This window comes from Rutidosis leptorrhynchoides, chromosome 8 (assembly GCF_046630445.1).
Source record: "Rutidosis leptorrhynchoides isolate AG116_Rl617_1_P2 chromosome 8, CSIRO_AGI_Rlap_v1, whole genome shotgun sequence".
Classification (NCBI taxonomy): Eukaryota; Viridiplantae; Streptophyta; class Magnoliopsida; order Asterales; family Asteraceae; genus Rutidosis; species Rutidosis leptorrhynchoides.
In genome coordinates this window covers 368,785,983-368,858,071 of record NC_092340.1, presented here as the reverse complement: position 1 = coordinate 368,858,071, position 72,089 = coordinate 368,785,983, and the positions used below count along the sequence as shown (strand labels likewise).

Below are 72,089 nucleotides of genomic sequence, written 5' to 3'. Positions count from 1 at the left end.
ATTGTTTTCCGATGGGTCCTCCTGGAACGACACCGCCTCCAAAATGTTGTGAAGAACTTAGAGTACATGCTAATTGTCTATGTTGGTACGCTGACGTATTAAGAATGGGTTATTATATTGATGCTTGCAAAGTTATTTATCCTACGCCATGTCCTTCTCTAGTTATATAAATATTTACAGTCTGAAATCTACATAAATGTAATGCATCTTATCTTGAACACTTAACAGCAAAAGTCTATTACAATACAACATCTTATTTTGAGTTTATCATTTTTTTTTTACAACATAATGCAATGCATATTATTTTGATTATTTAACAACATAAATGCAATGCATATTATCTTGAATATTTAATAGCAAATTTCTATTACAATACAACATCACATATTGAGTTTATCGTTTTTGTTATTCTAATTTGATTATCTTGAATATTTAACAACATAATGCAATGCATATTATCTTGATTATTATGTAACATCATAAATGCAATGCATATTATCTTGAATATTTAATAGCAAATTTCTATTACAATACAACATCACATATTGAGTTTATCGTTTCTGTTATTAAAGAATTCTAATTTAATTACTTTGTTCTTGATTGATGAAAACGATTGTGTTTCAATTAGTAGAAACGGTTTTAATTATAAGGAAGGTGATCCTCACACACTTATTTTTTATATTCCATCACTTTAAATACAACTTGATTAATCAAGTTATATCAATCTATCTAGCGCACGAAACAGAAATTTTATTAGGCTTATAGCAAGAAGCTAGAAGCAATGGAGCAAATAAACAGTTAGAATAACATTAAAAGGCAGTTGTTCCAAGAAACTTTATCTTTACATCTATTCGTTAACTAATTAAAAAAAATACTCCTTATAGTGTCAAAAAACTCATCTTTTTTCAATTGATGCTCCGCAAAGATTACTCTGTTTCTATATTTCCATATCACCAATAACAAGGAAGCAATAATAATATACAATCTATTTCTACTTGATCTCGTAGCTGACCCATGTTCAAACCAGTTTAACCAATTGCTCCATATTGATCATATACTAAACTTCAAACTAGATTAATTAAATCTTTTTAAGATAAATAAAGTAATATTGTATTTATATTAAAAATTGAATAAATACTAAACTAATTCTTCATAAATTAATTAAACTAACCATTCAGGCTTGCCTGAGTGGCCACCGAGTTGCCCAATGAAGCACACCACCCGGGTTCAATTCCTGGCTATGCCAAATTGTTCAAAAAGGGAGTGTGACTAGAGGGTGCGCATAATGCGCAATTCACCCGGTACCAGGTCTCGCGCTCGGGAGGCTTGATTACCCGAGGTTTTACCTTCTATGGTGAGCTAATGTGTTCGTTCATAGGAGAGTTTCCTCGCTTACCAAAAAAAAAAAAAATTTAATTAAACTTCAATTATAAATTTGAGGCCAAAAACCCGATTTATTACGGAGTACTATGCTTTCTAGAAGATACGAAGTAATATATATATATTTTTTTTTTTGGCGAACAAATTGAATAGATTGAATTAAAATGGACTACTCAACAAGATGTAAGATTCATCTTCTTTTTGCGATATTGGATTTTGTTATAATATATAAATATATATATAAATAGATAGTCAATTATTGATACACAAAAGTAATATTATTGTATTACTTAAACTTGTGATATTTTTGCTATAAATAGCCATGAATGCAAACATTAAACTTGCACCATTTTCTCACACTTACAAAGTGTTTCTTTCTTTCTCTCCATTGTCATCTTTGTTCTTACACTTCATTATTAGCATTCTTAATCAAGAATCAAACCACTAAAGGTAGTTATAAGCCTACTGAATTATAACATCAAGAATCAAACCACTAAAGGTAGTTATAAGCCTACTGAATTTTAACACGTTATCAGCACGATAATCTTAATACTAATTATGGTTGGCTCTGCCACCTAAATGATATATGGTCGGTTATACCACCTGAATAATATATGGTCGACACTGTCGCCTAATTATCATTTATGTTACTAACATTTATATTTCTATTATCTAACATTTATATGGTAGACACTGTCGCATAATTATCATTTATGTTACTAACATTTATATTTCTATTATCTAACATTTATATGGTAGACACTGTCGCATAATTATCATTTATGTTACTAACATTTATATTTCTATTATCTAACATTTATATGGTCGACACTGTCACCTAATTATCATTTATGTTATATAACATTTATTTATGATTGCTTACATATGGTCGACACTGTCGCCTACTTATCATTTATGTTATATTAAATTTATGTTTAATGTTTATATACTTATGAATATAAAGTGACTCTAATTTATCATGTTGTTTGTTTTAATTTTTGATAATAGAAAATGTCGAATCTGGAAAAGCTTAAATTTACTCCTTTAGAATCAACGGGAAATAACTACATGACATGGGTTATAAAAGTAAAAATGCATCTTAAATCAATGGGCATTCTTGAAACCATAAATGAAAACAACACTTGTTCTGAAAAAGAACAAGCAACGGCATGTTGCTTTATTCATCAACATATTGATGAATGCTTACAAAATAATTATGTGACTGTAGAAGATCCCCATGTTTTATGGGAAGGTCTCAAAAGCAGATTCAATAATCAAAGAGAAATTTTACTTCCAGCTGCTATGGATCAATGGAGAACATTAAGGTTCCAAGACTTTAAGAAAGTAAATGAATACACATCAGCTCTGTATAATACAGTCTCACAACTTAAATTCTGTGGACATGAAATAAGTGATGCAGACATGTTGGAGAAAACTTTCTCCACAATGAATGCTACCAACATCACAGTGCAAAGAAATTTGAGAATGCTAAAGTTCAACACATATCCTGAACTTAATTCATATCTCTTGGTTGCAGAGCAAAATGATGAGCTATTAATGAAAAATCAGCAATCCCGTCCTACTGGTACACTTGCAATCCCTGAAGCAAATAATGCAAATAATTATAAACAGGGACAAGGACGCGGGCAATGTCGTGGTTATAATAACCATCGCCATCATCATGCCAAAAGTCATAACTATGGTAGAAACCATCCTTATGGTAATGGGAATGGGCGTGGACGTGGTCGTGGTCGTGGCCGTGGTGGTCAAAGAAATAATAATCCACGAAAATATAAATATCAACCACAAAACAAGCCCACTAAACAAGATGTTGAAGAAAATTCTTCTAAAAATTCTGAAGAATCTTGTTACAGATGTGGTAGAATGGGCCACTGGGCTAATACTTGCCGAACATCTAAACATCTTGTTAAGATGTATCAGGATTCGCTGAAAGGTAAAGAAAAGGAAGTAAATTTTGTGGGTAATATTGATCCAACAGTCACTGAGCAACCATCTGATTTATATGAAGATTTCTTGAATTAAATTAATATGTTTCTTTTATAAATAAAACGATTTAACCTTTGTCATCATGTTTTCTCAAATGTTTCAGTTCTATATGTTTTATCAAATATTCCAGTTTTATATTTGATGTTTCAATTCTATGTATGTCAATGTTTTAGTTTTATCTATTTGTGTGTAATAAACATTTTGTGTAATCTGCTGGAACACAACATCAATCAAGTAGTGGAGATCTCTGTATAGCAGATAGTGGTACTACACACACTATACTTAAATCTGAAAAATATTTTATTGATTTGAAACCAACGGAAGGAACTATACATACAATATCAGGTGCTGCTAACTTGATAGAAGGGATAGGAAAGGCAAAATTCATATTACCAAACGGTACAACATTTTTAATTAATAATGCCTTATTCTCTCCTAAGTCAAGCAGAAATTTATTGAGTTTTTCTGACATATACCTTAATGGATATGATTATCAGTCAGTAACGGCAGAAAATGAGAAATATTTAAGTATCACTAACAAGATCTCGTGATTGAAAAACTGCCAAGACTTAATTCTGGATTACATTATACACATATAAATGTACCAGAAGCACATATGGTGATTAAAGAAAAGTATATTGATCCTGGTGTATTTAATTTATGGCATAACAGATTGGACCATCCAGGATCAACAATGATGAAAAGAATTATTGAATGTACACATGGACATCCACTGAAGGATAGAAAAATCCTTCATGATACAATGGTTCCATGTATATCTTGCTCTCTTGGAAAATTGATAACTAGACCCTCACCACTTAAGGTTGAGAAAGAATCACCAATGTTTCTTGAAAGAATTCAAGGTGATATTTGTGGACCAATTCATCCACCATGTGGACCATTTAGATATTTCATGGTCCTAATAGACGCATCTAGTAGATGGTCTCATGTTTGTCTGTTATCAAGCCGTAATGTGGCATTTGTAAAATTTCTTGCCGAAATTATTAAATTGAGTGCACATTTTCCTGATTACATCATTAAAAAGGTGAGACTTGATAATGCTGGTGAGTTTACATCTCAAGCATTTAATGACTATTGCATGTCTATAGGAATTGTTGTTGAACATTCTGTTGCTCATGTGCATACACAAAATGGTTTAGCCGAGTCACTGATTAAACGTTTACAGTTAATCGCTAGACCATTGATAATGAGAACAAAACTCCCTGTATCTATATGGGGTCATGCAATTTTACATGCTGCTGCATTGATTCGCATCAGACCAAGTGCAAGTCATAAATATTCTCCCCTACAACTTGCTTTTGGTCAAGAGCCAAATATTTCCCACCTTAGAACATTTGGTTGTGCAGTATATGTTCCAATTGCGCCACCACAACGTACAAAAATGGGTCCTCAAAGGAGGTTGGGAATATATGTTGGATATGAAACATCTTCAATCATAAGGTATATTGAACCTATGACAGGTGATGTTTTTACAGCACGTTTTGCTGATTGTCATTTTAATGAAACATTGTTTCCTAGATTAGGGGGAGAAATAAAAAATAAAGAAAATGATGTTTCATGGTGTGAACCTCAATTAAAGTATCTTGATCCTCGCACAAAAGAATGCGAGATAGAAGTTCAAAAGATAATGCATATACAAGAACTTGCAAACCAATTGCCTGATGCATTCACAGATACAAAAAGGGTGACTAAATCATATATACCAGCAGTTAATACTCCAGCTCGAGTTGAGATTCCAAATCAGAAAACTGATAATGTAGTCACTCAAGAATCTATGCCACGTCTGAAACGTGGGAGACCAGTTGGTTCCAAAGATAAAAATCCTCGAAAAAGAAAATCAGCTGATAATAAGGTAAAAGAAAGTGTTCAAGAAGAACCACAAATCAGTACTCCTACTGCAGAGGAGATTGATGATGTCAATACAGAAATTGCAATCAATTATGCATATTCAAAAATATTATGGAACCGAAATAAAATGAAAAATCTTGATGAGAAATTTTCATTTAATGTTGCATATGACATCATGAATAATGATGATAATCCAGAACCAACATCTATGGTTGAATGTCAAAATAGACATGATTGGGCTCAATGGAAAGAAGCAATATGAGCTGAATTAGAATCACTCAATAAAAGAAAAGTTTTCGGATCCATCATTCTCACTCCTAAAGATGTGAAACCTATAGGATACAGATGGATTTTTGTTCGAAAAAGAAATGAGAAAAATGAAGTTACAAGGTATAAAGCTAGACTTGTAGCTCAAGGTTTTTCTCAAAGACCGGGAATTGATTATGAAGAAACTTATTCCCCTGTTATGGATGCAATTACTTTTAGATACTTAATCAGCCTGGCATTTTCTAAAAATTTAGAAATGCATCTCATGGATGTTGTGACTGCTTATCTATATGGATCACTTGATAGTGATATATATATGAAGATACCTGAAGGATTTAAGGTACCAGAAGCATCAAATGCAAAACCCAAAGAAATGTATTCGATTAAATTACAAAGATCTTTATATGGGTTAAAATAATCGGGACGTATGTGGTATAACCGATTAAGTGATTACTTGATAAGCAAAGGGTATACAAATAACCTTACTTGTCCTTGTATTTTCATTAAGAAAACAACATCCGGATATGTGATCATAGCTGTTTATGTTGATGATCTTAACATCATAGGTACAAATAAAGAGATCCATGAAGCCATTCAACTTCTAAAAAAATAATTTGAAATGAAAGATCTCGGAAAAACCAAGTATTGCCTTGGTTTACAAATTGAGCATATGCCTAATGGTTTACTTGTACATCAAACAACATATACTGAAAAGATTCTGAAACGTTTCAATATGGACAAAGCAAAACCATTAAGTACTCCTATGGTTGTTAGATCACTCAATGTTGAAACTGATCCATTTCGTCTATGTGAAGATCATGAAGATATTCTTGGACCAGAAGTACCATATCTTAGTGCAATTGGAGCTCTTATGTATCTTACAAATTGTACAAGACCTGACATTTCTTTTGCAGTTAATTTGTTGGCAAGGTTCAGCTCTGCTCCTACCAAAAGACACTGGAATGGGATCAAACACATATTTCGATACCTTCGAGGAACTACTGATTTAGGATTATTTTATTCTAACGAATCAAAACAAGATTTGGTTGGTTATGCTAATGCAGGTTATTTATCTGATCCACATAAAGCTAAATCTCAAACTGGATATGTATTCCTAAATGGAGGTACTGCAATATCATGGCGTTCTAAAAAACAAACACTTGTTGCTACATCATCAAATCATGCCGAAGTGATTGCATTACATGAAGCTACTCGGGAATGTTTTTGGTTGAGATCAATGACACAAATCATTACTGATTCTTGTGGACTAGAAGGCGATAAAAGTCCAACAATTATCTATGAAGATAATGCAGCTTGCATAGCACAGATGAAAGAAGGGTATATCAAAAGTGACCGAACCAAACACATACCTCCTAGATTCTTCTCATACACTCAAAATCTCATTAAGGACAACGAGATTGAAATGAGATATGTTCAATCCAGCAAAAACTCTGCTGATCTTTTCACGAAAGCACTTCCAACTGCTATTTTCAGAACACACGTTCATAACATTGGTATGAGACATGTTCAAAAGATGTAACAACTGAAGCGATGTCTACTTGAGGGGGAGTCAACTCCATGCTGCACTCTTTTTCCCTTAGCTAAAGTTTTTTTCCCACTGAGTTTTCTTTAGCAAGGTTTTTAACGAGGCAGTAACTTACAGTTGATCTTCAACAAACAAAATTACTATCCAAGGGGGAGTGTTATAATATATAAATATATATATAAATGGATAGTCAATTATTGATATACAAAAGTAATATTATTGTATTACCTAAACTTGTGATATTTTTGCTATAAATAGCCATGAATGCAAGCATTAAACTTGCACAATTTTCTCACACTTACAAAGTGTTTCTTTCTTTCTCTCCATTATCATCTTTGTTCTTACACTTCATTATTAGTATTCTTAATCAAGAATCAAACCACTAAAGGTAGTTATAAGCCTACTGAATTATAACATCAAGAATCAAACCACTAAAGGTAGTTATAAGCCTACTGAATTATAACAGATTTCATTGTTGTCTTTAATTATTGTGGCTTCGCATACGTGATCAGATACGAAGTAATATATGGTATTAAAGCAATTAATTAAGGTAATCAAGTAATTAATTTGATACAAAAGCCTTTTTGCTCCATTGGTCCCTATATTATACCCAAAATCGTTAACAACGTTCCTTGATTTCTAATTTGGCCTTTTGAGTCCTTTGTTTTTCCTAATTTAGCAATCCACATCCCTTGGTCTAACTTTTGTTAAATTAATCTGTTAGTTGTTGACATGTGCATTGCATGTGAGGTAAATTCATCTTTTTACTTGTCATTGTTTTCTAAATCGATTTTTTCCTTCAAAAATTAAATTAAAAGTATCTTAACAAGGAGAACACGATGATGATGATGATGATGATGATGATGATGATGATGATGAAGAAGAAGAAGAAGATGATGAAGTATATATTACACGATGATGAAGTATATATTACATGACCATACCCTAAGCTTCGTTTCTTTCTGTCACATCTATAATCTCAAAACCACAAACCATAACTACTTAAATAATAGTATTTCGTTATCAAGATCTCATATGGTTTTTGTTCAAGTGATTTAGCCACGACGCGTGGAAGAACCACAAACCACCTACTGCGTTCTTCCACCAACAACGGTGACATTCAAGTGAACTACGATTTTGCGTTTTTTGCAACTCTAGCAACACAGGGTATTACGATTAGTAAACAAAGTATCATCAGATTGATGATGATTTCGTTAAATGGAAGTTCAAATATTAGAATTGTTTGTCAAAAACACTAATCGAGCATTTAATTGCATTATTACAACTCATTTTTGATGAATTTAAATAAACATATATAAGTGGGTTTGTTGTATGGTACAAAAGTTGTATATCTAAAATAGTTTGTGCAAGATTTGGGTGTTGCATCTCAACCTGACCTATAAACAGAAGTGGTGGTGAAACAGATCTGAGATTTAGGGATGAAGCAATTTTCTGGAACAACGACGATGGTTCCCCGGAATCCAACCACCATCAGATCTGCGATTTTTCGGTTTGATGTTTCTGATTCTGAAACGAATTTTTATTTTTATATAAGAGATCTATATATAAAACGAATTTATATTTGGTTTGTTTCTGATTTTGAAACGAATTTGGATTTCGTTATGGTGTTTGTGTTAGACCTTGTTCAACAGATTAGTTATTACTAGTATTATGTATTAGATGTGCATTGTTTTTTCAATTTAGTTTTTGGTTTTATTATTATATTTTTAAATTAGGGTTTGCAATTTTGGGGAAGAACTGGTTGAGCAAGCTTCATATTCAGATTAAAAGAGAAAGGCAAAAAGACGATTTTACCCTCACATGCAATGCAAATGTCAAGACCTAACGACCTTATAAAAGAAATTTGACGGAGGGATACAGATTGCCAAATTAGAAAAAACAAAAGACTCGAAAGGCCAAATTAGAAATCAAGGGACGCGGTTAGTGATTTTGGGTATAATATAGAGACCAACGGAGCAAAAAATATGATACACATATAATAACTACAAAAAACGTATATACGTTTCGTGAGGGTATTAGTGACTCACGGTTTAATTCCCTAATTTAAGCAAATAATAATATTATTTTAAAATTTGTGTATATCTTTATTCTTAATATGAAGTTACATAATAATAATAATATAATAATTATAATTATAATAATAATAATATTAATAATAATAATAATATATTAGATATATAATATAATATAATAGTAGTATAATATAATACAATATAATATAATCATATTCTCTCTCCTGAGTAGAGACAGATGACTTTCTCTTCCGGTGAGTGGTAAATTTTTATCAACTCGTAGTTAGAGAGACGACTTCTCTTCTATTCTAGGATAGAGGAAGTATTGCCTACAACTCACCTCCCCCATATCTCGCATGCGCAGGATTAGATATTGTTGTTGTATAATATAATCATAATATATATATATATATATATATATATATATATATATATATATATATACATATATATATATATATATATATATATATATATATACATACATATATATATCATTTATTATTATTATATGTATTTATAATTACATTTACTATTTACATGATGTTATGAATATCATATTAAATTCACTTTGATTTCCACCATCTATAAATACAAAACATTCTTCGCTTTCATTATCAGCTTTAACTCTATTTTGTAGTAGTTATTTTATTTATATTTTGATTTTGATATAAAAAAATTGAAGCGACGTTGTAAGCTTTTTAGTGTATAATGAAGGGACCAACGACAAAAAAAAATCAAAAAAGAAATGTAAAAGGAATTGGAAGGGCAATTTGGTTAAATTAAAAACATGTAGCATCTAGAGATGGCAATAGACCTCGATCTGATGGATATCCACCCGATTAATAATGGATATGGACGAAAAGACCATCCATGGTATATCTAATACCCGAAATACATATGAAAATACATAACTATTGTAATACCCCGTCAGAATCCACTAACGGTGTATTAACTCTGGTCCAACAGTTTAACGGTCACACCCTCTATATGAGACGTTTCCGAAAAGTATTCGCATTAAATTTCAAAGTAAATTCATTTATAAAAGAAATAATCCCTCAAAAGCAGTTGACGTAAATAACCAACTTAAGTAACTCGAAACATTATTTAAAACAAACGGTTTTCAATGTGAATATATGTTCTTGAAATAAATCATAACAAAAGCATGTTGGACAACATCCAGTACTAGCAGTAAACAAGCAAGACAACTTCAGCATTGCGGAAGCAATACCTCTATGGACCTGAGATAAAAACATGCAAAACGTCAACAAAAAACGTTGAGTGAACAAGTTACAACATAATAAGCACCTCGTAGAGTCGTAGGTTGAGGCGAGGTTTGTCAAACCTAACGGTACAGTCCCTATGTGACGATCGCTCCAAATCCATATGGACGAACACGTCATTCATCGATTTCATTGCGAGGTATTTGACCTCTATATGACACGTTTTGTAAACACTGCATTCTTTTGAAAAGGCATACCATAAATAAATACTTAAATCAAAGGTTTTCGACATCTGATAATTTCTACATATAGACAATCACCTTAAATAATAGTTTACAATAGTACTTCCGTTGACAATGCAGTCAAAATAAGATACATGGTGATGATTTGGTGAATGCAATGTTTTCTTGAAAAATATGCCATGTAAGACTCCATGCACATAGCTTGTCTAACATATAAGCAAACAGCGGAAGACTTCTAGGAACATGAGAATAAACATGCTAACAAGTGTCAACACAAAGGTTGGTGAGTTCATAGTTTTAATGTTTTGCACAATCTGTACATAAAGGTGGATCACAAGATTTCAGTTGTTTCATCCAGAAACGTTTATCAAAATATTCTACTAGATTGAGCACCCTAGTAACTAAACTTTAACGTTATAATAAGTACCCCTGTTTTAACATACATGCAACCAACATGTACAATACACGCAAACCAACGTGTACTAAACTCAAATAGCATACGTCTGTCTTATAGTTCAGGCTAGGGTTTCTATACCTGGAACAGATGGGGATGTCAAGCCCTATGGATCCATATATAACTACTCGCGCCCACCAGTTCTTATAACCGACAGTTACTAGTTACCAAAGCTAAGGGATTTTCGGTTCAAACTCGATGTAGAATTTAGTATGTACTTGTATCCATTGCGTTTAAAATAAAGTGCATGTATTCTCAGCCCAAAAATATAGATTGCAAAAGCAATTAAAAAGGGAGCGTATGAAACTCACCTTAGCAGCACATAAAGTCGTTCACCGAAATGTGACCGAAACTCGGAATACCAAATAACCGTAGATCTCAACCTAGAGAACATATGTTGGTCAATAAATGTCTATCAAGCTAGGTCTAGTCATAGTGTATCACAATCCTAATGCTCGAGATCGACATACAAAATTTATCCAAAGTCTTTTCAAAAAGTCAATTTTGACAATAGTTCAACAAAACGAGACGTGCCTTATATAAGGATTCATTTACTCGGCTGGTAATATTCAAAAATCCAATTTATCAATCTTACAAACAAGTTGTTTAAATATTAATTGCAGATTCAAAAGCAATTCCAATTAACGTCAATCATAATTCAATTGACCATATCTTCTAATTCGTTCATCGAAATTACGCGATTTCTAAATGAAAAGTTATTGATTTTTCGCCAATTTTCCAAAAACATGCATATCATATACCTTTTATCAGTAATATATGTATTTAATTCGTGATTCATCATAAACTGTTTAACGATGAAATTTAGAATACAAGCATGCATAAATATATATACTCGAGCACTAGACATAGATACACAATCAATATATAAAAGATATGATATGAATGCTCATGTATCAATATTGTGATTCAATATTGCAGGAAAGTACGTAGACGTAACAGAGATGATAAACACTATGTTTGATTTGCAAACAATACCCACGAACATTACCCATAACCTCCATAGCTATAACTCATAGTTTCCTTAGCTTTATCCCGCTCGAAAACCAGTTTTGAAAGTAACCCGCTCAGAACCTCGTCGTAATATTTTATGTAATAATACTACTAATAATAATACCAATACTAAGAATAATAAGATTAATGATAATATTAATCTTAATAATAATAATAATAATAATAATAATAATAATAATAATAATAATAATAATAATAATAATAATAATAATAATAATAATAATAATAATAATAATAATAATAATAATAATAAATATATATGTATGTTTGTGAGAGGGAGCGAGAGAACAGATGGATGAAAATGGAACCAGACTTCGTACGTTTTATAGGACCTTTCACCCATTTCCACCCCATGCGATCGCATGGGTTCAAAGGGTGCTGGCCATGCGATCGCATGGCCTATGAATCCAGCTCACAAATTTTTAACTCTTCCTCGTCGACATATTTATTTATTTATATATAATATATATAATTTATATTAATTAATTATATATTATATTATATTCTCGTGCAACGTTGACTTGTAAATTTAGTTCCAAAGACTTGTACGTTGACACTCGACTTATGTCCCGGTTCCGGTTTTTCGAACGTCCTTACGTGCACTGAGAAAACTTGTACTTTACGTTTCGTGACTCGTACCTTTGTCAAAAATTAAACTTAATCATTGATAAACTATGTCACTCGAAGTGTAGCTTTAATCAATTAAGTGTTTTGGTTATTTGCTTCTATAAATTATCGTCTCGTAGTATATACATATACATATATACATTTTTATTTTAAAATAGTGTTTTACTGTAGCAAAGTTAATGTAGCAAAGTTTTTTTTACTGTAGCAAATAGTGATTTTCGAAAACACTGTAGCTTTTCGGGTACTGTAGCAATTCAAAAATACTGTAGCAAATTAGTGTTTTACTAGTTCATCTTAAACATTTTAGTTAACTTATCTAAATATCAATCGAATCAATAATCGAATGTTACTATCGTTTACTAAATTACTTGAAATCATATATATATATATATATATATATATATATATATATATATATATATATATATATCGTGAATCTTCGAGAACAGTCAAAGAATAATTGATTACATGAATATAGTTCCAAAACTTTGAGACTCAACATTACAGACTTTGCTTATCGTGTCGAAACCATTAAATCATTTTAAAGATAAAGTTTAAATTTGGTCAGAAATTTTCGGGTCGTCACACCCTATATGTCGAGCTTACTAAAAGTAATTAATATAATCAAGCTAAGGGATTTCTGATCTGAACTCATATGTATATCGTTTAGTTACTCGTACCTAATATGTAAAACAGTTGTAAAAAGCATGTTATCTCATCTCTGTAAAAAGTAGTAGGGACTGTAGACTCACCTTAGCAAAAGCACTGAAAATCTCTTAGTAAAAATCGTACGGTAGTCGAACAATCACGACCGAACAACGCAACCTAGTCAAATAGGTCATCTTATGTAGATACATAGGTCACACTATGTCAACCCATAGTGTACGCATAGTCCTGGTGCTCAGACTGACTCAATATGCAAGTAAAAGTCAACTAGTCCAAGCAAGTCAACAAAACTCAACTAAAGTCAAACCAAAAGTCAACTCGGTCTAAGTGGTCAACTAAAGTCAAACGTCTCAGTAGGTCATGAAATCATGGTCAACATGTCAAACCTAAGTCAAGTAACATGTTATAGCTCATGGTTCAACAATTTGCACATTCGCAGTTTATCGCATGTCCTTAAAATACGCGCATCATAGAAAACATCGGGTACAACTCTTAGCACATAATTCATGAAAATATGGCAAAATCCAGGTCATAACTAGACTCAAAATCGATTCCAAAAAGTCCAGCCAGGGCCTCATACGATGTCTACAAGTCGGGTTTCAGAAAGGGTCTAATTACGGTTTACCAAATCAGTTTCTGCATGTGCGTCAGTTTTAGAAAATTTCTCATTTAATATCGAAAATAGATTTTGACGAACGGCCAATTGGAGCTTACTCCAAAGACTTCAAAGTTTTAGTGATAAAATAATCAAAGACATTCATTTAGCCAATTTGTACAGATTAGCCAAACACTACAGACCAAGGTTGCAAAATTCGCTATTCGGAGATTAATCGGTCGGGACTTTGGAAAGATTAATCGGCAATTCGGAGATTAATCGGCAATTCGGAGATTAATCGAATTGTAATGTATACATTTAAATATTTTATTTTAAAAATTATATGCGTAAATATAAAATATATAAATATATATATATATATATATATATATATATATATATATATATATATATATATATATATATATATATATATATATATATATATATATATATATATATATATGTATATATATATATGTATATATATATATATTATATATATATATATATATATATATATATATATATATATATATATATATATATATATATATAGTATAAACTTTAACATAATTGTCTAAAATTATTCATTTTGCTCCAAAACTATAGAGTTTTAGTTTAAATTCATGTTAAAATCTTAACCATTTTTTACTTTGACCGATTTTGGTTACCAAATTCGGTTTTGACCCATCAATTGACGTTGACCATTTAATTAAACGGATTATTGAAAATCAGAACGGATTGCTCTTATAAATGATTAATCGGAGATTAACCGGCGAGTAATCAGGTTTTTTATAACACTGCTACAGACCATTCAGTTTTAGACTTCAATCAGGCATATCGTTTGGTCACGCTTATAACTCATGGCAATTCACGTTTTCAGAAGTTAACATACATATGAAATACACTAAGGACCATATAAATTATCATATTCCAGAAGATCAAAGTCTCAAACATCTTATAATCCATGTTATGTCATTTTTCGTGACTTTGAAAACAGATTCAGCTCACTAGGAAACACGAATCTTTGTTTTGACACACCGAGAGCATTACAAAAGCTTTTGACGCGAATCTTAAGTCCAACATGCATGATTTTTCACAAGGAATACAATGGTACACATTTCAATAGCAAAATCACAAAGCACATAAATCAGAAAATTCGGATTACATGCATAACCTAGTCAAAACTCCGATTGCACATAACTTGAGCATACGATAACGAAATCAAGCGAAATCAAAGTCCAAACTCATTAGTTTTTCGACACTGATGTGTAAAATCGCGTCTATAATTTATAAATGAAAATACCGGTTCAAAGATTAATACACACTAACGGGGCAGTGTACCCGATCGTACAATAGTATATAAGTTGGTAAATCCAAGTATCGTTCCAAGGACAGTATTAAGCGCAATTCAAGATTATATTACTAAGTGTAATTAATTAAACAGAAAATGAAATAAAGGAAAGTACGAATAATTGTTGGTGGCTATTTAACAATTAGCCAAATCAAGAGGAGTTATAAATTAAAGACAATTAATAAAACGTTTTTAAATAGATGTGATATCGATAAGATGAAAATATGTTCACCTAGACTTTCTTCAGAAATGTTTGATGTTTCTAGATTATGCCCTGATCAATTGCCAAATGCTTGCAAATTAACTAATCGGTTCACCAAGAATTCCATTGAGTAAACACTTCAAACTAGATTACACGACACAGAATTCCCTGTAGCCTAAGACCTCTAATATGTGATTAATCAAATTGACTGACCGATAGACCCAAACCGTGACCTAGTGTTCCCTAAGATCATCAATCGTGTCAACTCTCGTTGTACACAATCTATCCCTGCTTCAACTAATTATTTCTATGATTCAATACCGTCTCCGGTTAAATGCACAAGAATCTAAAACAGTTTAATCAATTTACTTAATATGATAGACTCCAATAAACGTCACTAAATTGGACAACCAAATCATCAATCAATCAACTAAAAGCTCAGAACTTTATGAACAATTGCAATAGACTCCAATGAAATCTCTTTCAATTAGACAATCACAATTATCAATCAATTCAAAAATAAGTATCAACAAGAATACTCAAGTGTTCAAGCTATCAATCATCAAACATATAATAATCAATAATAAAAATTACATCCAACAATGTATTTAGTCTAGATGAACATAAAGAAATTAGTCAACAACCATATTAAAAGATAAAATAAAAATCAATTGGGAATTCATAAGTTTGAGGAAAGAATCAACCAAAGATGATGATGAATCTTCAATGTTTGTGGGATTGCAACGCGTTAATGGATCGATTGGATGAGATTGGTGACCTTGGAATTCCCCAAAAATCACCCTTTTTCGTCCTTGAAGCTGCCCTAAATCGCCCAAAGTGAAGCTCTTCCAATTAGGGTTGTAATTTAGCTTTTATACCCGAAAAAAGTCACCAGGCCGCGCCGCGGCGCGACGCTCAGAAAGATGGCGCGGCGCTCCGTAACAAAGGAACGGTCTATTTCTTTTTATTTTCTCTCGGCTTGAAAATCCTGTTATACGGAGCGGAGCGCCGATTAGTGGAGCGGAGCGCCAGATATTGGAGCGGAGCGCCGACTAGCTGTGACTTTGATTATCACTTTCCCTTCAACTTGAACGCATCAAAACTCGAATAATACCCTAAATGGTCATAAATTACTCGGAAATTCAGGCACATAGAATATCACGGTGTCAAATGTACCTCGAAAAACCTCCAACTGCGTAATAACAAACTTCTCGGCTCCAAAACCATAATCCACATAATAATCGCGAATATTAACTAAAACCGTATCCGAATGGACTGAAAATGACGGATATTACCATGATAAATATATGAGAAATGTGCAATATCAGACACCTATCCATCTAGATAACATACAAGATCAGTATATAAACCAATTTGATCAGATCCATGGCATACAAATTCGTGATACATGCAAACGACAACAATCGAGCAATTTAACGACAAACGACAACTCTAATCGCATTTAATTGAGCACTAGACTTGATTACACTATGAAATTGATAAAAAAAAACTGATCTAGAAAAATTAGGATTTTCAATTATACCTTAAAAACATGAATTGCTAGCACGTACGCGTAGAGAACGGCGATAGGAACAACGTTTATGCTTAAGCTTTCTTCTAATTTCAAGTTGATGAAGGTGTTCCGATGGTGGTGGTGGTCGACGAAAGCAAAGAGAGGGAGAGGGAGGCTCTGTCAATTGAATTAGGGTAAGAATGAGGGTTCTAGTGTTTTAATTTCTATTTATAAGTTGGGTTAGGGCCTAAAACTAACACACTATTGACCCACTAACCAAGACAAGTCAAATAAGGGGTGCCTTGGGTGGGTTCGGCCGAATGGCCCCATAAGAGGTGTTCTGGGCTCGTTTTGCTTACTTCCTTATACGCGCGTGGTCTGTTTCGAGTGCCGTTAACCGTACCGGATTTCCGGAACGTTAACTAGTCGTTGAAACGAAATCACTGGGTTTAATTTACTAAATAAATAATAGATTAAATAAGTTTTTCGTAAAGTCAATAATTATTAAAAATAATTATTTTATTGTTTTTCTGAGTTCCGTAAACTGAAAAGCTTTCTAGGCGATTAACTTAATCGTGTCGTTTTCTAGTTATTTCGTTATCCGAAACAAGTTCATAAATTAATATAACATATTTATTCAAGTAATCCATTAAACACATAGAGTCTAAGTAATCACCGTTAAATATTTAACGGACAAGTAACGATAGTAACTGAAAAAGTCGGGTTGTTACATTACCCACCTGTTATGAAAAATTTCGTCCCGAAATTTTAGTGCACGTTCGCCGTAGTCGTCTCCTCAGGAAACGGATAAAAAAATTTAACACTCGACGCCCCCTTTATTCACATTCACTCTATCATCACTCAAAAAGTGCAACCGCTACTTATGATATCACATACGCACGGTTAGAAGTGGTATTTTCTTTTCATCTTTAAAAAAAAAAAAAAAAAAAAAAAAACAAATTAAATCGAAATCTGATTAACTAAATCCATACATATACATAGCCTGTTTAATAGACATAGTAACCCAAAACCTGGCGATATAACATATCCTTACGAGCGCAGAGCTCTTTTGAGTTCTTACGACCATAATCTTCAGATAATTATAATTAAACTCAACACGCAGGTTTCTTCTACAACATTCACACAGATTCGTTGCTACCTTCTCTGATTTTTATTTCTGGCTACAGACATCTCGATCTTTGGTAACGCACTAATCCTAAATTTCCTAATTTTCCGATTTTCGTACCGTTTTCTATTGTTATAATTGCAGTTTGGCCTAATTGTATGTTTTACTAATGATTTTGGTGATTGATCAGCTGTGTGTATGGAACTCTGTATCGTGATTTTGTTCCTGTTCCGATTTAGGGTTTCGACTTTGTTTTGAAAACCCTAGATAGTATATAATTAGATTTAGAATTGATATTAAAACATATATGTTTGGCCCTAGTTAAGGTATATTCTCCATTCTCCTTTTTCATCACTGTTATTGCAATTGTTTTCTTTCGCACACAAATCATATTGCTTAGATAATGGTTTTGATGATTTGAAACTTATTAGCTGAATGTATGGAACCCTAAGTTGTATTTTTTGTCTGTTCTGATTCAGGGTCTCCAATTTGTTTTGTAAGCCCTAGTTAGAATACGATGTATTTTTGATATTTTAAAATATATGCTTAGAGCTTGTTGAATATGATGTATTATTGGTATGTTAACACATATGTAAGTATTTAATATTTGAGATTCAAATTTAGTAGTAATTGTTAAAATAGATTTCTGAAATATGTGCAAGTTACTGTAGGAGTGCTGGTGTTGGGATCAACCGAGTATCATGGAAGAGGATTTGAATGTCATGCTTCTTAAAGCAGCAGGTAGAACTGAAAAAGACCTGCATTCTTCACCAGCATCTAGGAGGAGACATGCGGGTTCATATTCCGATGATGGAAGTGATTCTAGAGATGATGACTCAGATGATGGTCGTAGGTATGGTGGCAGGAAACCTAATGTTTCTCAAGTTCCTTTGAAGAAAAGAGTGGACCCTGAAGAACGAGATGATGAACATAGCAGTAGTCGTGAAGAAGATGAAGATGATGATGATGAAGATGATGGTGATGATGATCGTGAGGGTGATAGTGATAATGACTCTGTTGGAAGTGATCTATATAAAGGTGACAAAGATAGAAAAAGGCTTGAAAAAATGTCAGAGCTTGATAGAGAAATGATACTGTCTGACCGTGCAGACAAGAGGACCGATAAGGGTCTGAAGAACAATATAAAGAAGCAGAAAGAAAAGTCAATTCAGTCAACAAGAAAAGTCAACAGCCCTCCACCTCAGAGTGTAGTACGGTCTTCAGCTCGGTCAGCAATACGGTCTTCAGCTCGGTCGGCTGACCGGGCGTCTGGAAAGAGTGATGCATTGACAAAGCTGCGTGACAGAAAAAGAGCACGTGAACAAGATCCAGAGCCTCATAAGAAACGTAGAGATGCTGACTCAGCAGTCAAACGAAGGGGTTTTACAGAGTTGACACCAAGTCGTAGTGAAGATGAAGATGAAGACGAAGATGAAGAAGATTCAGCAGATGAAAAGGGTGATGGTGACAATGATAAAATCTCTAAAGACTCCACAATCTTAACTTACGAGGATGTGAAGGGGATTACAATCAGAAGGTCAAAACTGGCTAAATGGTTCATGGAGCCGTTTTTCGAGGATTTGATTGTTGGTTGTTTTGTGAGGGTCGGGATCGGGAAGTCAAGGTCAGGGCCGATTTACAGACTATGTATGGTCAGAAATGTGGATGCTGCTGACCCCGACAGACAATACAAGTTAGAAAACAAGATGACTCATAAGTATCTGAACTGTGTTTGGGGAAATGAAACTACTGCTGCCAGGTGGCAGATGGCGATGATTTCGGACTCGCCGCCAATTAAAGAAGAGTTTGACCAGTTACTCCGAGAGGTTGACCGTCACGGTGGTAGGATGCCTAGCAAACAAGAGGTATTGGAAAAGAGAGAAGCCATAGACAAGACCAATACATTTGTATACTCTGCAGAAACTGTGAAACAAATGTTGCAGGAGAAAAAGTCAACCATAAGGAGACCTTTAAATGTAGCAGCCGAGAAAGATCGATTGAGAGAAGACATGGAAGTTGCTAAAATGAAGCATGATGACGTGGAAGTCGAAAGGATTAAAGCGAAACTCCAAGAACTAGAAGATTCCCGCCACACTCAGAAGAAAGACGACAAGGCGATAAAACTTGCAGAAATGAATAGGAAGAATCGATTTGAAAATTTTAAGAATGCATCTGAAGTGAAGCCTTTGAATACGGGTCTTAAAGCTGGTGAAGCGGGTTACGACCCGTTTTCAAGGAGATGGACCCGGTCAAGGAATTACTATGTTTCAAAGCCCGGTGAGGCCCAAGCTGCTGAAGCCCAAGCCCAAGCTGCTGAAGCCCATCCTGAAGGTGGGAAAGCGGGCCTTGTGGCTACGGTGGCTGCATTGGAAGCTGCTGCTGATGCAGGGAAGTTGGTGGATACAAGTGCACCTGTGGATCATGGGACAGAGTCAACTATGTTGCATGATTTTGACCTGCCTATTTCACTGGCTGCACTTCAGAAGTTTGGTGGGCCCCATGGAGTCCAGGCTGGGTTTATGGCTCGGAAACAGAGGATAGAGGCGACGGTTGGGGTCAAGGTCCCGGAGAATGATGGAAGGAGACATGCGTTGACCCTGTCTGTAAGTGACTATAAGAGAAGAAGAGGTCTGCTTTGAATTGTGGTAATGGAAGACACTATAATGGTCCATCTTTTAATTTAGGTTTGTATTTCCCTTTTGAATAACTGTTATGGGTAACAAAATGTTGCGTCTGAACTTATATTTATGTAATGGTCGTGTTATTGGTCTATCAATAGTTGACTGTGGGATCATATATATGATTCTTTGCCCATTTTCATTACACACAATCTTACAACTCTCACCATTACACTCATTCATCTCACAAATTGTCACGTCACAGTTTTTCTACCTAAAAAAAAATCCCTAAACCACTCACATTTATAGATGGGGAAAAAAACCGGATCCAGATCCGATCCGGTGACCCGATCCGGAACCGGATCCTAGCAAAACCGGACACAGCAAAAACCGGATCCGGATCCGAGATCCGATCCGGTTCCACCCGGATCCAGTTTTTCAAGAAAACCGGATTTTTTCCGGATATAAACCGGATTTTGTCCGATCCGGATCCGGATCCGATCCGGTTTTTCAAAAAACTAGCCGTTTTTTTTTTTTTTTTGCAGTTTCAGCCTTTTTTTTTGCAGTTTTTTGAGTTTTCTCAAAATATGTTTGGTATTTATGCAACAAAATATGGTCGACAATCAAACCCAATTGTTGACCAACCCGGATCATCTTCTCGAAGGAGCCTAGACCTCAAAATAAGTCTTTTTAACTTGGTACGTGAAGACGCTTCCAAACGCGCACGAACATCGGCACCCACAAGCGAGTTGGGAAATTATAAGATAGCAAACTTTGCACTAAACATGAGTGAAGAACAATTTAACAACCTTGACATTTTAAAATGGTGGGAAACAAAACAAGACACATATCCAATATTAAGCATTATGGCTCGTGACTTATTTACCGTTCAAGCTTCAACCGTAGCTTCCGAATCGGCATTTTCTTTGAGTGGTCGAATTATATCGGAAAGAAGGTCAAGACTTACCCCCCAAGCTGTGAAAGTATGTGTATGTTTGAAAGATTATTTGGATGGGGTAGATAGGATACAAGATCAAACTTCATTATATTATTGTTGTCAAACGTTAAAAAAAATAGAACCGGTAAAAATATAATTCGCAAAATCGAATCCTAGTCCAAGAAAAATCCGAAAAAATCCGATCGAGATCCGAAAAAGAACCGGTTCCGGAAAAAAATCCGAAAAAAATCCGACGCCGAGAACCGGAACCGGATCCGGAACCGGTTCCGAAAAATCCGGACAAAAAAATCCGGTTTTTTTTTGTCCGAATCCGGTTTTTTATCCGGTTTGTGCATCTATACTCACATTAAAGTCACCGTAACAAATAACCTAATAAGTATCACATAACATAATGCAATAAAATAGAAACGAGACAATTTAGGTAGCTTGGTTAGGTTTGCTTGTTTTGTGTTCCGAGGCTCGCTGATTGTTGTTATGAATTTTATAATAAAACTTTCATCTTTTTTCGAAATAAAAAATAAATAAATTGAAAATCCAATTCATCAAACATTTCCTAATGCAAATGCACCTAAGGATAAGAAAACACTAGCAGCATTTTACGGTTGGAGAATAATGGCATGTTTCAGTTTCATATCACCAGTCTTGCAACATGGCAGAATCGATCGCTTGAGATCTTACCCAACACGTCAACCCCAACCCAGACCGTAAGCATTTATAAAGACGGCGTATTGTACCCCAACTCATGGATCATAGTTCATGGTTAAGTGCCAAGTGAGTCTCAAATTCTGGACTCAACAAAGAAGCTACACTTTATATAACTTGATCACTCAGTTTGATATTTGAACAGAGTCCTAAAATCATTTCTTTCCATAAATTAACAGATTAATCTAAACGTCGAAATAATATACTTAAAAAATAAAGGCTTCACTTAATACAGTTCTCATGTAACAAATCAAAGCCAAAATTTTAAGATAACAAAAATTTATGGGCATGGTTTACATCACCTCAGGTACACAAATATCAACACTACACAACACGGCCACAAAGTGCTTAAAATTAAGGGATTCAACGGGAACAAGTTTACGTTCGAACATAGAAAACAGCCGAATCAGGAAAATCAATCAATTATAACTGCTAAATCAGTAGAAGCTAGCAACAACTATGGGCCAATATCGATATCAGTTTACATCATCTTTTTGGTACCTTCTTCCTTATGGTAGATCCGTTACAAACATTGAGCAACCTTCTACGTGAAGACGCCCATATCCTAAGCTTCTCCAAAATCCTCCTCTCACTGATGCTCAACACCAATGAATGGTACATCTTCTTATCTGTAACAGGACACTTTTTTAGTGCTTCAACATCATCCTCCATAGACCTCGAACCATAACATCTGTCCCTGATGTCTGCTAGCAACAACAACGCACCTCCAACACATTCCGTCAGCAAAAGTTTCTTGTTGGTTTCAGTAATCTCACCCAACATGATTCTCTCTTTCTTCGAAACAGACACAGCTTTCGATTTATCAAACTCGTTGTAAGCCTTTTCGGGTAAGGAAATTATGAAAATCAATTTAAGCAACTCAACTTCTGGTTCACCATCATATGATATTTCAAAATAATCGATGTCTTGGTTTGGAAATTCAGAGTGATACAATCGTTTCCATAAAGAAAGACGACTCCTAGTGTGTCGAGACGTATAAACAGAAGAACTCCATTGTTGGACTAACTCTAGATCTATATTCACAATATCATAAGGATTATCTGGCTCTGTAAATCCGTATCTGTGAAGCAATGCAGCATTACCCATTGATCCATACGTGTTAAAGACCTAACAAGAGGTAATTATCACAATAACATGTTTTAATATTAAACTAAGACGATTTAGGGGGTTGTACACATTATTATTAAACACTGACAAAATTTCAGCCTCTTGACCTGACGTTTGACCACCTCCCGTATTTGATAACTTTTTATTTGACCCATTTAAGAATGACTAGTGGTAAATTGGTTGAAAATTTCCATAATGTAGTAAAAAAGTTAGAGGGCATGAATCCTGAACTATTAACAAGTCCACTTAACGATTAGTTAACGAATAATCTTCAGTATAGAGCACATATCGTAGATGTTTCACCAAATACTGGCAAGTAAGGGTGCGTTTGTTTATATTAATTAAATGGTTCGACGCTAAATGCTAAACCATTCAGCATATTGCGTGAGCGTGTTTGTTTCTAACATCTGAATGACATAAGTTGCCGAACCATTCAGAGTTGAAATACTCTCTTAACCATTAAGCATCCAAATTTTATGACACATCCTCTTTATATTATATCAAGAACACTTATCAAACAACTATATTAGGGATGGCACCCGCGGGTGACGCGCCCGGATCCTTAGTACCCGCGACCCGCCCGCCAAGATTTTTCTTTACCCGCGGGTACCAGTTTACCCGCCAACAGGTAAACTTTTCTGTCCGCGACCCGCGGGTGGTTTATAATATGTGCATTTTAAGTTTTTAACTAATTTTTATTCACGGATACCCACTACCGGCGGGTTTTACCCGCAAATAATTATAAAAATACATTAAAAATTTTAAATTTATAATATATAATTGAGTAACTTTATGCGGGCAAACGGGTATACCCGCGGGTAGCTCAAACGGGCATTACGGATTCACGGGTGGGGTTTTACCCGCGGCCCGCCAACGGGTACAAGATTTTACACGACCCGTGCCCGCGGGTACATTTTTTCATAAATATCAGCACATCACGGGTACCCGCGGGTCACGGGTTTTTTTCCGCCCATTGCCATCCCTTAGATTAATAGGTTTTTTCCATTCACGTACAAGGTTACTAAGGTAAATTTACAAACAGGTTCATTCTACATGATTTTCAGGAATCAAGTTCATTCGAAATCTTTGAATCATTCAGATTATGAGCCATTCGGTACTTAATCATTCTGTTTTGTCAAACGCACCCTAAGCCTAGCATTACACGGATATAATATTTTCAAAAATTAATTTCAAGCGTGACATAATTACTAACCTCAGCTCCAGCTTTAACATCCCTCACCATAATCATTTCCAAAATTTCACTAGTCGAAGAAGATGCATCATCATCATCAACACTAAACTCACTTTTTGGTGAGTCAACATTTGATTCATTATGATCTTCGAGTTTATCAGCATCAATCTCATTTTCCACGTTTACATCACTATCGCTTTCAGAATCAGAATGAGAAGATACAGACGTAAAATGCACGTCCTCAGCATCTGTCTTGTGATTAAATCTGGGTACATCAAAAATTGACCCAGTAAGCATCATAAACATCACATATTGGTGCTTATTACAATAATTATGAAAAAAAAATAAAATAAATAAACACTAGTTACAAGTCAGCCAAAGGAACCATCCCGAATCCATAATAATCATCTATCTGAAATGAACGTGAAGAGATCAAACTTTTTGCAGCAAAGTATTTTTCGACACTAAAATCGTCAGGATTAAGTTGTACAGAAGCCGACTCCACAAACGGCAAAATGCACGCTTTCCAGTCCTCGTATACAAGAGCTTTGTCTTCTTTAACCGTCTGTCTACATATATTATACAAAGTTAATTAGTCTACTAATGTAAATTGCTCAATTTCATAATTAAAAGAATAATAACAGTCATTGATTATTAGGACCTAACCTTATGAAGCTCAGTGCCTAACAATAACTGATCAATTTCATCAACAGACCAAAGTAAAGGTACGTCATCATTTCTATCAGGCATTATTTGAAAATACCCAAACCAATTAGAGGCTTCCTTTAAACTTTTTTCATACATAATAGCAACTGAAAGTGCCATATATCCTTCAAGACCAAATTCTTCAATTAAATCACAACCGCCGGAAGATTTAACGGTAAGACAACTCTGTTTTGGGATTGTTGCAATTATGTCACCTGAGTGTAAATCGGATGATGTTTTTACGTATACTTGTTGGTCGTGTTGTTGGATTATGAAGTCCAGTGCGGTGGTGTAGTGGATTGAGTGGTCGTTCATCCATCGTTTGAATGATCTCATGCGACGGCTCATTGTGGTGCTCATCCGTGGCGGTTTTGGATGTTTTGTTAAGTGTATGTTTAGGATGGAGTAGTTTGGGTTAGGGATGGCGATGGCCACGGATTCTATATACCCGCTACCCGCTCGAGGACTTTTTTTTTCTCCCTGAGACCCATTACTTTTAGCTAGTAAAAATATTTACTAATGAAAAATATCGCGGGTCACTAGTTTAGTAATAAAATTTCACAAGTCAGTTAAAAATAATTTTATTAATTATAAATTATATCTGTAAATGACATAATATATGTAATATTATATATAATTGTTATTCCATTACAAGTAAAATTGTTTTTATTTAATAATTGTATGTGTAAATTCGTGGATAAATTAAAAATTGTCTCTTGGATTGGCGGATCGGGTTTTACCCGCGACGGGTAGTATAAAACCGTGATCCGCCCGTGAACCGTTGACGGGTATAAATTTTTACCCGTGCCCGCGGGTAAAATTTAATAATTTTGCCCGCCCATCCCAGATCGGGTACTAGCGAGCCACTGGTTTTTTCTCGCCCATTTTATCCCTAGTTTGGGTAGGCCGTCATAGTATATTTTCTTACTCAGTATATCTTATTTTTCATTATAATTTTGTATTAAAAATAAAGAAATTTAAATGTCAATATGGTAATTTCTTTTTTACCGAAAAAACGAATACTCGTATCATATAGATATAGAAACGAGGTAGGTGGAAAACCCCCTCAACTGAGAGTACAAAAGAACTAGGGGAAAACGTGGAAACTCGCGCCTAAAAAGCAACCATCTAGACAGAAAACTATCTATAAGCAAGCGTCCCTAACATTCCGATAAAAATTTCTACAAAACATATTAACCAAACAAGAAACTGAAAAGTAGACGAAAATATATGGAGCGAAACCAACCGAATAAAAACAAGACGGACCATGACAATCAACCTCGAGGACCCCGCCCTTTTCAATTTTCGATTAACCATCTCTTTCAAAGAATTTTTTCCGGACCGAATTCAATTTTGTAAGATAACACATTAGCGGATCCATCTCCAGGTGCGCTCTCCCCGGCCAAACGTGTCATCATAACATCGAATGCCGCGAAAGCCTCCGCGAACATATTTTCTCACCTAATGTTGATGAGTCACCATCTCTTCCATCTTGATGGTCCATAAACAAGTTTTGAATTGTGTCATCGTAATTCAAGTCATCTACAGAGGCGAAGCCAGAAAGTCAAGATAAAGGGGGCTTGAATTATTTATATATCGTAACTTATAATAAAGGAATATGGTCACATCTTTTGAAAAATAGCACCGATAAATATTGTATGTTACTGAATAAAAGAAACAAAAAGCATAACAATTACAGAGTATTTTCTTCAAATTACAGAGTATTTTTCTAACATTAAATCACTCAAACTAATATAACTTGTACTAATATTATAGAATAATAATAGTTAAACTTTAGTCGTAGAGGGTGGCTGAGCACCACCATGTCCCCCCTTGTCTCCGCCATTGGTCATCTATGTTATCTATATAAGCATCCGATGGTTATTTTCTTTGAGCTGAAATAAAATACGGTAATTAATGGTGTTTAGTGAAGATATCAAAATATGATGGTAAAAAAATGATAACAAGTAACTAGGAGTAATTTAACAATTATATTCATTCTTAAACTTTTTTTTTTTATTCTTTTCTTGTTAAAATACTTCACCTTACTTCAAATATCGAAGATGCATCAACAAGAAGTTATAAATTTAGCTATTGTGTTAACGGTAGCCGTTAGATGAAGTCAAATGTAATTTAATACTAGCAATCGTCACTTTTAAGTTTTAAGGCACAGAACAGTGGTCAACTGAAAGTGATGACGTTTCCAAAACAACAATAGCAAGTAGTTATGCTATGTTTGGGGCCAATCATCTTTCCTTGCCTAAAGAATCGTCCAGTATTTTTAACACTGATCAAAGATGCTCAGGAGATACTTGAAACACTAAATTTAAAGAGCAACATTAACGTATGTTGTAGGAGACAATTTGGCGTTCCAATCAAGCGCAAATCAGAAGGGAAAAAATTGTGTGTCGAAAGGACAACTTGTAGCTCAACTTTGGATCGGCAAACGACAATAATCAAATGTTCATCTTTTCATGGAGAAAGTCAACCCTAAATCTAGGTGAGGCACTTGAGAAACCAGACCAGCCTTGGTGCCAACATGGTTGTAGCCAACTAGCTATAGGTGAACTGTGATCATCATCAAGTCCATCCATCTAATGTCGAAAGAGTTGCTTATAACCTGTAATGACTTCTAACAACCTTGGCCTAGCTAGCGGTTGTTTATCTGACTTCTCTATTTCTTGACACACAAAATCCTTGAGTTTATTTGGTTTCGTTGTACAAGTCCTCGAAACCTGAGACTCTATCCTCAATAAATGTTCTGCTAAACTCGTACCGCTTCAGCAGGCATGTAAACCATGCAAGTCCAACTTCCAATCATCGTTTTCACAGTTTCGAATGGCTAAGATTTCCTTGGCTGCTTTAGCATTAAGCTTTTCAGCTTTACTCCATTCTTATTGAGCCTTCAGAGATGATTCTTGTGCAGCTGCATGATCTCTTATTAAATACGCCCGCTTTTGAGTGCCGGGAGGCTAACCTATTCACACACAAACGATGCAACATCAATAATAATAATCCTTGTATACTCGACTACTAATACTCTTGTTAAAAAGCCTGATTACTCCTTTTTAAGAACAGACCAATTCAATTTGTTTAATTAATTGGTCAACGTCGGTTAATGGGTCAAAATTAAATTTGTTGGTCAAAGTCAAAATTGGTCAAACATTTTATTAAAAATACAACTATGATTAAACTTTTTAGGCAAATGAACGACTATGTTTATGTTTTTAGACAATTATGTTACAGTTCACGTTTATGGTTTTTTTTCCTTTCTATATTTACACATATAATTTTGAATTTATTATTTACTAGTATTAAAAGTCCAATCTGATTAATCTCCGACTTGTCGTCCAAAGTCCCAACCCGAGTACTCCCCATAATAATATTAGCTACAGAAAATAGAGTTGTAAACAATCTTAAATCGCTCAGTAATTGAAATCATACCTCACAGATCTAATTGCCTCTTTTTGATGAGCTAGGTACACGTCATCATCTTCCCATTCAGGTTCAATGGGTATCATACTCAAATCCATAAAAAACCAGGCGATAATCAAACTATTATAGCCATCCAACAGTTCATTGATTGGCATAAATTACTTCTTCACCTTGAAACGAATAGCTACTTTGTCATAATAAGAGATGGATGGAAAATTCCAATTTCTACCACTGTTCATATAACTCGGCATATTTGTATACATGTTCTAAATGCAAACACTAATCCTACAATACGGTGACTATTATTTGAAAAAAGGGTTACTTGTTGTTATACTTCATAAGAGGGTTCCGATCCTGATTATTCAGGTCCATATGATTGCTCTAATATTAAATTAATACTGTACAACATAATGAAGAAAAATACCAATCATAATCAAGCTTATAATTCTCATGACTGAAAAAATTCATCAGCACCAGTTTTTTCAGGGAGTACCTGCAGAGCATACTAAAAAATAGAAGACCGTGTTGTTGATCCTATAACATCAGAAAAATATTACTCCGTATACAAACATAAATTAAAAATAAGCTCCTCCGAATAAAAAAACAGATAATATAACCTCACATCATAATAAAAATTACCTAGGTTATATCTGTCTGAAATTACAACATACAACAAAGTGATGAGACACAATATTAGAATGGGTAACTAGCATTTGGATGCGCTATATCGAACCCATATTTTTGGGTCTTAATTCCTGAATCCTCTTTTTCTCTGTTGTCATACCCTGTTTTTCGAGCTCAGTTTCCAGCAACTTAAACATCGTATCATAAGGCACGAAGCCTTTCATAATCGCATCTTCCAAAACAACACAGGCGTGTTTAAGTTTCCCGTTCTTACACAACCCACGAACCAAAAGACTATATGTCCCCATCCCTACGCTAACGTTGTTATCCAACATATGACTCAACAAAAACGAAACAACCTTCATTCTTTTTAACTTCAAACACATCTTCAACAACGGTGCATACGTATCAAAATCCGGTTTCACACCATCCATTTCCATTTCACGTAACAGCTTAAGCGCATCCTCTTCTTGACCATTGCTACAAACACTAGTTATCATAGTGTTAAACGTTTGTGTATCACGTTTAATCCCTTGTTCAGGCATTTCATCAAACACTTCACGTGCGTCCTTCATCCTACCGGCTTTCGATAAAATATAGATCAACGAACTATAAAACGATGTATCCGGCACACAACCACTCGCCTTTATTTTCTCATAAACCTTTAACGCTTCATCAATCTCCTTCACCTTCCCACGCGCGTGCATTACGATAGTATATGTAACAATATTCGGGGGACATCCTTTTCGTTCCATTTCCTCAATGAGTTCATCAACCTTTCGGAAATCTTTTTCGCTACAATAAGCTTCGATTATACTCGTATACGTAACAACATCCGGACAAATCCCATACTCCTTCATCTCTTCAATGATACTCAAAGCCCTATCAACTTTTCGACATTTAGCCCAACCGTGAATTAAAGCATTGAAAGTACTAGAATTCAAACATATTTCATCCTTATATTCATGAAACACATCATTCGCACGTTCAACGTTCTTTTCTTTCACTAACGAATCAATCAACACATTCAAAGCAAAAACATCCTTTTCGATCCCAAATTCCCGAATCCTTCTAAACGCATCAATTGCTTCTTCATGTAATCCAGCTTTAGCAAGCCTTCTAATAACTTTAGAAATGGTATTAATCGTTACACGAGTTTGTTCATTTTGATTCATTTGGTTAACCACTTGCCACATCAGATCAAACTTTTTTGATTTCCCCAAACAATCAACCAACAAATCATACATTTCTTGCGAAAACGTGTAACCAACGCGCAATTCAGCCCAAACAAAAAGACCGTAAGCTGATTTCCAGTTGTTATCATATCGTTTCATTATTTGAGCAAGAATTTGTTCAGATGGAGTAACATTATATTCGTTTAACGCGTGTGTTACAGACTCAACTGATTCAAAATGTTTCGAAAGAATTTTAGTTAAATTCTTCTTTACGTCATCTTCGGAGTTTTCGATTACTTGATCATACTGTTTGGTGTCGTTTTGTTTGTAATTTTCAATCCAGTAAGATAACGAAGGGAGTACGAAATCATCGTCTGGTGATTTAGTGACGTTTTGTGAAATTTTAACCCAAATTGGAAGTTCAGGAGATTCAGTTAGGGTTATTGGATTAGTATTATCATCGGGTTTTGGGGATTCAATTAAGGAGGCGGAAAATGAGTTGCGAAATAAAGTAAAAACTCTGTTTAATTTTGAGGTTTTTGGTTTCAAGGTAATCATTTGTGGTGTATATTGTATGTTCGTACCTTTATGTAGAAAAGATGAAAATGGAGATGGTGGTGATGACGGCGGCGGTGGTAGTCGGCGGTGGTGTATACATATAGAGTTTGTGGCATATGTCAGAAGGCCCACTTGGTGTCCAATTAGCCCACAATGACCCCTTGGTTGAAGGCCCATTCAATATTGAACCCTTGGTAGAGCCTTCGGTTGTTGAGCCTGATGGTGATTTGGATGTTATTTTGGGCTTAAAAGCCCATTCGGTTATTTTCGGGCTCGCGTGTACTGATGTAGTTGGCCTTGGTGGTTTGGTTTTGGACTGCCGTAACAAAGTCGGTTCTCTGGTGGTGCATCAAACTAGCGACATTGGTGGTTTTCATGGAGGAAATATGTTAAATTTTTATAGGGGCCTACGAATGACTTCAAAGATTTTTGAGTAGAAGGAAAATTGATTAACTCGAGAGTCTGAACAAAAACAAAAAAAAGCCCAGGGCCCGAAAGATACACAAGGAAGAGATGAAGAATTTTAGCGTTGAGAAATTTATTGTTTTCGTGTGCTCTTGGTTGTTATCGGCTTTGTTTGTAGTGTATTCTTGATTGTTGTCGGCTTTGTTCGCAGTGTGCTCTTGGTGTATCTGTTATCGTGTTTAATTTATGTTGTCCGGATATGATGTTTTTTTGTTGGTTGTTCAGATCTTTAGGCCGTTTGGTCCCGTTACGCAATTGTTTTAGTGTGTGGTCGTATGACTTGTTTTGGTTTTGGTTATTTTAGCCTTACTGCCTTTAGGTTGTAATTTTATGCACGTTTCTTATAAGCTTTATGTAGGTGGTTTATTTTTAAGCACGTGAGGGTCACATGTGTAGAACTTAACGAACTTAGTGTCGTTAAGGTTAAAGGGATATATTTGGAACCAAAACACGAATTTAATGACTAATAATACAAGTTATAATTCAGAGTGACTATGTAAGAAAAAATGTAAAAACACGGGACCTATTGTAGCAATTTTGTCCAATAATAATTACGGAGTACAATAAAAATCAAATAATCAAAAAGCACCTTGCAATATTCTTAAAATTACAGCATTCTGTCTCATGAATTATCAGAGACGCAATCTAATCCATGGCAAACTATGAACTGACGTTTAAGACTCGAAAAAGAAGAAGATATTTACACCTGTTGCACCAAATAATGTTTACAGTGCTTATTATAATTATATAATTACAACATATTTACTAAATTTAAAATAAATAAACTAAAATGAATACCTAGTAGAGTTATAAACAGTCCCCATTTGACTCTGTAGAGTCAGCATGACATTGTAGGCTACTATGAATTTGATAGAGCAGTTGACAGTTAACGAAATTTAGGTTTAACTTTTAGAACCCCGTCCCTTGGCTCAGAGTAATCATACCTGTATTCAGTATCTATATATGCTCTCAGTCACATATAAAGTGATAGTTATGATCAATCTATTATAGCCTCCTACTTACATATATAATAAAAAAAAAATAATTAATTGGCGCACCGTTTTTCAGTAAGAAAGTTTTTTATTGCTACAGGAAGTGAAGCTTCTCCTTGGCGGCTATGATTACCTATCCCTACACAATCACAAAAATACATCAATAACCACTTCATTCCATAACCTCATACAAAGAAATACAGATATATATGGCAACCATAATCAGTGTTGTAACTAACCTGTAATGACTTGTAACAATCTTGGCCTAGGTAGCGGGTGTTTAACCGAATTCTTGAGTTTATAGGGTTTTGTTGACTCTATCTTCAGTAAATGTTGTGCTAAAACTTGTACGGCTTCAGAAGCATGTAAACCATGCAAGTCCAACTTCCAATCATCATTTTCACAGTTGCGAATGGCTAAGATTTCCTTGGCTGCTTTAGCATTAAGCTTTTCGGCGTTACTCCATTCTTCTCGAGCCTTGAGAGATAATTCTTGTGCAGCTGCATGATCACTTCTGAAATAGGCCTCTGTTGCTGCTTTTGAGTGCCGGGAGGCTAACCTGATCACACACACAAACGATGCAACATTAATCCTTAAATACTTGACTAATATATAATCATTGTTGTAAAAAACCCCGATTACTCCTTTTTATTATGAACAAACGGATCCGATTTTCCAAAATCCGTTTAATTAATCGGTTAATGGGTCAAATTTGGATTTGTTGGTCAAAGTCGGTCAAAGTCAAAATTGGTCAACATTTTAATATAAATTTAAACTAGCATATTAGAGTTTTTGAGCACATGAACAATTATAATTATGTTTTTAGACAATGTGGTAGGATCAAGGGGGAAGTAACCAATCGGGGGGAAGCAAAAACTTTTTTTTATTTTTCGTTTTTTGAAAAAACTTTGTTCACGAACATTATAGATTGGATGAAAATATGAACATTTAATAAAGACACTTTGTGATAAATGTTTTTATTTTGGCGGGAAAACGCTCGAAGAAGTAATATATAACAATTATCGTGTTTTTAGAGCGTATGTCGAGGTTTTAGATATTAGGGTTTAGATATTAGGGTTTAGAAATTTAGGGTTTAGATTTAGAATTTAGATTGAGTTTTTAACACGAATGGTTTAGAGTTTAGGGTTTAAGGTTTAGGGACTAAACCTAAAACACCAAACCCTAACCCCTAACCCCTAACCCTAAACCCTAAACCCTAAACCCTAAACCCTAAACTCTAAATCGAGCTAAATTTTACTTCACAAAACATGAAAAAAGAAAACGTTAACATTCTTCACGTTTATGGTTTTCTTCTATATTTACACGTATATTTTATGTTAAATTTCATGTTTATGGTTTTCTTCTATATTTACACGTATATTTTGAAACTTATTATTTAAATGTATGAAAAGTCCAATCCGAATTACCCAGTACCCCCCGAGTAGCGAGTTTTACAACCTTGCTAATAATATTAGATACAATTAAAAAAAAAAAAAGTTGTACACAATCCTAAATCGCTCAGTAATTGAAAACATACCTCATATATTTGATTGCCTCTTTTCGATGAGCTACGTACACGTCATCATATTCCAATTCAGGTTCAACTGGTATCATACTCAAATCCAATAAAAACCCAGGCAAAACATTATGATCAAGAATCAAACTATTATGGCCATCCAACAGTTCAACATTTTGTAAATCTGAAGAAACCACATCGACATTTTCTATGGACTTTGTTTCCCGCAAGCTACCCTTCGGTGCCATCTCTTTTAGTAGACTCGAAGCTTTGTCAATATCATTATCTACAGCTGCCATTATATCTTCTACTACGTTATTGTTAGCCCACGGATGTAGCTCCTCGAGCTTCTGATAAAGTCGAGAGACATCCTTTTCCATTAATACGCCACGATTAGTATCCTCGTTTGGTATTATAATTAGTTCACTTGGGGAGTGAGCTAAAACGGAGGAGAAAGATTTACCAACGAGATTGCCATTTCTTGAACGATTTTCGCACTGATGTAATGGGCTTCTAGTAATGTTAGAGAAAGGTGGGAATGGGTCGTCGTGCGTTTCCTTATTGGTGACATGATTATGTAATTTGTTAGGGTCAAATGCAGCCCATCCAGATGTTTTGACCCTCCTTATAGACATCTTCAAGTAGCTCGAAATAACTTAACACAAGCACTTATTATATACCAGAATATTGCAATCTCTTTTGCTTGTGATTGCACAACGATGTTGAGGACCCAGAACACCAACCCCTGTTGAATGAAAGTGATAGTCCCATAAATATTAACACTTTCGGAAAGAGAAATTGTAAGCATTTGGTCATGATATTAAGCCTAAGAAAATTAAGTATTGTTATTACATAAAATCCTTAACTTATAAAAAAAAAAGCACATTAATATTAATTAGATTGATTTAACCCTTTAATATTCATTGATCTTCAATTTGTGAAAGATGACATGGCTTCTTGTGAATATTAACCATAAGATTTAGTTTGTTTTGGATCTAAAACAACCTTTCCTATGTGACTTATACAAAAGCAATAAAGTTTAGGTTTCTTCAGGTGTTTCTGTTCACAAAATAAAAAAAGGGAATTACATTTAGGCTATTTGTAACGGGTGTAAGTAACGGGGTTACTTGCCTACATGGACCAACAGAAACGCCAACATATGGGGTAATGGGGCTGCACTTTGTGGTGTCTCTTTGGCGTTTGGGAGAAAGTAACGGTAGAAGTAACACCATGTTACTTGTTTTTTAATTTTTTTATTAATTTAAAAATATTAGTTGTATCCTTTTTTAATACTTAACCCAATTATATTTTTACACACTATCACAATACTCCTAACCAACACAAAAAAGAAACACCACCGCTACTCCACCAAAAAAGAAACATGTCCTAGTCATCAAAAAAGTGCAAAAAGCAAGAAACACGAACAAGAAACGCCAGTCTTATCATCATCTATTTTTTTTAGTGTAAATTTTTTTTTCCGTTAAATCCAGGTGGGGCGGATACCCCTTTGTGATACACTAAGTTCCGCCCTGGTTCACTTTACAATTCGTACCCCGCTGCTTAGTGAAGTTATTATGCTATTATGGTAATTCATGTCAATAGTTTTTCAAAGTTAGGAACTTTTGGAAGGTTGGTTGACCTGCAAATCAGAAACTCCTAAATTCGCAAACTTTACCTGATTAACGGAAATAAATTAAAAATAAAAAAGACTATGGAGCCCTAGATGAGTAAACCCTAAACATTTGATTTTTTTAAAGGCCAGAGTAAACCCTAAACATATGATTGCTTCAAGATTCACGTATAATCAAATCAAATAGTCAATCACCAGCGAAAATCTAACTATTATGCAAATTATTGTACCGGACTTGAACAAATTAATAAATTAGCAATTGTATCGTGGATTAGAGAAATTAAATTATTTAAACGAAGGGTACCTACCAGATGAATTTGATGGTGTTCGGTCCGTGGATTTATCGTCGTCTCCCCAAATCCGATGGTCAAACGATTCCGTTTTGTTTCTTGTTGATTTTTTGTTTGTGTTTGTTTGTACGGCGTTCGGTTTATTTGTGCCATCTGTCAGACGACTACGGTAAATATTGATGAGGGTCACCGTTAATTGGCGTTAAAATTATTTTAGATATTGCTATCTTATGTTTATACTTGCTCCCAAAGTTTAGATTTTTACTTGCTCCCAAAGTTTAGGAGTTCCGGAGTTGTTTTCTATTATCTTTACGATTTCTCTTGTAAAACTATATGTTAGGTAACGAAAAGATCATTAGATCCTTATATATTTTCTATATAGTTGACCTCAAAAACAAAAATCATGTTTGATAAGACTAGTTCTAAGTTTCAGCACAGCGTTATCACCGCCAACTGACGATGATTTGACATTGCTGATGCCTGGTAACATCGTGTTCGGTGACGCACAAGCGGCGTTAGACAGGGTCGAAATGGAGAAAAATGTTGGCGTCAGGCACACGTGGCTGTTTCTGATTGGTTGATTGTTTTGACCTTTTAACTCAAACTATAATGTGATAGTTTGTCTTTTTTATTCCGAAAATAATTATTTTTCCTATATATACACACACACAATATATTTATATATTCATCCGAAACTCAACAACAGTCTTCATCATAATTCAACTCAAATTCAAAAGACACACAAAAATGTATAACATGATTCGTTCCAACAATTCTTCAAACACGAACGATGTGGACGATTATTTAATTTATGGTGGTTATCTCGGTGGAGGTTCGTCAAATCCAAACAATCTTCAACAAACTCTCATAACTGGCCCTTGATATTGACAACTAACACCCGAACAAAAACACCAAATATTTCGGGAACAACAAGCACGTATTCATGTTTTTAATTAACAAGAATATCCGAAGGAGGAGTTGTTGACAATATGAATAGGCATAAGGAGGAGAAAAGCAATTCGAAATATTCGTACGACTTTTATTTTTATGACTTTAGGATTAATGTAATTTTTACTTTTAAGAATTCTTAGATTATGGTACTTTTTAATTTATTTATGTTTACGAATTTAAATTTAGTATTGTTTATTTAAATAATATTTTGATTTAATTATATTACTATTTAATTGTAGTAAAAAAAATGGTGTGCTACTAGGCCATACAAGAACTTGACACAGCAACTTGACATTTCTCCACTACGGAAGGTCACACCTTTACCTTTTCCACATCAAGTCAGCAGGCTAAAAAGTACACTTCCTGATTTCACGTCACATTCAGCAAGGTTCACAGTTGAAAATGGTCTAAAATCTTAAACTTTCACTCCGTAATTTTTTTAACCTTCTACCGAGTAATATCATTTGAAACGTTTTTCTATCATTAACTTGCTAATGTGTGATCTATAATTTAGATGGTAGACTTTCCGGAGGTTTTATATGAAAATAAGAGATTATATATCGGGAGGCCACCAAAGTTTACTGTTTTGTGTTTGTAGGTCACCCATATTTGAAAATGAGTTTGTAGGTCACCCAAGTTTATCTTTTCATGTTTGTAGGCCACCCAAGTTTATCTTTTCATTTTTGTAGGTCAACCATATTTGAAAATAATTTTTTAGGTCATCAAAGTTCGTATGTCGTTACATATATACCAAAATCCAACTAAAATGTGACGACCCGGAAATTTCCGACCAAATTTAAAACTTAATCTTTATATGATTTCGACAAGATAAGCAAAGTCTGTAATATTGATTCTCAAATTTTTTGAACTAATGTTATATATTCAGTTAACCTTTGACTATTGACCGACGATTCACGAACATCTATTTGTAAATAGATATATATATATATATATATATATATATATATATATATATATATATATATATATATATATATATATATATATATATATATATATATATATACAATAAGTTGGAATATTTATTATTAAAATTAATTATAAATAACTTGCAATGTGTATTTAAAAACTGATTTATGTATATTAAATAAAGATAAATACATATATATAATTTCAAGTTATTTAGTAAACGATAGTAACATCCGTTTATTGATTCGATTGATATTTAGATAAGTTAACTAAAACGTTTAAGATGAACAAGTAAAACACTAATTTGCTACAGTATTTTCGAATTGCTACAGTACCCGAAAAGCTACAGTGTTTTCGAAAACCACTATTTGCTACAGTAAAAATCATTTGCTACAGTAAAATACTATTTCAAAATGAAAATGTATGTATATTTTACAAATATTATAAAATATAATATTAACTTAGATATAAAACGTTTTGATTTAAAATAATATTATTATATATTAAGACGTTAATTTATAGACGCAAATGACCACAACACTCGAACGTACAAGATACACTTCGCGTAATATAGTTATTTGTAATGTAAGTCTATATTTTGACAAAGGTACACGTCGCGAAACATAAAGTACAAGTTATTAAAACATACGAAGTAACGTTTGAAAATCCGGAACCGGGACATAAGTCAAGTGACAACGTACAAGTAATCGGAACTAAAATTACAAGTCACCTATACACGAGAATATAATATAATATATATATAATTAATATAAATTATATATATTATATATATTATATATATAATTATAAAATTATGTCGACGAGCTAGATAACAAAACAATGTGAGCTGTAATTTAGTCACATGCGATCGCATGGGAAAAGGCCTTGGAAGCCATGCGATCGCATGGCAGTCAGGTCCAGGCCACATCTATAAAGATCGATCATTTTCCTGCGAATCCATTCATCCCTCTCTCAAATCTCTCTGCTCTATATACATATATTTATATTATTATTATTATTATTATTATTATTATTATTATTATTATTATTATTATTATTATTATAATTAAGATTAATATTATTATTAATCTTATTATTATTATCAGTAGTATAATAATTATTAGTTATTATACATAAAATACTACGACGAAGCTATGTCCAAATGATTTCAAAATGATTTTTCGAGCGGGAAAGAGCTAAGGAAATTATGAGTTATAGCTAAGGAGGTGATGGGTATTATTCGGGGGTATTGCTCGTGAGATCAAACTAGTGTTTATCATTTCCGTTGCGTCTACGTACTTTCCTGCAATATTGAATCACAATATTGATACGTGAGCATTCGTATCTTATCTTTTATATATTAATAGTGTATCCATGTCTAGTGCTCGAGTATATATGTTTATGCATGCTTGTATGCTTTAATTTTGTCGTTAGATAGTTTATGATGAATCACGAATTTGATACATATGCTACTGATATAAAGTATATGATATGCATGTCGTTGGAAAGCTATCTAAAAATTAATAACTTTTCATTTAGAAATCGCGTGATTTCGATGAACGAATTAAAAGATATGGTTAAGTGAATTATAATTGACGTTAATTGAAATTGCTTTTGAATCTGCAATTAATATTTAAACAACTTGTTTATAAGATTGATAAATTGAATTTTTAGATATTAATAGTCGAGTAAATGAACTCTTATATAAGACACGTCTCGTTTTGTTAAACTCCAACACACACTATTCGGATACGGACATGCTGAAGACTCATGCCCAACCACACCATACTTTAAGCATCTTCTTGTAGCCTCAGAACACTGACCACTGTGAGAAGATCGACACGTGTGACACCAATTCCCTTTACCTGATCCAGATCCAGAACTACTCTGACCACTTTTACCCTTCTATTTAAACCCATTAGACTTCTTGGATTTAGATCCTGATTGACCAGATACTTGCCCACCTTGTTGTAGCACATTACCAAACATTCTGTTTCTGGCGGCCTGAACATCACTTTCTACCATCTTAGCCATCACAACAGCTTGAGACAACGACGTAGCTGTTCCAACAAAAGTTCGGTACTCTGGCAAAATGATATTAACAAAATGCTGTATACGAGATGCTTCGTCTGGCACCCACTGTTGTACAAACCTCAGTTTATCCATATACTTCTCTACTACCTCGTCGATCGTCATTTGAGGTGTCATCTTCATTTCAAGAAACTCAGTCTTGATTCGGTTCATATCAAACGGATTACAATACTGTTCACACACCTTCCCATGAAACTGCTCCCATGTGATCATACTCACTTGTTCTTTCAGTATACTGGAAATCAAGGAATCCCACCAAATCATAGCCCTACCTTTCAACAATCGACTAGCATATGTCACTTTCAGCTCGGGTTCACACTGACATGCTTCAAATACCCTTTCAATTTCTCGCAACCAATTAAGAGTTACAGTCAGATCAGTACTTCCAGAGAACTCGGAGGGTTTGCAATCACGGAAGTTATTATAAGTACACCTTTTGGGTGGTTGCATGTAATGTTGTTGGAACATTTGCATTTGGTATGGATTCATCATCATGGGATTTTGGTAAGTAAAAGTGTTTTGCGGTGGCATATAGTATTGGTTAGGTATTTGATTCTGAAACTGGTTCTGGTGCACATTAGGTATCGTTTGGGATTGCGCGGTTGGGAATCCAGGTGGTGTATCATCATTTCCAGAATGCCTCGCTAATTCAAGCTCATTAATTTTGTCTTCAGCCTCTTTTAGCTTACTTTCTAACTGAAGGATGTAACTATTCTGATCATCATCAGACTCAACACCCTCTTCTGGTGCTCTGAATGTTCCGGGGTTGGATGGGCCAGTTGCGTTTCTATCAGCCATACCTGTGCTACAAAACAGCTCACACAAAAGCTTGGTGGATAACAGTTAGTTCAATCACAACTAACACAAGTATATCCTATTTTCACTTAGCCCCCCACTCCCACAAACATGTTTGACTTGCCTCAGGGTTTGGGAATAAAGTACGCGTACGCACTTGCTGCCAAACCATGCTCTGATACCAACTTGAAACACCGGCCATTTTTTTTATTTAAAACACACAGCGGACGACTTTATTTACAAACACAATATATGCCACGTCATTACATTAATCCGTGTAATTACGTTTAAGTTTACACAATGGTGTTACGTTATTACAAAACATTATTTATATAAAAGTCAACATCAGAGTTGGGTTGTCAAACATGTCTTCTGCATCAATACCCATCCCGACTAGCAGTACCTAAACCTGCAAAGGGGGAAACATGTGGGGGATTAGCGCACCGCTAAATAAATGGAATCTATCTAACAGATATAGCTTAAGCCACACACAAGCTATATACTAACAACAACACTTGCTAACTACCAACTAGCATACAATAAGACAATACGAGGATCGGCGGCTTGTACGAGCACACGACTCTCAGCTGATCGGGCCTGAGTCTACCGATAGTCCCTGCTACTCAATTCACAGTATAGTTATCCAGATGCAGGGGATGCATCGTTCACACTATACTCCACAATCAGTAGCCTATGGACCCAACCTCCCCTAGGCACGGTTGACCTCATACGGACTCTAACCTCTCCTAGGCACGGTTTCGAGTCCCCATTCTCCCTAGGCCCGACTGGTGCCATTCACATAGTGTACACATAATTCATATACAACATCAGGCAAACGATATTATTCTATCATGACAATTCCTACACTATGCATGGTAAAAGAGTCGACCACAGTAGCATGATATGCTACTTAAACTCTATCCGTAGATAGACCCACTCACCAATTACCAGCAACTGCTCAGTTATTATTTCTGAGCTTCCTCCTTGTCCTTATCTCCTGAGAATAGCAAAAACCAAGTTAGAATAGTGTTCCCATCAAGATTAGACACACTGACAGCGAATTATAGCAAATTAGTATATATAAAAAATGCGTCCGCTAAAATTTTCATGCTTAACACTTGTGCACTTTTAAAATTTACATCCTGAACACCAAAATATTAAAATTTACATCCTGAACACCAAAATATAAACGGGCAGCATAGCGGCTAGAAAAAGGCACTTTGGTAAAACATTCTGCCCTGGACACACAGTCGGTCGACTGACACTGACAGTCGGTCGACTGTCGACACAACCGGTCGACTGACCTTACCAGTCGGTCGATTCACTTGGTATTACATCAATCAGCCGAAGGTAAATCTCAGTCGGTCGGTTCACTCAACAATCGGTCGGTTCACCCTCAGTCGGCCGACTGTCGACCGACAGTCGGCCGACTGTGTTCATCTTCCTCAGAAACTGAACAAAGGCTACGGACTTCACGATGAAATCCTCAAATCTCGATCTAGAGCTCGTTTTAAACACCAAAATCGACCACAACTTGTTCACTACTTGTTATAGACTCAAAACCCACAATAATTTGACCTTAACAACACTTAAATCACTTGTTTTGACACAAATTCAAGCTTTTTACAAAACTCACACAAAACCATGAATTTAACAACGAATTGAACACAAAAACACATGTTACTTACCTTGATAGACTCATTAAACGATAACAAACACGATTCTAACACCAATTTGAGCTCAAGATCAATATTTAAGGATTAGGGTTTGGTTAGGTGGGAGGGATGAAGGTACGGTGTTTTAGTGAATTTTCTAGAAATGGGAAGAAAATACAGCACACTAGTCACATAATTGGGTTTAATTCCCACACTGCACAACACACGGGTATTTACCAGTTATCTGATATCTTTCGCACAAGATTAGGTAACCCAAACGAGGTCCAATTGAAATAAACAAACCTGTTGATAATGCTAAAAACGAACATATATTTCATAGCATAATCCCTCAAGAAAGACAAGCTTTTAGTTGCAATTGTTCTATTTACAAGTGATATTCGTTTAAATAATAAAAGGTGAAGACAAAAGACAGATTCGACGAATTGAAGACGCAAATGACCAAAAAGCTCAAAAGTACAAAGTACAATCTAAGTGGTTCAAATTATTGATGAGAAACGTCTAGAAATAACAAGAGTACAAGCCGCGAAACGCAAAGTACAAGATATTAAATTGTACGCAAGGACGTTCGAAAATCCGGAACTGGGACCAGAGTCAACTCTCAACGCTCGACGCAACGGACTAAAAATTACAAGTCAACTATGCACATGAATATAATATAATATATAATTAATTCTTAAAATTATATATATATTATATTATATATTAAAACCGTCGGCAAACAAGAAAATAAAATTATGTGAGCTGGATCAGAGGGCCATGCGATCGCATGGCCTGGAAGCACAATTTCCATGCGATTGCATGGGGCCAAAAGTCAGGCCAAGTGCTATAAATTGCAAAGTTTTCAGCCGAGTTTGGTACTCCATTTTCTATCCTCTCTATCTCTCTGATATATATATACATATATATATATATATATATATATATATATATATATATATATATATATATATATATATATATATATATATATATATATATATAATATTTTAATTTTAATTTTAATTTTAATAATAAGGGTATGTTAGCGAATGTTGTAAGGGTGTAAGTCGAAATTCTGTCCGTGTAACGCTACGCTATTTTTAATCATTGTAAGTTATGTTCAACCTTTTTAAATTAATGTCTCGTAGCTAAGTTATTATTATGCTTATTTAAGCCGAAGTAATCGTTATGTTGGGCTAAATATTAAAATTGGGTAATTGGGCTTTGTACCATAATTGGGGTTTGGACAAAAGAACGACACTTGTGGAAATTAGACTATGGACTATTAATGGGCTTTATATTTGTTTAATTAAATGATAGTTTGTTAATTTAATATAAAAATTTACAATTGGATGTACATATAAATAACCATATACACTCGATCGGACACGATGGGAGGGATATTTATAAGTACTAATAATTGTTCATTTAACCGGACACGGGAATGGATTAATAGTCTATGGACTTATTAAAACAGGGTTGAATTATATACAAGGAAAATTGGTGTAATTATAGTTTAAGTCCCCAATTAGTTGGAATATTTGACTTCGGATATAAGGATAATTTAACGAGGACACTCGCACTTTATATTTATGACTGATGGACTGTTATGGACAAAAACCAGACGGGCATATTGAATAATCCAGGATAAAGGACAATTAACCCATGGTAATAAACTAAAATCAACACGTCAAACATCATGATTACGAAAGTTTAAATAAGCATAATTCCTTTATTTCATATTTAATTGCACTTTTAATTATAGCACTTTTATTTACTTTCATTTTATTTAAATGCACTTTTAATTATCGTACTTTTTAATTATCGCAATTTTATTTATCGTCATTTTATTTATCGCATTTTTATTATCGTTATTTACTTTACGCTTAAAATTAAGTTATATTTATTTTTAATATTTTACATTAGGTTTTAACTACGACTTAAATTTTAAAATTGACAAACCGGTCATTAAACGGTAAAAACCCCTTTTTATAATAATAATACTACTTATATATATATATATATATATATATATATATATATATATATATATATATATATATATTTATTTATTTATTTATTTATTTATTTTTACAAATATAGTTTTTAAAAATATAGCGTTAAACTTGGCTAAGATCCCTGTGGAACGAACCGGACTTACTAAAAACTACACTACTGTATGATTAAGTACACTGCCTATAAGTGTTGTAGCAAGTTTTAGGTATATCCACTCTATAAATAAATAAATAACTTGTGTAAAAATGTATCGTATTTAATAGTATTTCGTAATAAATATATAACTATTTCGTATACACCTCTACGCACATCAAGTATTTTTGGTGCCGCTGCCGGGGATAAACAACGCCGAAAGTGAAACGCTATAAAAAAAAGATTTTTATTAAGTTTTAATTTCTTTTTGTAAAAATACGTTTTAAATATTAAAAATATAAAAATATTAAAACAAAAAAACAAAATATATATATATATATATATATATATATATATATATATATATATATATATATATATATATATATATATATATTTTAAGAGTTTGTTTAAAATATATAAATATATAAAGTATTTCTATTTTTTTTTTGTTTTTAAAGTATAAGTTTTTATTTATTTTATATAAATATTTTATAATTTAAAAAAAAAAGTAAAAAAGTAAAATAAAATAAAAATATACGTTGAACCTGTCAATTTTGAACCTGCATGTGAACTGAACCTGACCCTCATGCGATCGCATGAAGGTTCAGTTATAAATCCATGCGACCGCATGGTCGTGTCTGACAGGTCTGAACCTGAGCTGGTACGGATAGGGTTTGTGTTTAATTAATATTATTATTATTAATTAATTAGATTTAGGGTTAATTAAAATAATAATTAGTTTAATTTAGTTTTATTTTTTAGTTTTAGTTAGTTTTATTAAGTTTAATTAAATATATAAAACTAATACTTTTATAAAAATAATATAAAAATAATATTTTTATAAAAAAATTGTATATTTATAACTTTAGTTTTATTTTTATATTTTTGTATCTTTTTATTAGTTTAATTCGTAATTTGTATTTTTATCGTTCGTAATTAGTTTTAAACTTAGTTTTTGCCGTAGTTATTTTATATTTCTAGATTTTTAGGCTTTGCCGTAAAATCCCTTAAGTGCTTTTTCTTTAGATTAAGATTTAGGCGCTTTAGAATTTTACGACGTTACTCATCGCTTTAATATTTAATAGAATTTTAGTACTTTTTAAGTTATTGCCATTTTGGATATAGATTTCCTTTTAAGCTTTAATACCTTTAGGCGCAACTTTTTAGATTTAGTTTTTAGACTTTTAAGTTTCGACGTTTTTCTTTCTTATTTTTATTTTTCGACCTTTTATTTTTCGACGTTTTTCGACGCGCTCTTTTTCTTTCTTATTTCTCGACGCTCTAGTTTTTAGGACATAGAATTTTCTATTTCTTCTCTAAAATTTTAAAACGAAAAATTATTTTAAGTGGTTAAATTGATAGACATCCAAAATTTTCTGGTTCGTAGTAATAGTTGGATTTGTTAGTGGCGAGTTGTGGGCTTCCGATTTAAAGGGTCCTGGCTATCTGCTGCATCTATTGGCTATTCGAAACGTGGGCAAAATCAGAAAAGTCTATTAATTTGATAACTTATATAATTTTTATCTTTTATAACTAATAGGATATTCAGTGAATGCACCGAGCAAAACGTTCACCACCTTTCATACGTTCACCACATGTAACTCGATCAAGACATCTAGCCAATATTGTCGCCGTTGATTTTTCTTTAGAATCGTCATCTAGTCGACCAAGTACTCAAATTGAAATTTCCGATAATCCATTTTTTGAACCCGACCTCACAATTGAGAATCCGGAGGATATTCAGGGACAATTCAGAGATCCTGAACCATTAATCTTTCCTCCGGAACCACCAATCATTCAAACAGAGATTGTCGAGGAACAAACCATTAAATCAGAATCCTCTAGTGATTCAGATTCAACAAATTCAATCATGGAAAATCTGGAACCTCTAAGTATGGAAGACCGAATGAGAGCCACACGTACGGGCCAAGGTCACGCCATCATTAAGCCAGACATTAATGCGCCAGATTATGAAATCAAAGGAAAAATTCTACACATGGTAACTAATCAATGCCAATTTAGTGGTGCGCCGAAGGAATATCCAAACGAACATCTTCGAACCTTTAATAGGATATGTACTCTATTCAAATTCAGAGAAGTTGAGGATGAACAGATCTATCTCATGTTATTTCCCTGGACTTTAAAGGGAGAAGCCAAAGATTGGTTAGAATCGTTACCTGAAGGGGCGATTGACACATGGGATGTCTTAGTTGAAAAATTTCTTAAACAATTCTTTCCGGCATCTAAAAGCCGTGAGACTTTAAGGAGAAATTGTTACGTTCGCGCAAAATCCAAATGAAACATTATATGAGGCATGGACAAGATTTGGAAAGTTATTGAGAGGATGTCCGCAACATGGTTTAGACACTTATCAAATAGTAAAAATATTCTACCAAGGATGTGACATTGCTACACGAAAAGACACCGACATAATAGCTGGTGGTTCCATTATGAAGAAAACCACAACCGAAGCTCACAAAATCATTGATAACACTGCCTCCCATTCACATGAGTGGCACCAAGAAAAAGATATCTTTCGTTTATCTAAAGCGGCTAGAGCCGATTCTAGCCATGACTTTGATTCCATTTCTGCAAAAATAGATGCTTTCGAGAGACGAATGGAAAAGATGAATAAAGATATCCATGTAATACGAATCAATTGTGAGCAATGCGGTGGACCACACTTAATGAAATATTGTCACATTGAGCAAACCATGGAACAACGAGAGAATGTTTCCTACATGAACCAAAGGCCGGGAAATAATTATCATAATAATTATCACCCGCCAAAGGCCAAACTTCAATCGAAATCAAAACATTCTTTACAATCCAAATGGGCCAAACAACAACTCGTACAACCAACAAGGTCCGAATAACCAACCATCTCAAAACAACACTTTCAATCAATAAAGACCTAGCTTGTATAAACCACCACAACAAACCGAAGAGAAAAAGCCAAATCTGGAAGAAATGATGGCAAAGCTAATGGAATCTCAAACACAATTTATTACATCTTAAACCCAAACAAATGAGAGATTTGATCAGTCATTAAGAACTCAACAAGCTTCCATTTTGAATCTAGAAAAACACGTAGGTACTCTTGCTAGCATGATGAGTGAGAGAGAATAAGGAAAGCTACCGAGTAATACTAAAGTAAATCCTCGGAATGAGAATGTTAATATGGTGTCAACAAATTCTGAAAAACCAGCTCCAGAAGATGGGAAGGTTTTCGATGTGAGTAACAATGAAGAAGTTACACCACTACCACCACCACTACCCGAGTATGTAAAGCCTGTGGTGGCACCATACAGACCACCCATCCCGTTTCCAAGAAAAGAAGTTGAGTATGAGCAAGTAATAAGTAATAACGTTTGTGATACCTCTGGAAAGAAGAAGAAGAATAAGAAAGTACAAGAAACAAAAACCGTAAAAGTAAACCCGGTGAAGACATTTCCACCAAAACCTCCACCCAGGTTGGGTGATCCGGGTGAATTTATTGTTCCTTGTCTACTTAGTGATTGTGTCATGTATGATGCACTAGCAGATTTAGGTGCAAGTGTGAGTGTTATGCCTCTTTCATTATATAAGAGATTAGGAGTAGGTGAGTTAAGTTCAATGGAAATGAGTGTTCGACTCTTTGATCAAACCATTAAGCACCCAGTTGGAATTGCTGACGACCTACCCGTTTAAGTGGGTAATTTAACCTTTTTAGTCGAATTTATTGTCATTGACATAGAAGAGGACCCAAACATTCCTCTAATTTTAGGTCGACCATTCTTAGCATCTACCGGGGCGTTATTTGATGTAAGAGAGGGTAGAATGACACTTAGTGATGGTGAAAAATCGGTCACCTTTGTGATTCGAAAGTCTAAATCTCCACCAACCAAAACCGTTGAACCAACAAAAACGATTAGTAAGAACCATGTTGTTTTACCAACTCCAACGATAGTGCTTAGCAATAATAAAATGCCTAAGTGTGGGGAAAATGAAGTAACACCTAATGATGACTTGATAACAAAGAACCCCGTTGTTGGTACGAAATTAAATGATCCCGTTATTAACAGTTCAATGAAGAAACTTATTAAACGGATTTGCGATGCTAGAACCAAGGGGAACTTTAAGTTATGTAACCGGTTAGTATCCAATCTATCGCCTAAAGAAAAGGCAAAACTAGTTGAATTTGTGGATATTACATAGGAATCCGACCAGTGGCTTAAAGCAAAAGTCACAGATATGCAAGTTGATTATGGTCCAAGAGAAATTGACAATGAAGTTAAACACAATTTCGACACCACAGCTACCTAAGTTTGGGGAGATTCAAATGTTCTAAGAAATAATGTTGTCTAGGGTTAGTTGTTCTGTTCTCGTGTAGTTCTGAGAATGGAATTCGATTGGGCTTTTCCACTAGCAGACACTAAAGAACTGGTTTTCTTCCCCCATTCTGAATTTTTGTTTTGTAGGTTTTGTATGAAATTAATACGCTTTTTCAATTTAAGTTTTGTGTGAATTTAAAAACAAAATTTACTTTATTTCATTAAGTTTAAAAAAAATGATTTTTAAAATTTATCGTAAGTTGAAGACTAGGTCATGGAACCGAAATTGCTTTAACCGAGGGCGGGGCGAAAAATTTTGTTATCATTATTTTTAATTTTATTGATCTAAAGTATACCAAAAAAATTAAAAAACCCAAAAATCTTTGCTTTTAAAACAATCACTTTAACGACAAATTTTAAATTTTGTCGAGGGACGAACTAGGTAAACATACCGAAACTACCTAAAGTAAAAGGAAACAAAATTTTAAAAATTATTCATTTAAATTATTTAATAAATAAAGGTTTTATAAAAAAAATGAAAATATATATATATATATATATATATATATATATATATACATATACATATACACATATATATATATATATATATATATATATATATATATATATATATATATATATATATATATAAAAGTATGTATATATATGTTTGTAGTTATCTCATGTACAAAACAGGGTAAAACAGCGCACTTTTAAAGACTGACATTAAGTTCAGCAAAAGCTACTAATTTTGACGACAAGACGCAAAATATCAAATGTGATATAAAATAATATGTTTGCAAACTCGGTATTTTTAATCACTTTTCTACACTAATCACCCTCATGAATTTATAATTATAGTCTGATTTCATGCAAATGAGAGCATTGCATGATCTCAAGTGTGGGGAAGGGTTATAAATTCTCTCGGGTTTACACTTAGTTTAATTGCCAAATTTTGTGAAAATTTGAAAAATTTTCAACTAAATGAATTCAAAATTATGTTTATACATATTTATGAACGATAAAACTAGGTGTTAATGCCGAAATTATTGTTACCTCGGAGAGAACATAAATGGAGAAACAACCCAAAACGCTTGAATTCATTTAAAATGGAATAGAAGAGAATAAAAAGGCAAAGAAAAGAATAAATAAAAGCTAAGTGTGGGGAGAATTTACCAATTTCTTTAAAACACATATCACATATTTGGTACAGATTATTGCAGGTACTTTTGCTTTGGACTAAACTAATTAGTTTTACCCGATTTATTGTAATACCTTTGAAAGAATAGATGGATCTACACGATGAATCAATTCCATCATTAAAAGGAAGTAAAGTCTTCTGAAAAAGACACGCGCTTCTTGATTTAGGTCAGGAATTTGTCGTTCAGACCAGCTGTAGGTTGACGAATAATCTAGAAAAGTCATCTCTAAAATCAGCAGGAAATCCACAGACCTCAGCATCAAACAGGGTCGCCAAGTGGTCAGACTTATCCTAACCATGAGAGGATCTGTCTCGTAAAATGGAGAGAGTGCCGTGCAAATTAGCTTGATAAGACTAATGAATCAGACCCCCAGAAAGGATAATCTCCTTAAAGATTAAAAATCAGCTTTTAAGCCTGATATTACTCAATCCTTGAGATTGACTTTAAAGATTGAGAATTACAAACTCATGAAATTCAATGATATCTAAACTCGAGCTTGAACGAGAAAATATTTTGATCAAATTAAAACCGATTTGTTTTCTGAAAACCCATTTTCAATGCGTTCATTACCATTGAACGTAAAATCCTAAGAATTCACCTGGAATTCATTAGGTCACCTGAACCAAATCAACCGTAAGAACGGTGGTTGCATAGCATGGTCGAAGACAGGACCTTGTGCCAGACCGAAAAACTATAGGGTGATCTTTACTATTGCTCCTACAAAGGATAGTAATTGCATCCGGCACGATATAGACCATAATCAAAAGCATGTCACGAGACATTGCCTCAACAGTTTCTTGTTCAACGCTTTCCTTTACAACCGGACGGTAGTTTACCGAAAGGTAATATACGGAGCAAGTAAACTGGACGTGTTGCTTTTCCAATACAAGGTTAGCAAGTGGGTGACACAAAACCATAAGTTTTGAGCTAAAATTTTCAAATCTGAAACCCACAAAAACAATTTTGCAAACACCGGTAAAGGTTTATTCCGGAAAACTTATCTAGGGTAAAAGCAAGATTGAATTTTCAAAAGATCAATTGTTTTCATAAAGATCCAATTTCCTAAAGGATCTAAATTTTCATAGTCATGTGGGACTGTAAACCACAACGTTACTACCATTGTTTATACCGCCGTATAAAAATCACTGATGTACAAAGTGTGAAGAATAAAGAAGTGATTCTAGTATTTGTATTTCAAGACTATATTGCTTGAGGACAAGCAACGCTCAAGTGTGGAAATATTTGATAATGCTAAAAACGAACATATATTTCATAGCATTATCCCTCAAGAAAGACAAACTTTTAGTTGCAATTGTTCTATTTACAAGTGACATTCGTTTAAATAATAAAAGGTGAAGACAAAAGACAGATTCGACGAATTGAAGACGCAAATGACCAAAAAGCTCAAAAGTACAAAGTACAATCCAAGTGGTTCAAATTATTGATGAGAAACGTCTAGAAATTACAAGAGTACAAGCCGCGAAACGCAAAGTACAAGATATTAAATTGTACGCAAGGACGTTCGAAAATCCGGAACCGGGACCAGAGTCAACTCTCAACGCTCGACGCAACGGACTAAAAATTACAAGTCAACTATGCACATGAATATAATATAATATAATATATAATTAATTCTTAAAATTATATATATTATATTATATATTAAAACCGTCGGCAAACAAGAAAACAAAATTATGTGAGCTGGATCAGAGGGCCATGCGATCGCATGGCTTGGAAGCACAATTTCCATGCGATCGCATGGGGCCAAAAGTCAGGCCAAGTGCTATAAATTGCAAAGTTTTCAGCCGAGTTTGGTACTCCTTTTTCTATCCTCTCTATCTCTCTGATATATATATATATATATATATATATATATATATATATATATATATATATATATATATATATATATATATATATAATATTTTAATTTTAATTTTAATAATAAGGGTATGTTAGCGAATGTTGTAAGGGTGTAAGTCGAAATTCTGTCCGTGTAACGCTACGCTATTTTTAATCATTGTAAGTTATGTTCAACCTTTTTAAATTAATGTCTCGTAGCTAAGTTATTATTATGCTTATTTAAGCCGAAGTAATCGTGATGTTGGACTAAATATTAAAATTGGGTAATTGGGCTTTGTACCATAATTGGGGTTTGGACAAAAGAACGACACTTGTGGAAATTAGACTATGGGCTATTAATGGGCTTTATATTTGTTTAATTAAATGATAGTTTGTTAATTTAATATAAAGATTTACAATTGGACGTACCTATAAATAACCATATACACTCGATCGGACACGATGGGCGGGATATTTATAAGTACTAATAATTGTTCATTTAACCGGACACGGGAATGTATTAATAGTCTATGGACTTATTAAAACAGGGGTGAATTATATACAAGAAAAATTGGTGTAATTATAGTTTAAGTCCCCAATTAGTTGGAATATTTGACTTCGAATATAAGGATAATTTGACGAGGACACTCGCACTTTATATTTATGACTGATGGACTGTTACGGACAAAAACCAGACGGACATATTGAATAATCCAGGACAAAGGACAATTAACCCATGGTAATAAACTAAAATTAACACGTCAAACATCATGATTACAAAAGTTTAAATAAGCATAATTCCTTTATTTCATATTTAATTGCACTTTTAATTATGAAAAAATATCATGGTTGGTCCTGAAACTTTGCACTATAAATCAAGATGGGACCATAAGTTTAAATTGATCACGTTTGGTCCTATGTTTTTCAATAACATCACGTTTGGTCCCAGAAGTTAACGATGTTAGTGTTATTAAGCTAACTTTAGTCACATGATTTGCACACTATGGACATTTTTGTCTTTTTGATTGAACATTCTTTTAACCTAATTTATGTGTTTTATTATACAACTGCAGCAAACAAAATTCCATCGAACAAAAAAGCCAACACCAAGATCCACTTTCATTTAGGGTGACCAGCAGCAAACAAAAGACAAAAGCCAAAATTAAATGCAGAAGTTTATCAACACCAAGATCCACAAACATAAGCTAAATGATCATCGGAACTAAGGAAATCATCGTCGGAAACCTAGATCGAAAAACAACTGGGAACTAATGATTGTTCATCTTCACGGTTTCAGACTTGAATCTTGCACCAGAACTGTTGAACGAAAGATGAACTCGGATCTGGTCTTGAACGGCCGCCGGAGATTTGTTACGGCCGGAGTTTTAGGTCTCGCCGGAATGAAGGCCGGAGTTGCAGGTTTCTGACGAATTTTAATTGTTGGATATATAATGAAATTGATTTGGCATTTTGTTTTCTTTTTGATTGGAATTAGAATTTGGGAATTGAAAATTGAATGCAATTAACAAGATGAGAATGTTATAGTTTTTATTTTGGGTTTTGATTAGTTATTCAAGTGGATGGAAGTAGTTCGTTACTACATGCTCTGGTTAAAATAAAGTTTAACAACAAATTATCTAGTATATTTTTGGAAAATGAAGGTTTTCAACAAATTGGGAAATGCAGGTGGATGTGTGTGGGAAACGCAGGTGGATGTAAGGCAAATGGATTTTGTAAGGGATAAATGTCAGCAACGAATATTTTTTATTTAATTAACAACAAAGGGAACATTTTTTATATTTAAAACACATAAATTATGGTAAAAGAATGTTCAAATGAAAATACAAAAATGGCCATAGTGTGCAAATCTCCTGACTGAAGTTACCTTAGTGAAACTAACGCCGTTAACTTCTGGGACCAGACGTGATGTTATTGAAAAACATGGGACCAAACGTGATCAATTTAAACTTAAGGTCCCATCTTGATTTATGGTACAAAGTTTAGGGACCAACCATGATATTTTTTCTTTAATTATCGCACTTTTATTTACTGTTATTTTATTTAAATGCACTTTTAATTATCGTACTTTTTAATTATCGCAATTTTATTTATCGTCATTTTATTTATCGCATATTTAGTATCGTTATTTACTTTACGCTTAAAATTAAGTTATATTTATTTTTAATATTTTACATTAGGTTTTAACTGCGACTTAAATTTTAAAATCGACAAACCGGTCATTAAACGGTAAAAACCCCCTTTTTATAATAATAATACTATATATATATATATATATTTATATTTTTACAAATATAGTTTTTAAAAATATAGCGTTAAACTTGGCTAAGATCCCTGTAGAATGAACCGGACTTACTAAAAACTACACTACTGTACGATTAGGTACACTACCTATAAGTGTTGTAGCAAGGTTTAGGTATATCCACTCTATAAATAAATAAATAACTTGTGTAAAAAGGTATCGTATTTAATAGTATTTCGTAATAAATATATAATTATTTCGTATACACCTCTACGCACATCACCTGTTCTGGGACCCTTGTCACAAACTGGTCACAACACAATTATAATAAAACACTAATAAAATAATTAAAATAAAAGCACTTGAGACTAAGCACAAACCCTAAGGGCAAAATAGTCCACTTACAACTAGCCCGGGTTTCAGTCTGTTATAGTTCATGTCAAATATTGATCAACATGTCAAACCAGAGTCAAACAATACGTTTTAGGTCATGAATGATCATTTTCACAATTTTAGTTTATCTTCACGCACAAAATTCATGAACACGTAGCATACTTAGCACATTATCTCATAGTACAAAATTCAAGTAAATATGGAAAACTCCAGATCATAATTACACTTAAAATCAATTCCAAAAAGTCCAGCCAGGGACTCATACGACAATTAAAAATCAGGAATCAGAAGGGATACATTTGGGGTTTGCCAAGTCAGTTTCTGACTGCGCACTGATTTCATTTTGGCTATAACCGGAGTTAGGAACATGAAATTGATACAAGACCAGTGGCCATAGTTCAAGGAAAAATCAAAGTAACACATATCAAAAATCTAGCCGCTTTTTTTAGCCAATTGGTACAGTTTATTCGTGCAATTTGAACATTCAGTTTTCAGCTCAAATCAGAATTCACATAAAGTATGGCTCTATTATGCCCAATGCATAAGGTTTCAGAGATTGACATAAACTAAAAATAAGTCACATATCATGTTAAGTTTCATTTTCCCGAAGAATACATGCTCAAACAATTCACAAAATCCACAGAGTACAAAACCGTGTGTAATTTACAGATTCGATTCTCATTTAGTTAGTCACATTCGCATACGATTATCCGAAGATCTAGATACAATTAGCCTATGATATCTACATGAAAGATGAAGTAATTTTTGTCTAATTTTCAAATATGCAAAGCTTTAATCACAGAATTTAACACATTTTATCATACAAGGTTATCTTCATGCAAGTGCTGTATAAAACTACATTTACACTAATTCTAGGATATCTCAGGATATACATAAGCAAACGACATGATATCCTAGTCTAACTTGAGTGTTTTTAAATTATATTTCCAGTGGTATAAGTCTCACATGCCAATTCGTTTTCTATCAATACCATATTTCTGATCAAGCAACAAAAACACAACGATAATTCAAATCGACATAACTTAATCATACGGAAACGAAATCAAGAGAATCCAAAGCCTAAACTCAATAGTTTTTCGCAAGGAATCTGATTATAACATAATAATTAACATTTGAAAAACTTAATTTTTCTGATCAAACAAATACAAATTCATTTTTAAACCCTAGCGCATCAAACAATCAAAATAACGATTACAATTAACACGTACGCGTATAGACTTGAGAAATTGACAACATAACTATGAAAATTTATAAAAATAAGATTTTTAAGAATTAGGGATCATGTAAATATACCTTAGATCAACAATCAAAGCACACCAATACGTTGAGGATAACGCGAATTGCAACTTTTGTTCTTGAGGTTTAATCAAAAATTGAGTTTGAGAGTGTGTGTGTGTGTGTGTGTGTTGGGCGACGGCCAAGAGGGAGGGAGAAGGAGGGATCGACCAAAAAAAATAAATGGGGAATGATTTGTGCAGTTAGGGTATTACTAAGTATATATATATATATTAAGCCCTAATATAAATAAATGCACATAAGTCCCTCAACAATTAACAAAAATTAAAATATAAGGGGGAGGGGAGGGGGGTTCGGCCGAATGGGGCCCTCATGGGGTTCCCGGGCTCTCGTTTTGCAATCCCGTGTAATCGTGATCCGTTTTAAGTGCCGTTTAGTCGTACCGAAGGCCCGGAACGCTAACCCGATCGTCAAACGCAACCAATTGTCTAATTTATTAAAAACCCAATAAATTAAATATTTTAAAAAGTTAATAATTAATAAAATTAATTATTAAAATAAACTCGAGCGTTTCGTTGCTCAAAAAGCTTTTATCAAAATCGTATCGTTTTTATCGTATTTCATTATCCGAAATATTTATTTGAATTAATATCAACCCATATCAATTATTAAAAACCCTCCGAAGATCAAGTACGCATTTAATACACGTAAACGCATAAAAGTTAAATAATCGCCGTTAAATAAACTAACGGAAGGTTAACGAAAGTAACGGAAAAATCAGGGTTGTTACATTACCCACCTGTTATTGAAAATTTTGTCCCGAAATTTTAGTGATCGTCCGCTGAAGTGGTTTCCTCGGGAAACAATTGCGGATACTTCAGCCTCATCTGGTCTTCACGCTCCCACGTGAACTCTGGTCCTCTTCTCGCGTTCCACCGAACTTTAACGATAGGAATTCTGCTTTGCTTCAACTGTTTGACCTCACGGCCCAAGATTTCAACAGGTTCCTCAATGAAATGAAGTTTGTCATCGATACGTAGTTCCTCTAGAGGAATAATCAAATTATCATCGGCTAGGCACTTCTTTAGATTGGATACATGGAAAACGTCATGAATACCGCTGAGTGTTTGTGGCAGTTCCAATCTGTAAGCTACTAGTCCAACTCTTTCAGTTATCGCAAACAGTCCAACATATCTAGGACTCAGTTTACCTCATTTTCCAAATCGTACAATACCCTTCCAAGGTGATACCTTAAGCATAACCTTGTCACCAACTTGGAACTCTATGTCCTTCCGTCTAACATCGACGTAACTCTTTTGACGACTTCGAGCCGTTCTCAATCGTTCCTGAATTTGTAGAACTTTCTCAGTTGTCTCTTGAATAATCTCAGGACCTGTCAACTGACTATCTCCCAACTTGCTCCAACAAACAGGAGATCTACACTTCCTTCCATACAATGCCTCGAAAGGTGCAGCTTTAATACTCGCATGGTAGCTGTTATTGTATGAGAACTCATCTAGTGGTAAATACTTATCCCATCCATTTTCGAAATCAATGACACACGCTCTCAACATGTCCTCAAAAGTCTGAATAGTTCGTTCGCTCTGGCCATCCGTCTGGAGGTGATATGCTGTACTCATATCTAAACGGGTCCCCATTGCTTTCTGTAACGACTGCCAAAACCTGAAAGTAAATCTACGGTCACGGTCAGATATAATGGATATAGGCACTCCATGCCTAGAGACGACTTCCTTAATGTAGATCTGAGCCAACTTCTCCATTTTATCAGTTTCCCTTATCGGTAAAAAGTGTGCGGACTTAGTGAGATGATCCACGATAACCCAAATGGTATCGTGACCTCCCACCGTTCTCGGCAGTTTCGTGATGAAGTCCATGGAAATTCCTTCCCACTTCCATTGGGGAATCTCTGGTTGAGTTAATAATCCTGATGGCTTCTGATGCTCAGCCTTGACTTTAGTGCAAGTCAAGCACTTCCCGACATAAGTGGCAATGTCAGCTTTCAAGTTCGGCCACCAATAAAATGCCTTCAAATCTTGGTACATCTTATCTGATCCCGAATGAATTGAGTATCTCGACTTGTGTGCTTCCTCCAACACTAGTTCTCTTAATCCACCAAACTTTGGTACCCAAATTCGGTTAGCAAAGTACCGTGTTTCGTCCTCCTTGACATCATTCTTCTTATCCATCCCTTTGAGAAATTCAACATCAACATTCTCCTGTTTCATGGCTTCTTGTTATGCTTCGCGGATTTGTGATGTGAGATTCGTACGGACAACTATGTTAAGCGCTTTAACCCTAAGAGGTTTCTCTCGCTCCTTTCTGCTTAAGGCATCTGCCACAACATTCGCCTTGCCCGGATGGTATTGAAGTTCGCAGTTATAATCGTTAAGTAGTTCCATCCAACGTCGTTGTCTCATGTTGAGCTGCTTCAGATCAAATATGTGCTGCAAACTCTTATGGTCAGTGAAGATAGTGAACTTGGTTCCAAACAGGTAGTGTCTCCACATTTTAAGTGCAAAGACAACAGCTCCTAACTCAAGATCGTGCGTAGTGTAGGTCTGCTCGTAAATCTTTAACTGACGCGATCCATAAGCAATAACTTTGTTTCGTTGCATAAGCACGCAACCCATTCCTTGACGCGAGGCATCACAATAGACAACAAAATCTTCACTTCCCTCGGGGAGAGACAATACTGGTGCAGTTGTTAACTTCTCCTTCAACAACTGAAATGCAGTCTCTTGCGGTTCTGACCACTCAAACTTCTTGCCCTTATGAGTCAATGCGGTTAATGGTCAGGCGATCTTAGAGAATCCTTTAATGAATCTCCGGTAGTAACCAGCTAGACCCAAAAATTGCCTAATCTGCGTTGGCGTCTTTGGAGTTTCCCAATTCTTAACCGACTCAATCTTTGCTGGATCGACCTGTATTCCATTGGCCCCTACAACATGGCCAAGAAATTTTACCTCTGGTAACCAAAAGTCACACTTAGAGAACTTTGCATATAACTGCTCTTCTCTAAGCATAGTCAATATCGAGCGTAGATGCTGTTCGTGCTCTTCTCTGTTCTTGGAGTACACCAATATATCATCAATGAACACAATGACGAATTTATCTAGGTATGGCTTACACACACGGTTCATGAGGTCCATGAACACTGCTGGTGCGTTCGTCAAACCAAACGACATCACTGTAAACTCATAATGCCCATAACGTGTTCTAAACGCTGTCTTTGGGACATCAGCTTCTTTGACTCTCAATTGATGTTACCCAGATCTCAAATCAATCTTCGAATAACAACTGGATCCCTGCAACTGAACAAATAAGTCATCAATCCTCGGTAGCGGATACCGATTCTTGACTATCAGCTTGTTCAATTCTCTGTAGTCGATACACAATCTCATTGACCCATCCTTCTTCTTAACAAACAGGACCGGAGCTCCCCAAGGTGAAGAACTCGGTCGAATAAATCCCTTATCTAACAACTCTTTCAATTGACTAGACAACTATTGAAGCTCTGGGGGTGCAAGTCTGTACTGTGCGCGAGCCACCGGTTCCGCTCCTGGCACTAAGTCTATCTGAAACTCAATTTCTCGATGCGGTGGGAGACCAGGTAATTCCTCCGGAAAAACTTCAAGAAATTCCTTAACTATAGGAACGTCTTCGGGTCTCCTTTCTTCTGGTACAATTTGGCTTATATGAGCCAAGAACGCGATACATCCCTTTCTCACATACTTCTGGACTTTCAAGCAGTTAATGAGATGTAATTGTGAGCCATTCTTTTCACCATAAATCATCATAGGTTCACCGTCAGCAATAGGAATACAAATAGCCTTTAGGTCACAGACCACCTCGGCTTTGTTATCAGCTAACCAGTCCATTCCAACCACAAGGTCAAAACTTCCCAGTTTAATAGGTATCACATTAATGCTAAAGGGCTTACTTTCTAACGTCAAAGTACAATCACGATAAATCTTATCAGCTCTCATCAAGTTATCATTCCCTAGTTCTATGTAATACACGTTATCTAGGGGAGAAACGGGTTTCTTAACATTGTGACAAATATCCTTAGATATAAAACTTCTATCGGCGCCAGTATCAAACAAAACATAAACAAGTTGATCATCAAGTGAAAGCGTACCCGTGACTAGCTTTGGATCATCACGAGCTTCCACAGAATTGATGTTGAACGCCCTTCCTCGAGCATTCCCATTGTTGTTATTAGGACAGTCCTTCTTGAAATGACCTGGCTGTCCACAACCATAACAGTTTTTACCACCATTAGCATTGTTCGCGTTGCTTGAAGTGCTGTTGTTGTTGTTGGTGTTGCCATTGATATTAACCTTGCAATCTTTTTACAAATGACCAAACTTCTTACACTTGGTGCAAACCAGCACTTTGCATTCCCCACGATGGTGCTTTTTGCATCTTCCACACAATGGTAGTTTTCCCTTGTAATTCGTGTTGGATGAAGATCCCTTCTCAAAGTTATAGGGCATCTCTTGCTTCTCACCTCGGTTCTGTGCGAGACTCCCAACAATGTTCTCACTTCGTTTTCTTTTTCCATTAACTTCATTTCCTGTAACAGGCACCTCTTTTCCTTCCGATCGGCTAACTTGCTTCATCCTGTTTATTGCCATGTTGATGAATACGAGTATTGTCTTTGGTTGATGGGAAAGGACAAAACCAAACACTTCCATCGGCAATCCCGACATGTACCTCTCGATTGCTCTTTCCATTGATGAGACCAAATGTGGGCAAAGCAACGATAGCTCCCGGAATCGATTAGTGTAACTAGCAATGTCAGTTCCAATGACCCTTAATTTCAGAAGTTCATTTTCCCACCTTATCCGCTCTCGTCTGGGACAGTATTTCTCAATCGTGCAATCAAAACCTGCAGCTAATAGAGCTTCCGTCACATGCTGGTTAACGAGTTCTTCCACTTGAGCCTCAAGCATTTTCGTAGTAAACATGGTCTCCTTCTACACAAATGATACATCGAGGTAAGATCAATGAAAAACAGAGTTACTAAAAATATACTAGCAACGTGTTGAAGACTAGTAAATAATAGTACAAAAAGATTCGCTAGTAGTGAGAAGTAGTGTAAGTAGTGATAGTAGTGTTAGTAGTGTTAGTAGTAACACTAGTGGTACTAGTGTCATGTAGTGATAGTAGTGATAGTAGTAACACTAAGTAGTAACATTAATGGCAATAGTAGTAGTATAACATAACACAAGTATTATGATCATACAAAGTTACTAAATATAGAATATTACCACATGCAATAAAAGATAATAGTTACTAATAGCATAATCCACCATTAATATAAATAAAATCCAAGAGTGATAAACCAAATTCCAAAGTAGTAAACCAAACAATAAACATAATGTGCTAATAGCCCGGTTTATAACACCCGATAAGTCTTATAAAAAGAAAGTATGTCGGATGGAAAAGGAAAAGAAGCTCATGGTCAACGACCCTTCACTTCCTCTTCTGTCGAGTACGGAAGGCAGGTCCATCATTCCTCAGCCTATTACGTTCCGCCTCTAACGCAGCAACCCTGGCAGTTAAGGCTGCTATCAATCTCGCCATCTCAACGAACCTCGCTTTAGCCTCATACGTATAAGTATTTATACCCGTGACTCTTTCCTCCATTCTCTCAAGAACATCGGGGTGCGGATATGTCCTAGCAATATCGCTCAAGGCGTTAACGCGATCAACAATATCCCTGTTACTATTAGTATGAACCAAATCCAATGCATAAAGGTTCACGGGATGGTTGATAATGCTAAAAACGAACACATATTTCATAGCATTATCCTTCAAGAAAGACAAGATTTTAGTTGCAATTGTTCTATTTACAAGTGATATTCGTTTAAATAATAAAAGGTGAAGACAAAAGGCAGATTCGACGATTTGAAGACGCAAACGACTAAAAAGCTCAAATGTACAAAGTACAATCCAAGTGGTTCAATATATTGATGAGAAACGTCTAAAAATTACAAACGTACAAGCCGCAAAACGCAAAGTACAAGATATTAAATTATACGAAAAGGCGTTCGAAAATCCGGAACCGAGACATGAAGCAACTTTCAACGCTCGACGCAACGGAGCTGAAAGTACAAGTCAACTATGCACAAGAATATAATATAATATTTAAATAATTCATAATAAGAATAATAATAAATAATAAAAAGTTGTTAATTGAGCATAGTTAAGGGGTCATAAGTGAAAATTTTAAATCAACATTTGCCTATAAAACGAGACTACGGAGAATGAAGAAAGACACACCTTTTTCCAATCTTCTTTCTCTATATATGTAATTTATATATATTTATAATTATAATTTTAATTTAAGTTTAATAGTAATTGAGTTATTGTAAGAAATGTTTTACGGGTTTTAAAGTCGGAACTCTGTCCGTGTAACGCTACGCGATTATTCACCACTGTAAGCTATGTTCTTCCTTTTTAAATTAATGTCTCGTAACTAAGTTATTATTATGCTTATTTGAGCCGAAGTAATCATGATGTTGAACTAAATATTAAAGATTGGGTTATTGGATTTTGTACCATAATTAGGGTATGGACAAAAGACCGACACTTGTGGACATTGGACCATGGACCGTTAATAGATGGGGGGTATTGTCTAATTGAATGATAACTCTTTGGAGTCTGTCGAACCTATCTTCAAATTAGTTAATCTAATAATCATTAAATGATTAATCATGTCCTATTTAGTGACGTTTATACGACATCTTTTACAATCATTTAATTAATCAATTGGGTTGGGTAATTTATTATTCATTCTGGCCAAGTGGGTAAATTAATAATCATGGACTAATTAAAACAGGGGTGGATTACATACAAGGGTAATAGGTGTAATTGTTAACAAAGTATTAAGACCTTGGATTACACACAGTCGATAACCTGGTGTAATTATTAACAAAGTATTAAGACCTTGTTACAGTTCGAATCCCCAATTAGTTGGAATATTTGACTTCGGGTATAAGGTTAATTTGACGATCATTTTATAATTATGACCGATGAACTATTATGGGCAAAAACCAGATAGGTATCAAATAAATCCAGGACAAAGGACAATTAACCCAACATAATAAATTAAAATCAAAACGTCAAACATCATGATTACGGAAGTTTAAATAAGCATAATTCTTTTATTGTATTTCTCATCGTACTTTCATTTACTCGCAATTTTATTTATTGTCATTTTAATATTGTTATTTATTTTACGCACTTTAATTATCGTCATTTATCTGTACGCTTAAAATATAAAATCGACAAACCGGTCATTAAACGGTAAATCCCCCCAAAGTTACCTATAATTACTATATCTAGTTTAACTACTTAATTAACTAATTTGACCTAGTAAGACACCCAATAATAGTGTCCACGGATCGACCTCTCGGACTTTACCTTAGCTATATTATTACACGATAGGTATACTTGCCTTTTGTGTTTTAGTTTAATTTAGGTGATTTCCTGTAGTAAATATATATAAAACTGATAGCCGTTTCATTCACACCTTAGAGAACACATCAAGTTTTTGGCGCCGCTGCTGGGGACACTTTTTGTGTCTTCACGGGGTATTTAAGTTTTTTTTTTATTGATTAAAGATATATTAATTTAAATATAATAATTTAATAAATATAATAATATAATAATATTGAAATAAAATATAATAATATAATAATATTGAAATAAAATATAATAATATAATAATAATTTTGAATCAAATTTGAATCGTAAAGTTTTAAAAAGTCGTATTTATTAAATACTTCAGGGGTATATTATGTAACTTATAATTAATAATTTCTATCATGTCACTTTCATGTGAATAGTAAATTAATTAATTTCGTTTCGTTTACTATTCATAAATAGTAAATGAGTTAAAAAAAGTTTTTTTAAAAAAATAATAAAAAATTATTAATTTCGTGAAAAAAAAGAAAAAAAAAATTAAAATCCTTAAAAAAGAAATATTAAAATCGTTAAAAAAATAATAAAAAAATATAAAAATAAAAAAAAAATTTTAAAAAATTTAAAAAAAGATATATATATATATATATATTTTTAAGATTTTGTCTATAAAATTAAAAAAAATATATATTTATTTTAAGTTTTATTAACTTTAGATTTTTAGACTCTAGTTACAACTTTTAGTATTAAGTTTAGTTTTGCCATAGTTATTTTTATACTTTTAGATTTTTAGGCTTTGCCGTAAAATCCCTTAAGTGCTTTTTCTTTAGACTAAGATTTAGGTGGCTTAAAATTTTGCGACGCCTTGTTAAAATTTTAGTATCATTTTAAGTAATTGCCGTTTTTCATTTAGAATCCCTTTTAAGTTTCGACGCGCTACTTTCTTATTTTTATTTTTCGACCTTTTATTTTTTTGACGTTTTTCGACGCAATCTTTTTCTTTCTTATTTCTCGACGCTCTAGTTTTTAGGACATAGAATTTTCTATTTCTTCTCTAAAATTTCAAACGAAAAATTATTTTAAGCAATTAAATTGATAGACATCCAAATTTTTTGGTTCGTAGTAATAGTTGGATTTGTTAGTGGCTGAGTTGTGAGCTTCCGATTTAAAGGGTTCTGGCTCCCTGCTACATCTATTGGCTATTCGAAACGTGGGCAAAAGCAGAAAAGTCTATTAATTTGATAACTTATATAATTTTTATTTTTTATATCTAATAGGATATTCAGTGAATGCACCGAGCAAAACGTTCACCACCTTTCATACGTTCACCACCTGTAACTCGATCAAGGCATCTAGCCAATATTGTTGCCGTTGATTTTTCTTTAGAATCATCATCTAGTCGAACAAGTTCTCCAACTCAAATTTCTGATAATCCATTTTTTGAACCCGACTTCACAACTGAGAATCCGGAGGATATTCAAGGACAATTCCAAGATCCTGAACCACTAATCATTCCTCCTGAACCACAAATAGTTAAATCAGAATCTTCTAGTGATTCGGATTCAAAAAATTCAATTATGGAGGTAACGAAACCTCAAAGTATGAAAGACCGAATGAGAGCCACACGCACGGGCCAAGGTCACGCCATTAATCAGCCAGATGTTAGAGCATCAGATTTTGAAATCAAAGGACAAATCCTACACATGATCACCAATCAGTGCCAATTTGGTGGTACAACAAAAGAAGATCCAAACGAACATCTTCGAACTTTTAATAGGATTTGTAATCTATTTAAAATCCGAGAAGTTGAGGATGAAACTATTTATCTTATGTTGTTCCCATGGACTTTAAAAGGAGAAGCCAAAGATTGGTTAGAATCGTTACCTGAAGGAACGATTGACTAATGGGATATTTTAGTTGAGAAATTTCTTCAAAGATTCTTTCCGGCATCTAAAGCCGTAAGACTTCAAGGAGAAATTGCCATGTTCATGCAAAAGCCAAATGAAACGTTATATGAGGCATGGACAAGATTCGGAAGGATGTTGAGAGGATGTCCTCAACACGGTTTAGATACTTTTCAAATAATGCAAATTTTCTATAAAGGCGTCGACATCGCCACACGAAAAGACATCGACACAGCAGCTGGTGGTTCCATTATGAAGAAAACCACAACCGAAGCTCACAAGATCATTGATAACACAGCATCCCACTCTCATGAGTGGCATCAGGAAAAAGATATTTTTCATTCATCTAAAGCGGCTAGAGCCGATTCTAGCCATAACTTTGATTCTGTTTCCGCAAAAATAGATGCTTTCGAGAGACGAATGGAAAAGATGACTAAAGATATTCACGCAATACGAATCAGTTGTGAGCAATGCGGTGGTCCACACTTAACGAAAGATTGTAATGTTGAGCAAACGATGGAACAACGAGAGAATGTTTCCTACATAAACCAAAGGCCGGGAAATAATTATCAAAATAATTATCAACCGCCAAGGCCAAACTTTAATCGAAATCAAAACATTCTTTACAATCCAAATGGACCCAATAATAACTCATACAATCAACAAGGTCCGAATAACCAACCAACTCAAAACAACACTTTCAATCAACAAAGACCTGGCTTGTATAAACCACCACAACAAACCGAAGAGAAAAAGTCAAATCTGGAAGAAGTGGTATTAAAGCTAGTTGAATCTCAAACACAATTTATTGAAACTCAAACCCAAACGAATGAGAGGTTTAATCAGTCATTTAGAACTCAACAAGCTTCCATTTTGAATCTAGAAAAACAAGTAGGTACTCTTGTTAGATTGATGAGTGAAAGGGAACAAGGAAAGCTACCGAGTAATAATGAAGTAAATCCTCGGAATGAAAATGTTAACGTGGTATCAACAAATTCTGAAAAACCAACACCAGAAGATGGGAAAGTTTTAGATGTGAGTAACAATGAAGAAGTTACAACACCACCACCACCCGAGTATGTAAAGTCAGTGGTGGCACCATACAAAACACCCATCCCGTTTCCAAGAAAAGGAGTTGAGTATGAGCAAGTGATAGGTAATAAAGTTTGTGATACCTTTGGAAAAAAGAAGAAGAAGAATAAGAAAGTGCAAGAAACAAAAACCGTAGAAGTAAACCCGGTGAAGACAGTTCCACCAAAACCTCCACCTAGGGTAGGTGATCCGGGTGAATTTATTGTTCCTTGTCTACTAAGTGACTGTGTCATGTATGATGCACTAGCAGATTTAGGTGCAAGTGTGAGTGTTATGCCTCTTTCATTATATAAGAAATTAGGAGTATGTGAGTTAAGTCCAACGGATATGAGTGTTCGACTCGTTGATTAAACCATTAAGCACCCAGTTGGAATTGCTGACAACCTACCCGTTCAAGTAGGTAATTTCTAGTCGAATTCACTGTCATTGACATAGAAGAGGACCCAAACATTCCTCTAATTTTAGGTCGACCATTCTTAGCGTCCACCGGGGCGTTATTTGATGTAAGAAAGGGTAGAATGACACTTAGTAATGATGAGAAATCGATCACTTTTATAATTCGAAAGTCTAAATCTCCACCAACCAAAACCGTTGAACCAGCAAAAACGATTGGTAAGAACCATGTTGTTTTACCAACTCCAATGGTAGTGCTCAACAATAATAAAATGCCTAAATGTGGGGAAAATGAAGTAACACCTAATGATGACCTGATAACAAAGAACCCCATTGTTGATACGAAATTAAATGATCCCGTTATTAATAGTTCAATGAAGAAACTTATTAAATGGATTCGCGATGCTAGAACCAAGGGGAGCTTTAAGTTATGTAACCGGTTAGTATCCAATCTATCGCCTAAAGAAAAGGCGAAACTAGTTGAATTTGTGGATATTACACAAGAATCCGACCAATGGCTTAAAGCAAAAGTCACAGATATGCAAGTTGATTATGGTCCAAGAAAAATTGACGATGAAGTTAATCACAATTTTGACACCACAGCTACCTAAGTGTGGGGAGATTCAAAATGTTCTAAAAAGAAAATGTTGTCTAGAGTTAGTTTTTCTGTTCTCGTGTAGTTCTGAGAATGGAATCCGATTGGTCTTTTCCACTAGCAGACACTAAAGAACTAGTTTTCTCCCCCCATTCTGAATTTTTTTTTGTTTTGTAGGTTTTATATGAAATTAATATGCTTTTTAAATTTAAGTTTTGTGTGATTTTAAAAACAAAAATTTACTTTATTTAATTAAGTTTTAAAAAAATGATTTCTAAAATTCGTCGTGAGTTAAACACTAGGTCATTGAACCGAAATTGCTTTACCCGAGGGCGGGACGACAAATTTTGTTATCATTATTTTTAATTTTATTGATTTAAAGTATGCCAAAAAAAATATTAGATTTTATAAATTTTTGAAAGTGGGATAATATACCAAACTTCAAAAATATGTATATATGTTTGTAGTTTATCTTATGTACAAAACAGGGTAAAACAACGCACTTTTAAAGACTGTCATTAAGTTCAGCAAAAACTATTAATTTTGACGACAAGACGCAAAATATCAAATGTGAAATAACAACAATATGTTTGCAAACTCGGTAATTTTAATCATTTTTCTACACTAATCACCCTCATGAATTTAAATTTTTACTGATTTCTTGCAAATGAGGGCATTGCAAGATCTCAAGTGTGGGGAAGGGTTATAAATTCTCTCGGGTTTACACATAGTTTATTTGCCAAATTTTGTGAAAATTTGAAAAATTTTCAATAAAATGAATTCAAAATCATGTTTATACATATTTATGAACGATAAAACTAGGTGATACTACCGAAATTATTGTTACCTTGGAAAGGACATAAATTGAGAAACAACCCAAAACGCTTGAATTCATTTAAAATGGAATAGAGGGGAATAAAAAGGCAAAGAAAGAAATAAATAAAAGCTGAGTGTGGGAAGAATTCACCAAGTTCTTTAAAACATATATCACATATCTGTACAAGCTTATTGCAGGTACTTTTGTTTTGGACTAAACTAATCAGTTTTACCCGATTTACTGTAATATATTCGAAAGAAAGATGGATCTACACGATGAATCAATTCCATCATTAAAAGGAAGTAAAGTCTTCCGAAAAAGACACACGCTTCTTGATTTAGGTCAAGAAGTTGTCATCCAGACCAGCTCTAGGTTGACGAAAAATCTAGAAAAGTCATCTCTAAAATCAGTAGGAAATCCACGAACCTCAGCATCAAATAGGGTCGCCATGTGGTCAGACTTATCCTAACCATGAGAGGATCTGTCTCGTAAAATGGGGAGGGCGTCGTGCAAATTAGCTTGATAAGACTAATGAATCAGACCCCCAGTAAGGATAATCTCCTTAAAGATTAAAAATCAGCTTTTAAGCCTGATATTACTCAATCCTTGAGATTGACTTTAAAGATTGAGAATTACAAACTCATGGAATTCGATGATATCTAAACTCGAACTTGAACGAGAAAATATTTTAATCAAATTACAAACCGATTTGTTTTCTGAAAACCTATTTTCAATGCGTTCATTACCATTAAACGTAAAATCCTGAGAATTCTTCAGAATTCATTAGGTCACCTGAACCAAATCGGGTGTCAACCGTAAGAACGGTGGTTGCGTAGCATGGTCGAAAACAGGACCTTGTGCCAGACCAGAAAAATTATAGGATGATCTTTACTATTGCTCCTACAAAGGATAGTAATAGCATCCGACACGTTTTAGACCATGAACAAATGCATGTCATTAGACATTGCCTTAACAGTTTCTTGTTCATCGCTTTCCTTTACAACCGGACGGTAGTTTACCGAAAGGTAATATACGGGACAAGTAAACTAGGCGTGTTGCTTTCCTAATACAAGGTTAGCAAGTGGGTGACACAAACCGTAAAGTTTTGAGCTAAAATTTTAAAATCCGAAACCCACAAAACCCACAATAACATTTTGCAACACCGGTGAAGGGTTATTCCGGAAAACTTATCTTGGATAAAAACTAGATTGAATTTTCAAAAGATCAAATGTTTTCATAAAGATCCAATTTCCTAACGGATCTAAATTTTTATAGTCATGTGAGACTGTAAACCACATCGTTACTATCATTGATCATAACCGCCGTATTGAAATCACTGATGTACAAAGTGTGAAGAATAAAGAAGTGATTCAAGTATGTTTTTATTTCAAGACTATATTGCTTGAGGACAAGCAACGCTCAAGTGTGGGAATATTGATAATGCTAAAAACGAACACATATTTCATAGCATTATCCCTCAAGAAAGACAAGATTTTAGTTGCAATTGTTCTATTTACAAGTGATATTCGTTTAAATAATAAAAGGTGAAGACAAAAGGTAGATTCGACGATTTGAAGACGCAAACGACCAAAAAGCTCAAATGTACAAAGTACAATCCAAGTGGTTCAATATATTGATGAGAAACATCTAAAAATTACAAACGTACAAGCCGCAAAACGCAAAGTACAAGATATTAAATTATACGAAAAGGCGTTCAAAAATCCGGAACCGAGACATGAAGCAACTTTCAACGCTCGACGCAACGGAGCTGAAAGTACAAGTCAACTATGCACAAGAATATAATATAATATTTAAATAATTCATAATAAGAATAATAATAAATAATAAAAAGTTGTTAATTGAGCATAGTTAAGGGGTCATAAGTGAAAATTTCAAATCAACATTTGCCTATAAAACGAGACTACGGAGAATGAAGAAAGACACACCTTTTTCCAATCTTCTTTCTCTATATATGTAATTTATATATATTTATAATTATAATTTTAATTTAAGTTTAACAATAATTGAGTTATTGTAAGAAATGTTTTACGGGTTTTAAAGTCGGAACTCTGTCCGTGTAACGCTACGCGATTATTCACCACTGTAAGCTATGTTCTTCCTTTTTAAATTAATGTCTCGTAACTAAGTTATTATTATGCTTATTTGAGCCGAGGTAATCATAATGTTGAACTAAATATTAAAGATTGGGTTATTGGATTTTGTACCATAATTAGGGTATGGACAAAAGACCGACACTTGTGGACATTGGCCATGGACCATTAATAGATGGGGGGTATTGTCTAATCGAATGACAACTCTTTGGAGTCTGTCGAACCTATCTTCAAATTAGTTAATCTAATAATTATTAAATGATTATGCATGTCCTATTTAGTGATGTTTATACGACATCTTTTACAATCATTTAATTAATCAATTGGGTTGGATAATTTATTATTCATTCTGGCCAAGTGGGTAAATTAATAATCATGGACTAATTAAAATAGGGGTGGATTACATACAAGGGTAATTGGTGTAATTGTTAACAAAGTATTAAGACCTTGGATTACACACAGTCGATAACCTGGTGTAATTATTAACAAAGTATTAAGACCTTGTTACAGTTCGAATCCCCAATTAGTTGGAATATTTGACTTCAGGTATAAGGTTAATTTGACGATCATTTTATAATTATGACCGATGAACTATTATGGGCAAAAACCAGATAGGTATCAAATAAATCCAGGACAAAGGACAATTAACCCAACATAATAAATTAAAATTAAAACGTCAAACATCATGATTACGGAAGTTTAAATAAGCATAATTCTTTTATTGTATTTCTCATCGTACTTTCATTTACTCGCAATTTTATTTATTGTCATTTTAATATTGTTATTTATTTTACGCACTTTAATTATCGTCATTTATCTGTACGCTTAAAATATAAAATCGACAAACCGATCATTAAACGGTAAATCCCCCAAAGTTACCTATAATTACTATATCTAGTTTAACTACTTAATTAACTAATTTGACCTAGTAAGACACCCAATAATAGTGTCCACGGATTGACCTCTCGGACTTTACCTTAGCTATATTATTACACGATAGGTATACTTGCCTTTTGTGTTTTAGTTTAATTTAGGTGATTTCCTGTAGTAAATAAATATAAAACTGAGCCGTTTCATTCACACCTTAGAGAACACATCAATGGTTAGGTATCTGATGCAGAGCAGGTGCTGGTGCTGGGGCTGGAGCATTCACCTCAACCACACTGAAGTCGCTGTCACTGCTTCCTGAATCCTGTGACATCTAACTCATAGTACAAGAACACAAACAAAACAGATTAGTCAAGTAAATAACGTTAGTCACAAAGTACTCATGTAATGACTAAGTCCCGGTCATAGTCTAGACTCATCAAGGCGTCCTAATGACCAAATCAGACACACTAATGCAAGTCCTAGTTTCCCTACGAACCGTTAGCTCTGATACCAACTATAACACCCCGCCAAATTACCATCTGACGGCGTGTTAATTCCGGTCCCACAGTTAACAGTTACGCCCTCTATATGAGACGTTTAAATCAATCGCATTTAATTTTATTCAAAAATTAACTTTCAAAAAACATAAGTCAAAAATCCCAAAATAGAAACACTGTTGTGATCGTAACCACAAGCCAACAGTATTTAAACAGTTGAAAAGTTTTAAATGCGAAAGTAAATAATGTTCTTTAAAATCAAATGCTGACTCCACGGCCAGTCATGCAGCAAACACAGCGGAAGCATACCTCTTAAGGACCTGAGAATAACAACACGCAAAAACAGGTCAAAAAATAATGTTGGTGAATCTACAGGTTTAAAGTAATG

General features: G+C 34.2%; 4 protein-coding genes and 1 non-coding gene across 10 annotated transcripts; 1 reads left to right on the top strand and 4 right to left on the bottom strand.

Moving 5' to 3' along the window:
• The first annotated feature begins 18,031 nt into the window (after positions 1-18,031).
• LOC139861139 (protein RTF1 homolog) lies at positions 18,032-20,939 on the top strand. Of its 2 annotated transcripts, none has more exons than XM_071849438.1 (2): positions 18,032-18,215; positions 18,811-20,939. In XM_071849438.1, exon 2 carries the CDS (start codon positions 18,841-18,843, stop codon positions 20,776-20,778), a length of 1,938 nt encoding a protein of 645 aa, XP_071705539.1. In that variant the 5' UTR covers positions 18,032-18,215; positions 18,811-18,840; the 3' UTR covers positions 20,779-20,939. The 2 variants fall into 2 exon arrangements, with proteins under 2 accessions (XP_071705539.1, XP_071705540.1); XM_071849439.1 differs by having other exon boundaries at positions 18,802-20,939.
• A 1,752-nt stretch (positions 20,940-22,691) lies between these two features.
• On the bottom strand, positions 22,692-25,805 carry LOC139862830 (ribosomal lysine N-methyltransferase 3). Its single transcript, XM_071851462.1, has 4 exons — positions 25,404-25,805; positions 25,106-25,302; positions 24,759-25,002; positions 22,692-23,545 (listed from the first exon to the last, which is right to left on the bottom strand). The coding sequence occupies exons 1-4, from the start codon at positions 25,800-25,802 to the stop codon at positions 22,904-22,906; spliced, it is 1,482 nt and encodes a 493-aa protein (XP_071707563.1). The 5' UTR covers positions 25,803-25,805; the 3' UTR covers positions 22,692-22,903.
• Positions 25,806-29,474: 3,669 nt separating this feature from the next.
• On the bottom strand, positions 29,475-31,240 carry LOC139862403 (pentatricopeptide repeat-containing protein At3g22670, mitochondrial). The gene has a single exon (XM_071851002.1). It carries the CDS (start codon positions 31,232-31,234, stop codon positions 29,600-29,602), a length of 1,635 nt encoding a protein of 544 aa, XP_071707103.1. The 5' UTR covers positions 31,235-31,240; the 3' UTR covers positions 29,475-29,599.
• A 1,045-nt stretch (positions 31,241-32,285) lies between these two features.
• Positions 32,286-36,302, bottom strand: LOC139862469 (uncharacterized). Of its 5 annotated transcripts, none has more exons than XR_011764192.1 (6): positions 36,146-36,302; positions 34,229-34,952; positions 32,931-33,250; positions 32,758-32,830; positions 32,498-32,643; positions 32,286-32,405 (listed from the first exon to the last, which is right to left on the bottom strand). XR_011764192.1 is itself a non-coding variant. In XM_071851079.1 (6 exons), exons 2-6 carry the CDS (start codon positions 34,840-34,842, stop codon positions 32,586-32,588), a joined length of 1,035 nt encoding a protein of 344 aa, XP_071707180.1. In that variant the 5' UTR covers positions 34,843-34,952; positions 36,146-36,302; the 3' UTR covers positions 32,291-32,585. The 5 variants fall into 5 exon arrangements, 4 of the variants coding, with proteins under 4 accessions (XP_071707180.1, XP_071707176.1, XP_071707178.1 ...); XM_071851079.1 differs by having other exon boundaries at positions 32,291-32,643; positions 34,229-34,385; positions 34,416-34,952; XM_071851075.1 differs by having other exon boundaries at positions 32,291-32,643.
• A 29,081-nt stretch (positions 36,303-65,383) lies between these two features.
• Positions 65,384-65,490, bottom strand: LOC139865298 (small nucleolar RNA R71). Its single transcript, XR_011764824.1, has one exon. It is a non-coding gene; the product is annotated as a small nucleolar RNA R71 (small nucleolar RNA).
• Positions 65,491-72,089: the final 6,599 nt, after the last annotated feature.

Excerpts from the sequence above, each read along its gene's own strand:
- LOC139862469 (XM_071851075.1), bottom strand. The coding sequence starts at position 34,842 with ATGTCTATAAGGAGGGTCAAAACATCTGGATGGGCTGCATTTGACCCT. Across the intron at positions 33,251-34,228 it reads GAGGCAATCAAATATATGAG|GTTAGCCTCCCGGCACTCAA; the intron begins GTATGTTTTCAA and ends GTGTGTGATCAG. Across the intron at positions 32,831-32,930 it reads ATTGTTACAAGTCATTACAG|GGATAGGTAATCATAGCCGC; the intron begins GTTAGTTACAAC and ends GTGATTGTGTAG.
- LOC139862403 (XM_071851002.1), bottom strand. The coding sequence starts at position 31,234 with ATGATTACCTTGAAACCAAAAACCTCAAAATTAAACAGAGTTTTTACT.
- LOC139861139 (XM_071849438.1), top strand. The coding sequence starts at position 18,841 with ATGGAAGAGGATTTGAATGTCATGCTTCTTAAAGCAGCAGGTAGAACT.
- LOC139862830 (XM_071851462.1), bottom strand. The coding sequence starts at position 25,802 with ATGAGCACCACAATGAGCCGTCGCATGAGATCATTCAAACGATGGATG. Across the intron at positions 25,003-25,105 it reads ATGGTTCCTTTGGCTGACTT|ATTTAATCACAAGACAGATG; the intron begins GTAACTAGTGTT and ends TGATGTACCCAG. Across the intron at positions 23,546-24,758 it reads ATGTTAAAGCTGGAGCTGAG|GTCTTTAACACGTATGGATC; the intron begins GTTAGTAATTAT and ends ACCTCTTGTTAG.